Raw genomic sequence first — 72,089 nt, 5'->3', positions numbered from 1 at the left:
GGTAAAAAAGGTGAAGATTGTCTCTTCAGCCACGGGGACCAGGAGGTGTCGATGACAACCAGGAGCTGAAGTCATGCTGCCCACAAAGAATCTAGTTGACTGCGGTGTTGGTATCCAGATTGGACACAACAAGCCTTGGCAAACACAATCCATGCAGGATGTCAAGATTGGCTTTGGTGCAGACAAGCAAAGGTCTGAGGAACTTCTCCTTCACAGGGAAGTTGGAGCAAGCTTGGAGCAACCAGGAAAGCAAATTAAATCAAAGATTGGTCTTCTTCGGGGCTCACTAGCCAACAGACTATGAACCGCAAAGACGCATCGAGCTGAAATGCACAAATTGGGCCCACGGGACCCTCGTGGAGTGTGGGACTCTGAGCTTCAGTGCAAAAGTTTGAATTTGCAGTTCCCTACCCAAACACAAACATGAGGTTTTCGATCTCCTCACGGATGAATCTCCTGACGCACTTTTTATCACAGAGACGTGGCTCCGTGATAGCTCCGGACCAGATATAGCAGAAGCTCTTCCAGCTCAATATACGATTGTAAGGCATGATCGCCCCAAGAAAATTGGTGGCGGTGTTGCAATAATATTTAAAAATATCTATCAATGCCATCTGGATCCTGCTCCATTGAACGGCTCTGAGGCAGCGTTTTTTAAGATTACTCTCCAACCGAAAATCACCCTTTCAGGTTTACTGGTGTAGCGCCCGCCAGGTCTTAGTAATGCCTGGCAACCTCAACTCTCTGAAATCATAGCCCCAGTTGTATCTATATCGAGCAACTTCATAGTCATCGGTGATCTGAATGTACATCTTGAAGATCAGAATGACAATTTGGCCTGCAACCTTATTGCAGACCTTGCTTCCATGAATCTCAACCTATCCAACAAGGGCCCCTCCCATAAAGGCGGTCACCTTTTAGATCCAATTTTCTCAAATTGTATCCACGTAAAGTGTTCCATGGCTGTGCCACTCATCTGGTCTGACCATTTTTTAATTAAATTCACCGTTACAAACTATGTAAATACACCTATTCACAAACCAGATACCTATTCACAGAAAAGGGATTGGAAAAAGTTCAATCCTGATGTTTTCAATGCAATCCTATCTGACCTTAAGCCAGAGAATTTATGTACGTTCAATGATATGGATGTGATGGCCAGTTCTATAAACGACTGGCTCTTGGAAGCCTTAAATATCTGTCTCCCCACTACCCGCAAGAAAAGGATTATTCACAAAGCACCCGCCCTTGGTACAATGAGTCGCTTCGCTTGCACAAATCAAAATGTAAGAAATTAGAACGTTTATGGAGGAAAGATTACTCTCTTACATCTGGTGCCGCCTATAAAACTGAGCTGAAATGTTATCATAAGGCGTGTGCTACAACCAGAGCCATCTACGTTAATGAATCCATAAGTGAAGCAATAAATAAATCCAAAACTCTGTTCATTGTGGTGAAGGAGCTCGCTGGTTCTCAGACCACAGCTACACTCCCCCAACTATCCAATGTGAAATGCGAGGAGCTTGCCCAATACTTCACTTCTAAAATCACGAGTATATATCAGGATATCCTTGCTCAAATCAAAATATCTGTTCTCCTCACCTCCCCTCAGACTAAGAACATGCCCATGAACTCTTCTGGGTCACCTCTGCCTCTACTGTTGTCGTGGGTTGACCTCTGCTCGGAAACTCTCTCAGAAATACTGAACCAAATTAAATCAGGTTCCCCACTGGACCCACTGCCCGTCCCCATCCTGCGTTCTCTGAACTCTTCACATCTATCTACTATTTGTAAGATGCTAAACCTCTCACTCACTACTGCCACTGTTCCTAGTTGTTGGAAACATGCCATGGTCACCCCGTTATTGAAGAAACCACAGGCGGATCCAAAATTATCCACCAATTATCGTCCCATTTCTTTATTACCGGCATTTTCGAAAGTTTTGGAATGACACATCCATTTCCATCTTTCAAAATTTGTGACAGACAATAATCTGCTACATCCCTCTCAATCGGGATTTCGCCCTGGTTTCTCTACGGAGACGACCCTGTTGGGCGTTACAGATAATTTGCGTCTGCTTTTGGATCGAGGAGAAACAGTTGCGCTGATCTTGCTCGATCTCAGCGCAGCTTTTGATACTGTGTTACACAGTATCCTTCTCAAATCCCTTGCTGCCATTGGCATTGGCAACAAAGCATTGGACTGGCTTGCATCTTTTCTGTCTGACCGCACTTTTCAAATTTTCTCCAAGTCATCATCTTCTAAGAGTCACTCCTCCCCCCACGGGGTACCCCAAGGGTCTATTCTTAGCCCTCTGCTTTTTAATTTGTATGTCACACCTTTAGCTTTCGTTGCACAATGCTCGGGACTAAATCTTTTCTCATACGCTGATGATTCACAAATTGTTTTTTCACTCTGCCAAATTGATCCCATGGCCCCCTCCCCTCTGCAAACTGGACTCACCAAGATAGCCGAATGGAAGAATAACAACCTACTCAAGTTGAACGGCGGGAAGACGGAGGTCCTGATTCTTGGCAACAAACCCGATCTCTGGAACTTGACTCATTGGCCCACTTCCATGGGTCCCCTTCCAACTCCTTCAGAACAAGTGCGAAACTTGGGAGTTACTATCGACAGAGGCCTCACCATGAAAGATCAGGTCAACAGAGTCACAGCTATCTGTTTTACCATCTTACGATGGCTGCGTAAAATTTTCTGGATGATCCCTAAAAACACCCAGAGATCTGTTGTGAACGCCTTGGTGACCTCCAGATTGGATTACGGCAACGTGCTCTATCTGGGGTCTCCAAAGGTCATTACACGTCGCCTTCAGCTAGTTCAAAATGCTGCAGCTCGGCTCCTCTGTGTCTGTCGTAAACGTGACCACATCACAGAACGCCTGAGAGAGCTACATTGGCTTTGTGTTGAAAACCGGATCAAGTTTAAAGTGCTGTGCTTTATGCACAAGATCAAAGTCGGATCAGCACCCCTCTACCTTCAAGCCCTTGTCAGTCCTTACCTTCCAGCTCCCTCTCTTCGTTCCTCATCTCACCATCTTTTTAACGTACCCAGGTTCAAACTTTCCAGAATGGGAGGTAGTTCCTTTTTAAACTTAGGACCCAGACTGTGGAATTCACTTCCACTGGCCCTACGGATGGAAAATAGTCATACGCGATTTCGCAGAGCAGTGAAGACCTGGCTCTTCGACCTCTAACTTCTTCTGTCTCATGTTGTCGGTCTGTCTCCTAGGGCCAGGAAACCCTTATGGGTAGCTGTCGCACTCAACAAAATCAATAAATAAATAAATAAATAAATAATAAGGTGCTTGGAGCACCCCAATGCACAACTTCAGGATACCTCAGGATGTTGATGCAGGTAGCAAAATGCAAGATATCCAGGGGTTCCGGTCCCATGTTTCTTGTGTCTGCCACCGGTCTCAGCTTTGCTGGGAGCGCAGGTCAGCGTCAGAGATGTCTGGAAGTCCATGTCCTGTGTTGCAGGTTCTCCGTGATCCAGCGGGAGCCTTGAAAATGCAGACCGCCAAAGATGCTGTTGGTGCCTGTTTGAACAGGGTGGTCACTTCTTGATCACAAGGGAGATTTCTTCCGTCTTCCAGTTGAAATTGAATGTCGAAGGTCCAGGATATATGTTGCAGAGGTTTGTCCAGGGTAATCTAAAGTCCTAGGGACTGGGGATCTATACTTATAGTAAGTTTAGGGGTTGGACTAACTCTAAGGTCCCTCCTATGGGTGGACCTGGGGAGAGGGTGGTTACACCCCTTCCCCTTTGTCCAGTTTCATGCTAGAGCTGGGGCTCAGTGCCCCAGCAACTGGTGTGAACTGGGAAATGCATGGAACACCTTGAGTGCCCCAGGCAGTGTCTGTAAAACATTCACTGAATGCAGCCCTCCCTGCTCCAATACACTAAATGCCTGTCTGGGGAGGTGCCAGCACCTCCCTGGACAGGAAACCTATTGTCCAAGCCTCCCCTGCCAGAGTTTCATCCAGCATCAGAAGGGCAAACTCATGTCTGTGACTGCAGCATCCATTTTGTGATGCTGGGGCTCTGTTTAACTTTAACCGGTTTTAACAGTAACTATATGTCTTCTCCCTCTAGAAGGGTGGAATGCTACCCCCGCCACACGAACTGGCAGGGGGTAGTATTCCAAAGTGTTTGACACCTTACACAACATGTTTTGATAAAGACAAACCAAAGTTAGCATTAACCGCGAGGATTATAATGCACTTAAGAATATATGGTATGGCTATATCATATAACATCTATAAGGAGATGGTTCCGAAAGCTGCAGAGGGGCTCAGCTCATGCTAGGGCACCCTCTCTCATAAAACCAAGCACTGTGCCTCCAATATTGTCAAGGCATGCCATAGGCTTGACTTATAGGTTACTATGTGTCTATATATAGGGTAGATATAGGTATACTATATCTAAGTAAGGGGTGATTACACCACCTTACACAGGCTGTAAGAACAGACCGGTGGTGTCAGTTTGGAAGGCTAACCAGGGGTGGCACAATACATGCTGCAGCCCCGGGTAGACCTAGGGTGCACCTATGCCCTGGGTACCTAGAGTACCATATACAGGGGCTCACAAGGGTGACCCAGTAACCAATCTGGTATGTACCTAAAGTACATGGAGTCAATTTTATAGAGAAAACAGATAGACTGGGGCCCTGAATAGCAGGGTCCCAGTCCAACTAAGTCGAAAACCAGCAAAACACCAGGTAAAAAGTGAGGGTAACCATATAGTCAGATATCCACCTTCCTACAAATGTCAATTAACAAATAATAAAGTAATCCTTTTTAACAGTCACAATGTTTTCATAAAGAGTAATTGAAAAGAAATGTACAAAAAACAAAAAAGAAAGATGAAGTACTCAGGGAGTGCTTGTAGTAGCACTTCTATTCTACTTTATCTGAAAGTAAATCATACCCAATTATATTAATAAGAATTTGGTGCAACACTTTGGGGCAAAACTTTAAAAAAGATTTGAAACGAAAATAGTGTTTGCGGAGAAAAAATATTTTTTTTATATAGCACATAGTCGACCCAAAACTATATCAGCAATTTACATGACCACCGTATGTATTTACAGTACATTTTCAGGTAGGCTTAGATTACATCATTTCTCTTCAACAACAGGATGTGGATGGGACTCAGAGGCTCGAACACTCATTTCCAGCACCAAGTTCGACAGTGTACCTGAATGACCACATACGTATATATATAGCTGCCCTTCATGTGCCACAAACTGCATCCTAAAGCGTTCATAGCCCTGTATTACTACAGCTACAACACTCCACTGAATGTACAACAAACATTCATATTCACAGAAATACGTCATGTCCACCATCTTTTATGTGTGCAACTATTGATGAATATAGGGTCAGTGATACCCCATACCTTCCATGTTGGCCATGCTGTAGTACTTTACGGATATATTGACAAATTTGCATTTAAGACCCGGGTGACGTCAGCACTACAATACAGACATCCAAATCAGTTGATTTCTCATATAGCTCACGACGGAACCATGCCCATAGTTCCGGAATCATGGCTCACAGCCTCGCACTGGCACACGTCAATCCAACCCACTCCGCTTACGATTCCAGGAAACCACAACACATTTAACCACACTTTTCTAATGCTAAAGCAATGATAATTTTAACGCTGTCCTTGTAAATATGCCCCCAATATCGCGAAAAATACAGCGAAAGTTCATGTTCGCAAGTGAAAACTTTGTTAATATAAGACTGTGCACTTAACATATCAATCCACCTCGCATATTGAACATGTTTAAGTCTACTTTAGAGCAGCTGTTAGGATCCGACATGAACCGCAATTAACAAGAGTTTTCTTATCGGTCCTCAAATCCGGGGCCGCCTTGTAAATTCAACGCTATTGTCATACCTCCCTCTTCCTTTTTATATTCTCATAGAAACACCTACCATCCCACAGAGAACACCTACATTGCAACTCATTGGAGATTTGAGCCGACCCCTTAGCAAACCGGCTGCTAACATGCAATAATGCATCTAAGCATCACCTAGTAAATAGGGTGATATAATTTCCACTGCATTTTTGGCTTTTTTTTTTAAATAGCGGCGAAATGGCACTTGTTAATATGCCCTCAAGTTTGCTATGACACAGCGGGAACCTCAACTCCCGCCATGCCGAGCAAAGAGCAGTGTCCCGGCGGTAAACACCCGAGACACAGCAGGAGCCGCTCCGGGGGGGTAGTGTTCCCCAAGGCTTTCCACTGCTCCAGAGTGGAGACCATGTGGCCCCCCACCAAGGAATGAAGGTCCCTGGGCTACAGTGCCTCTCTGGACCACCATCAAATGTAATATTTTAGACCCCGAGATTTGACTATTCCCAGGTAGCTAATTTTTAAACAAGCACAGGAGCCCGCGCTTTGTTTTTATATTTTTTTACGGTGGTTCCATGCACCCACCGCACTTTTCTCAGTTAAAAAGAAAATACCATTTTTTGGGGGGCCCTAGAAATCCCTGTTGGACCCCCTGAGCAGGTCCAGAGGGTCAAAATATTTTTTACCTGCCCCCTTTATACATTTTGAACACTTGTTCCACTAATTTCCCGACCCTCGCTTTTACCGATGCACAAAATGGCTGCTAATACTTCCTGGTTTCGAATGTTGACAACCACTTGACAGCCAATTATCATTCAGCACGTGATCGGTATGGTGCGCTTAGTGCGCGCCCAAGATACGCGCCTCCACTGAGACCATGGATATATATGAACTTTTACTTGTAATTTTCTCAGAAACTACTGTACGTATTTACACCATTTAAGCAAAAGCAAGAGTCTGAACCGAGGACTACGTCTTTGCCAAATTTGGTATAATTCCGTTCAGCCGTTCGGGCTGTAGCCGCAATGAATTGTTCCTATGGAAAAATGCATAGGGAGATTTTTTTGGGACCCCCATTTTTTCTCTTCCCCCACTTCAAATCAATATTTTAGACCACAGGTTTGGTCCTTCCCAGGTAGCTAATTTTTAAACAAGCACAGGAGCCTTATTTTTTTTTACGGAGGATCCATGCACCCAGCGCACATTTCTCTGTTTTTTCAAAAAAGCTTGTGGGACCCTCTGAGCAGGTCTAGAGGGTAAAAATATTTCTTACCTGCCCCCTTTATACATTTTTAACACTTGTTCCACTAATTTCTAGATCCTCGCTTCTACTGAGGCACAAAATGGCTGCGAACACTTCCTGGTTTGGAATGTTGGCAACCACTTGACATCCAATCAGCATTCAGCGCGTGATCGGGACGATGCGCTTATAATCAGCGAAAGATGCGCGGATCCACTGAGGCCATAGATATATATGTACTTTTAATTGTCATTTTCTCAGGAACCACTGAACACCATATGAGCACAAGGCACGAGTCTGAACCAAAGATTACAACATTGCCAAATTTGGTGTAATTCCGTTCAGCCGTTCGGACTGTGAACGGTACCTTTGGAAAGTTGCATTGGGAAAACACGTTTTGGACCCCCTTATTTTCTCAGCCCCCCCGGCTTCACGAATCACTCCAAGACTTTCAGGATAGGAGCGGACTGGAGCGCCCCTCCAGTTTTTAAAAATTTCGCGAAGATTCGTAAAACGGCGCCAAAGTTATTCCATATAGAATGTTGCGGATTTCCTATGGAAAATAGGCCCTAACTATAACTACCTACAGGCAACCACCCAGTAGGTAATACATATATGTCATCCTTGGGGGTCACGGAAGTGAAACAGCAGCCGTACACGGGATCGAGGACGGGCCCACTTGCGGGATCCATACAGGACTTGATTGTGTGCTTTCCACACCACACTTCCCATAATACACAGTCTCATTTGAGCCTCCCATTGGTGGGTGTGTCATATGGAAAATGGAGAAGTGGGTTAGCTGTTGCGCACACCGCTTCCTTTAAATCCCCTGAAGAGAAGCATATGGAGCTTTGAAACGCGTCGGGGAGATCCATTAAGGAGCGGCATCTACAAGCGGATCCCCGTCCTCACCTACACATAAATCAAGCTGCTGCTCGTGTGCTACTCAAAGATGGACAACCTTGGAGCGACAATTTATACGTGGCTGTCAAGCCACAGAGTATGCACCACCCCGTCATCCTTGGGGGTCACAGAAGTGAAACAGCAGCCGTACACGGGATCGAAGAAGGGCCCACTTGCGGGGTCCATACAGGACTTGATTGTGTGCTTTCCGCACCACACTTCATATAATAATACACAGTCTCATTTGAGCCTTCCATTGGTGGGTGTGTCATATGGAAAATGGGGAAGTGGGTTAGCGGTTGCGCACACCGCTTCCGTAAGTGGGTTAGCGGTCGCCAGTAGGTAGTTATAGTTACGACCTAGTTTCCATAGGAAATCCACAACATTCTATTTGGAATAAGTTTGGCACCGGTCGACGAATCTTTGCGAAATTCTCCAAGAAGATGGCTCAGCTCTGCTCCTTTTCTGTAAGTTTTAGGGTGATTTGTCAAACGGGGGCCATGAAAAAAGGGGGGTCCCAAAACGTGTTTTCCCCATGCTATTTTTCAAAGGGACGATTAGCCGCGGCTACAGCCTGAACTGCTGAACGGAATTACACCAAATTTGGTAAAAAGGTAGAGTTTGGTTCACAGTTCACGATTTTTGTTAAATGGTGTAAGTGTGTGCAGTAGTTCCTGAGAAAGTCAAAAGTAAAATCATAGATATATCTATGGGTGCATAGGGTATGCGTACCTTTACGAGCACGAGCTGTATGCTAATTGGCTGTCAACTGTCTGTCAACACTCCAAACCAAGAAGTGTTGGCAGCCATCTTGTGTCTCGGTAGAACGGAGGCACAAGAAAACTGAAAAACAAGTGTGCAAAAGACGCAAAGGGGGCAGGGTAGAAACACCTTGCCCCCCAAGGCCCATTTTATTTTTTTTTTAAATCGCGGGATGCATGTAGGATACACGTATCCCAAGAATAAAAAAAACGAAGCCTGATTGATTTGTACTTAGCCCCCAGGGGGGCCATATCCCGGGGGCAATGTGTATAATTAAAATGGGGGCCCAGAGGGCCCCCCCAGCCCCTGGGACCACTCCCCAGGGGCTTTATTGTTACATATGTGGGGGGGTTCATGGCACCTCCGCAGCCCAGGGGACTGCCACCCACGGGGCTTCTTTTTTTATAATAAAGGGGGCAGCCCTGAGGACCCCCACTCCCGGGGCTTTAACATTATGTATGCAGGGGGCTCAAACCCCCCTGCAGCCTCAGCGACCGCCCCCCCCTTGGAGCACTAAATTATTAAATTGGGGGGTCCGTGACGGATCCCCCAGCCCCGGGGACCACCACCCTGGGCTTTTAAATGTTGGGAGAGGGACCTCCTGGATCCTTGAGGTTGCCCTGGGGACCGCCACCCCCAAGGGCTGGCTCCTGCAGTGTCCCGGGGTGCCCACCCCAGGACAGTGGAGTTTGCTACGGTAGGGCGGGAGCCTCGCGGCTTCCACATTACCATAGCAACCTGCTTTGGTTTTTGGAAGAGAGAGCAGGAAACCTGTTCTTTCTTCCAAAAACCAAAGAATATTGCATTTCTACATGGGGAGCAGCATGTTAGCTGCTCCCCAAGTAGAAAAGCAATGCCAGCTCCCGCAGGATGCAAGGAACTGGCAGGGACCGTGGGGGATTGGGGACACCCCCACGATCCCCAACGAGAGGCCAGGCCCCAGGGGAAGCGGTCCCCGGGGCCAGTAGTGGCCCTGGAGGGGGCCATGCGGCCCCGCCCCAAAAAATGTAAAAAAAAAAAAAATGAGGCAGAGCGCTAGGGGATCGGGGCCCTGGGGCTAAAAGAAGCTAGGAGGGGGGCCGAGCAGCCCCCCTCCACATTTAAAAAATAAATTAAAAAAACAGGCGGCAGGCCTGCCCTGGGGAATGGGGTCCCGGGGGCCAGAAGTGGTCCGGGAGGGGGCTATGCGGCTCTCCTCCCCGAGCTAAAAGAAGCCTCAGGAGGGGCGCCATGCAGCCCCCCTCCACATAAAAAAGAAAGAATTAGGGGACAAGCCCTGGGGGATGTGGTCCCAGGGCAAAAAAAAATAGAAAAAGAAGGGGGGCTACACAGCCCCCCTTCTTTAAAAAAACAAAAAACACCCACCGGCTTTGTGCCTGAGGCCACGACCCCTTCATGCAGCTCTCTGCCCCCTGGTGCGTTTGAGGAGGGGGAACAAATTCCCCTTGAATACTGGGGGGCCCTAGGGGCGAACTAGCCCACCAGGAACCTCCAGTATGCACAGGGGGCTGCGTTGCAGAGTGGTGTACTGAGGCCACCCCCTTTTTACACCTCTCTGCAACACAGCTCTGCGGTGCTTACTAGAGGTAGCTGGTGGGCTAGTTGCACCCTAGGCACCCTCATGATTCAAGGGGAGTTAATCCCCGCTCTTAAAATGCACCACGGTGTGTTTGCACGGTGGTGAAGGTAGGGGGAGGGGCCTGAGTTCCCCTGTGTGCAAACACATCCTGTGGCTCGGTTCAAGTTGGGGTATTAAATCCTTGTCCATCCTGAGTGTCCCAGGGGCCCACTAGCCCACCAGGTACCTTCAGTAAGCGCCACGGAGCTGCGTTGCAGAGTGTTGTAAAAAGGGGCATAGCCTCTGAACACCTCTCTGCAACGCAGCCCACCACTAAGTAAGAAAAAGTCATGGTAACACTACTTAGCTTTGAGTGGTTTTACTTGGAAATGCTTCTAAGTATGGAGTTTGGAACTTTAAAATATTCCTCTAAAATTAGACGAACTACGAATTCCAAATTTCTCAGCTATTATCAGGAGAGACTTCAGTGCTGCATCTTTCAGCCCACTAGTGATCCTGAAAAGTAATTCTAACCATGCTTACAGTAACATGAATTTCCTTCCATAACCTAACATTGACTGGTTTCACTTGGAAATTCTTCTAAGTGTGGAGTTTTGGAACTTAAAAATATTCCTATAAAATCAGCCGAACTACGAATTGCGATTTACTCACCTGTTATCAGGATTGACCTCAGTGCTGCAACTTTTAGCCCACTACTGATCCTGAAAAGTAATTCTGACTATACTTACAGAAACTTGAATTTCCATCCATAGGATATCATTGCATGCTATATAAAATATATATAAATAAAAAAATATATAAAATAAAAAAAACAAATATTACAATTTCAATATTTTTAAAAACATTTTTTCAATTTATAATAAAAAACGTAATGTAATTTAAAAAATAAAATAGCTAAAAATAAATAGTTTCAAACAATGTAGGTAATCAGTATGAAAAAATATAACAATTAATACATTTAAAAATCATCTTTTACAAAACCTTTGAAATTCACTGAAAAAACTATAGGTTTCAGCCACGTTATAGTTAGGAATTAGCATTTAAAAAACCTTGGAAATTCACTGAAAAAAAACATTGGTTTTACACATATTATAGTTAGCTGGACATATTTCACCCATTCAGAACCATTGAAATTCCCCCGTTATAGTTAGTTCAGCTAACTATAACTCACACGCCCGCAATGCACTGCTGATGACGTCACATATTACATCACTCATGACATGGTCTGTGACATTACTGATGACATGTCAAATGACATCACTGATATCATCACTGATGACATCATCCTTGTGAAAGAGTGGCAGACCTCCTCTCACCGTAATATAACCTTTGATACATACATTCAAAAATATAAACTAAAATGTTCAAAACAATGGAGATACCAATACCAGTTACAACAACCTATTCAGTAATTCCAAAATCTACATACACATCCACTCATTCACCAACAGTTCTATATAGTCACTCATACATGTACTCACTCATCATATGTACTCATACACTTATACATCCTGTTACACACTGACACTCATCCATAGAGTTACTCACACACATACTCACACATGCACAAAAACTATCAAACATCCATTTACTTGCATATACAGCTATACACACACCACTACACTTACTTCTACAGAAACGTACACATACTTACTCTCTTAAACAATCACTTATAGAAACACATACTTATTTATACAGGAACTCTTCCGATCTCTCACTCTCACATATACTCACTTATATACATCAATACTCACATATACTAGTTTAAAACATATGTAGTTACTTATAAAGATACTATTGAGACAGTCATTCACTCACTAACACGCCCATACACACACTCATTCACCCATACAGTCCTGCACACATGCTGTCTTCAAAACACATACAATGAGTCAGTCATTCATGCATCTATGCGCTTAGTAATATCCCCCACCGAACCATACAGACACTCATACTGATACTCAATAAACCAACTAATAACCCATATGCACACTCATGTATCTACTCACCAACCCATGCAGCCACTTAGACACAAAGTGAGACACTGATACAGATATTTACATATTTGAACATTACTTGTTAATACATGTATTCACTAAGATACACTTATTAAGTCAGTTATACAATCAATTTTACATAAAAAATATCCATTTAGACACTCATTTACCCATTTATTCTTCCATCGACCCTTAGATATACATATATAAAAAATATGTATTTTTCAGAAAGACACACATTCACTGGATGATGTCATCCGTGATGTCATCAGTGATGTCATCCGTGATGTCATCAGTGATGTCATTTGAGATGTCATGAGTGATGCCATGAGTGATGTCACTGACCATGTCATGAGTGATGTAATATGTGACGTCATCAGCAGTGCATTGCGGGCGCGCGAGTTATAGTTAACTGTACTAAATATAACGGGGGAATTTCAATGGTTTCGTAGGAGTGAAATGTCCAGCTAACTACAACATATGTGAAACCAATGGCTTTTTCAGTGAATTTCTAAGGTTTTGTAAATGCTAACTCCTAACTATGGAGGTTCATCAATATGGAGGGATGAGGAAATATTGTGTCCGTTTCTTTCCCCTAAGTAATAATCGAAGTTTATCAAAAATGAAAAAGGACAAGAAATCCCTATGATAACTGCCATAACTACAATGCGGGGCGGATGAAACATATATACCGCATTCCAAATTGCATTGAGTTTTTTGAGGGTACTCTTCTTCCTTAAACCTAAGGTTGTAAGGTGTAACAAGTGTCCTTTTTCATTTTTAATTCCTAACTATAACATGGCTGAAACCTATGTTTTTTTCAGTGAATTTCGAATTTCTAAGGTTTGTTAAATGCTAATTCCTAACTATAATGTGGCTGAAACCTATGGTTTTTCAGTGTATATATATATATATATATATATATATATATATATATATATATATTCACTGAAAAAACCATAGGTTTCACACCAGTTATAGTTAGGAATTAGCATTTAAAAAACCTATTAAATTCACTGAAAAAACCATAGGTTTCACACCAGTTATAGTTAGCTGGAAATTTTACTGATATAAAACCATTGAAATTCCCACGTTATAGTTAGTCGGACTCACTATAACTTGCGCGTGCAATGCACTGCTGATGACATCACATATTACATCACTCATGACATGGTCAGTGACATCACTCATGACATCACTGATGACACCATCCAGTGAATATGTGTCTTTCTGAAAAATAAATATTAGTGAGTTATGTTTAAAAATTTAAATACATATATTAGTGTTTCACTTTGTGTATAAGTGGCTACATGTGTTGATAAGTAGCAACATGCGTATGTATATGGGTTATTTGATATTATTATTAGTATCAGTATGAGTGTCTATATGGTTTGGTGGGGGTATTACTTAGCACATAGATGCATGAGTGACTGACTCTTTGTTTGTATGTGTTTTGAAGACAACATATGTACAGGACTGTATGGGTGGATGAGTGTCTATATGTGTTTGTTAGTGAGTGAATGACTGTCTCACTAGTGTCTTTATCAGTAACTACATATGTTTTAATCTGGTATATGTGAATATTGATGTATATAAGTGAGTATATGTGAGAGTAAGAGATTGTAAGAGTTCCTGTTTAAATAAGTATGTGTTTCTATAAGTGATTGTTTAAGAGAATAAATATGTGTAATTTTAAATAGAAGTAAGGTGGAAGTGTGTGTATAACTCTATATTCAAATAAATGGATGTCCAATAGTTTATTTGCACGTGTGAATATGTGTGTGAGTAACTTTTGGATGAATGTCGGTGTGTAACAGGATGTATAGGTGTATCACTTCATATGATGAGTGAGTATATGTATGAGTGACTATATAGAACTGTTGGTGAATGAGTGGATGTGTATATAGATAGTGGAATTACTGAATTGCTTGTTGTAACTGATATAGGTATCTCCATTTTTTTAAAAATTTCAGTTTCTATTTTTGAATATGTGTCTCAAGGGTTACATTATAGTGAAAGGAGGTCTGTCACTATGTCACAAGGATGGTGTCATGAGTGATGTCACTGACCATGTCATGAGTGATGTAATATGTGATGTCATCAGCAGTGCATTGCACGCGCAAGTTATAGTGAGTCCGACTAACTATAACGTGGGAATTTCAATGGTTTTATATCAGTAAAATTTCCAGCTAACTATAACTGGTGTGAAACCTATGGTTTTTTCAGTGAATTTAATAGGTTTTTTAAATGCTAATTCCTAACTATAACTGGTGTGAAACCTATGGTTTTTTCAGTGAATTTCATAGGTTTTTTAAATGCTAATTCCTAACTATAACTGGTGTGAAACCTATGGTTTTTTCAGTGAATTTCATAGGTTTTTTAACTGCTAATTCCTTTGTATATCGAGTTTCTAACCTTTTTTTTTTTTACAATTTGCTGTTTTTTTTTAAGTATTCATTTTTTTTATATAATTTTTTTCTTTTGCGCTCTGGGTGCGCGCTCCGGGAAGCTTTCAGCTAAGCTCTCCTGTAAGCTTCTCCGAGAGCTCATCTGAAAGCGCACCCAGAGCGCAACTGTCGTTCGTGAAAAAAAATATGAATGAAAAGTTAATAATAATGCAAAACATTTCGTACCATACAAATAAAATTTGTTTTTTTTAATATGGAAAATGATTATGCATTTCTATAAAAGATTGATGACGTCACTTTGGCGCGCAACGTAAGTGCCCTCGGAAGCGCATACGTGCGCGGCGCATAAACGCACGGAAAAGCGCCTACGATCGCGCCACGTTTGCGCCCCGGAAGCGCCTACGATCGCGCTGCGTAAACGCACCCGGAAGTGCTCCGGAGCGCGCAGCGTAAACGCGTCGGGTCATGTGACCCTAAAATAACACTTTTCATTGGTTGCTAACAGTTTTTTTTTACAATGAATGAAATCCCCACCCATTTCCTTCACTTCTTCTTTCACTTTTGTGACTGAAAGACCTGCCTTTTTTGCTGCTCCATATTCCTGGATTCATCATGGCTGCCAGACCATCCAGCAGTGAAGATGACTTCATTGATGAAGAGCCTCCTACCCCAAAGGTGAAGGAACATTTCATCTGGAAATTTTTTAAGTTTCCAGAAGGCCAGAAGAAGGTGAATGCACCAAAAGTAGAGTGCAGGATCTGCAAACAGGTCCTGTCACGGGGTAACCCCCAAAAAAAATACTCTTTTGGCAACTACACCATGATTCGCCATGTGGAGAGGAGGCACCCCCAGAATTTTGCCCGGGAAAGTGTCAGGGCTCTGGCACAGGAGGTTCCCAGAGATGGGGCCTCTACATCAACAGGAGGAGCAACTTCTTCTGGAAGAGAACAATCTCAGGGGCAGGTAGCAAACATTCAACCTGCATTCAACCATGGGGTCGTCAGATGCAGATACTGCAATCAACTCCTCACCTATGGGGAGCAAAGTGTCCTGCTCATGGTTCGGGCATTGGAGAACCATCACTGCCCTTCCCACCCCTAATTTTTTTCTTTTCTTTTTGCTCCTGTTGAGCAGTTTCTATTTCCTGTTTTTGTTCCTCTTCAGTTAAAAGAAGAAAACCAAAAGTTCTTTTCAGAACTACCTCCAATTCTCATCAAAGAGCTATAATCTTAAAAAATGAAGAGTAAGTGAAATATAGTGCATTGATAATTGAAAGGAGAATGAGTAAGAAAGAACAGAAAGGTATGAGAGGTGAAAGGAAGTGAAGTAGGAGGAATGAAAGAAGGTGAGTGTTAGAAAAGAAAGTTATGACACAGTGAATAAACTGGAGTATTTCTGACATATCTGTAAACACAAAAGTAACGCATTGCAGGAGTGCGTCACAAAAGTGACGCAACTCCAGTAATGTGTCCTTTCACATGGAAAAAGCACCATGTGAAAGGTTTGCTGTGAAGCAGGCGCAAGATTTTTGCGCAACTGCATCCTAAAAGTGACGCACTGCGTCATTATTACCAAGCTTTTTGCAAGGAACACCCCCTCTGCATGCATTATACCTGACACTATTTTTTAAAAAGTGACGCATCTAGGTACATGGGTCACTTTTTAAAACTCTGCGCCATATTGTATCTGCAACATGATTCGTCATACATTAAATATGACACATCTGGAATGTCATAAGGAGTGCGCACAGAAAAGTGACGCATAACACCAGCAGTGTAATAAAATGTACCTCGTTGCACTATATTTAAAAAGTGACGCATCTAGATAGATGCGTCACTTTTTAAATATTGCATAACAATGCGCATTTTTTTACACCGCTGGTGCGTCACAAAAATTGACGCACAGGAAGCGCAAAACTAACAGCGCAAGGCCTTCATAAATATGGTCCTGGATTTTCCCCGTGCTTCTCCGGTGCGCGTACCATGCGCTTCCCCCGCGCAAAACGAAAAAAAAATTTTAATGCCCTGCAGGACCCTATTTTAGTCCCTACATCAAACCTAGGGGGTCAGAGGGGGTCTACTCTTCCCCCTTATGGTCATTTGCCCCTTTTTTTTTCAAACCCCTTGTGTCTCGATTTTACCGAGACACAAGATGGCGGCCGCTCCGCACTGTTTAGAATGTTTACAGACAACTGAGATCCAATCAGCTTCCTGCGCGCAAGTCGCGTGTCGCGCCTGGAGCGCACTCGGGTGCGCGCACGGGAGAGCGCCTATAGATATATATATTTTTTTGAACCTAAATTACTCAAAATCCACTGGAGCACATATCTTGAGACATAGCAAAGGCACATCGGGCTACCAGTCCCTACAATTTTGCCAAGTTTGGTGGAAATCCATTCAGCCGTTCGGGCTAAAAGTGAAATCGACCGCCCTATGGAAATTAACATGGGGAAAACGCGTTTTGGGACCCCCCTTTTATCTCGGCCCCCGCTTGACGAATCCCCCCCAAACTTTCAGGGAAGGACCGGACCGCCATGAGACCATTTTCCTGAAACTTTCAGGCAGATTCGTCAACCGGCGCCAAAGTTATTCAAAATAGAATGTTGAGATTTAACATTGAAAATTATCCTAACTATAACTACCTACTGGCGACCGCCAGTAGGTAATATATATATATATATATATATCTTCCGTTTTGATCCCTCATATCTCCTGGAAGGGTAACACCAGTATATTTCCACTCAAAACATTTGCATGTTGGAGGAAGAGGAGAACGTACTCACAGGATTCTTGCTGCCAGATTGTTTATTGTGCACAGAATTGGTCATAACGGCAGGATGTTGGCCACAGGGCTTGACCTGTGGCCAGGCCCTATGGCCTATCCCCTTAAAGGCAGACAACCCCATACTGCTGTGGGCCCTTGGTTGTGCATGGCCGAAGTTGGCCACAGGGCCTGGCCCTGGGGACCCGATCATCAGGGGAGAGGGACGCATGAACCATCTTACTGAACGTATCATGGCCCTGTAAACCCATTCCCCAGGACCATATATATTTATTAGGGGCAGGAGCTGCAAAGTCCTGCTTCCCAAGCCTCATTAGGCCCAGAGGTTCACCTTTGCCAAGTGGCACTACTTAAAATAAAGGGTAGGGTGTCCGTGCATCCTCTCCCACCGAGGCCTTATTTAATTTCATTTTGTGACTCGCAATTTGCGAATCACAAAATTAAATATACTAATGTGTCTCAGACACATTAGAGATTCCCAATGGGGTCGCAAATGACCTGCCACATCAATATTCTTGAGGCAGGCGGCAATTTGCGACCCATTGGGAATGGGCAATAACACAGGGGTGATGGCCTGCTGGGGTAACAAACCTCCATGAATGTGTTTGTTTTAAAATAAGGCAACGTTTTTTTTAAATGCAGTTCATTTCCCTTAAAGGATACCGGGATGCGTTTCAAAAAGAAAAATGAACTCTTTCTGTTCTATTTTTTTAAGAGATGTAAGTGGTCATTGGGACCATGGCCTAATCTTAAAAAACATTTTTGCTGCCAGTTACATAGGGGAAGGGTACCCTGGGGATCTCTTCCCATTTGCGACTGCCTTACCACCCATTTGAAGTAGGTGGTAAACTGCAATTGTTTTGCAGCCGCATTCCGGTAGCAAAGCACTTGTACATGCCCTTGCGACTCGTTGTTAGGAAGTGATGCTCCTGGCATGCCCCTTCCTAATAGCTACTCACAAAGCCTATTTTGCAAGTCTGTAATAGATTACTGACTCACAAAATAGGGTTAGTACATACCAGAAGCTGTTTTAGCGGGCGTAAATGGCCCATTTCTCCGTTTGCGACAGCTAAAAATGATTGTACATCTGGCTCTTGGTCCCGTTGTCCTTCTGTAATTGTATGGTGATATTTTGTAGCGGTCTCACGTGGTAAGAACCTTGTAAGTTTGGTTATGGGTAGCAGGCAATTATTGTAATCTGTAATTATTTTGGTTCCAGCTATAGTCCTGTTGAGAGTAGAAAGTCGAACTTCCAACTTCCATCTTCATGTACATATTGAGCCATTTATTGACTACCAAATTGTGATTTTTAGTGACTCACAATTAGCGAAGGGACCTGCCTGATTAATATTTATGAGGCAGGTCACAATTCGTGACCCATTGGGAATGACTGGCACTCACAGGAAAGGTGGCCTGCTGTGGTCAGCAGGCCACAGTGTCTGTGACTGCTTTTCAATAAAATTCTTTTTTTAATGCAGCCCATTTTCCTTAAACGAAAATAGGGTGCATTGAAAAAAGAAAAATGAAACCTTTCTGTTTCATTTTTTAAGAGCAGGCAGTGGTCTGTGGGACCAATGCCTGCTCCTAAAAAATGTTGTTGCTGCCAATCACATGGGGAAGGGGTCCCCTGAGGACCCCTTCTCTTTTGCGACTAGCTTTCCACCTACTTGAAGTAGGCGGTAAAGTGCAATTATTTTGCAACTGCATTCAGCTCGTGAAACCATCGTACATCCCCCTGCAACTTGCTATTGGGGAGGGATGAGTTTTGCACGGCTCTTCCTAATAGGAACTTGCAAACCCTATTTTGTGAGTCAGTTAACAGGTCACTGACTCACAAAAGGATTCGTACATACTTCTGGCCATTTTAACGGAAATGGCCCGATTTGCTGTTTGCAACCGCTAAAAACCGTCGCGAATGTGGCCCCCTGTGTCCTTGGTCTCACTCTTCAATGATGCAGAGTTTGCTCTTTGTGTGCATGTGTGTTTGTGTGTTTATGCGTTTTGTAGTGTGACTGTTATTTTGCCTTGTGGGTATTTGAGTCTGCCTGTGACGCAGAATATAAGGAGTCTCCCAAGGTTTCTTACACATTGTTGTTGAATCATGCAAACCAGAGCCTAATTTGTTTGCCTTCTGGGCATGTGCTCATGCCTACACAAGGATTGATGTCAATGGTATGTATTTTATTTTACAAGGATGTTGTGGGTGGGTTGATTTTTTTTTTAATTACATCAGGACAGTGTTGGACTCATATGTTTGCCTCTATATATTGAGTTTTGCCATTTGTGATTTTTTGTCTGTTATAGGACTTTCCATCTCGGAAATGGCTTTGTGTGTGCGTTGAGGCCGTGTATTTTGACTGGTAGTGTGCGTCAAAGGCGGTGATGTCCGGCGTAGAGTGTCTTGTTCCAGAAGAGTGGCGCGGTATTTTGATCTTCACTTGTGGTATGGTTGGACTTTAAATTTCATCTGTGTGCTCGTTTGACACGCCAGTGGATTCATATTCTTGCAGCTATTTGACAAGGTTTATTTTGGGCATTTTTATGTGGCACCAGACACTAATTCCTCGGCTTGCTTTATGGTACCCATAGTACCACAGAATAAAATGAGTTCACATTTTACAAATAGAAACTTGTGTTAAATAAAGTTTTAGGATCATGAAGCTAGTATATTTTCCTTTCCATTTCACCCCTAAAATTCATTTAAATGGAATATCTCACTATTTTTCTGATTTGGAATAATCAGCTTTCGTGGAAGGTATTCAATGTAGTCGATTCCTCAAGAGTAAACTGACATTCTAAGTAAACAGTTTACATTTTTTATATCATCCTCTTTTAAGTAATTTGGGAAGACATTCCTTTGCTGGAAAACACCTTTGTTGGCAAACCGACAGCATGTCCTGCCCTACATTAATGTGAACATTTTTTATTTGCCAAAATTATGAAAATTTTAATTAGCAGACACAGAGGTAGAGGAAGCATGTGCTTGTTGTTCTGCCTGACGAGCAGGAACAATGCCACATAGTAATTAGACTTGTTTTGATCTTATATAAACAGATGGCATGGAAAATGTGGAATGCGCTGAGCCTTATATGTTCTGCTCACCTATGAGGCCAATTTAAAAATTCAAAACATTAAATCTTCAAGACCAGAAAAACCTTCCGGGAATAAGATAATCTCAGGGCATTGTAAAATATGTTTTTATGTATAACTCACTGATTTAGCCTGCATACAAATCAAAGTAAATCAACGGCGGCTGGTGGACTTTGAAAGTGGTGGGGGCAAGAACAATTATGGAACTGCGACATGTAAGCGAACATAGCAAGAGAGCTGGACTTTTTCCAGGGGATACAAAAAGTGGTCCCCAGAGAATGTTTTTTGGGGTGTAAAATTATGCATTTTACACAACAATTTCTGTACTAAATTGTCCTAGTGTAATCTACAGGCACCCGGGCACATTCAAAATGTAAGCACTTTGCTGTTCGGAGGAGCAACATGTAAAGGATGGGGGGTGCTTATTTTCACTGTCAGCTGGGCCCAACACAAAGACATCGGTCACAGAACCATCACTGCTCCTTTTGTTTGCAGTCCATCCTAACAGGGAGATATTAGGAGCCTAAAACTTGGATGCAAATGCCATGGATGTTAACAAAGGCACTCAGCTTGTGGTGACTTTGCTAGTGCTTCGGAGATGCTATGATTTGGAGGCATTTTTTGACTTTATTCAACCCCTATATGTAAGTGATATACATGCACCGTAAGAATGTCAGGTGTATCTAACTATACTAGTAAAAACACTAATAATAATTTTATAGCACTTATTTTTAATTTCTTTGAAACCGCTACTCATCTCAAAGTTGGATGTCAGAGCGCTTTACATCATACAGATATTATACCGTGACAAGAAATCATATTGATGTGAAAGTCAATGTAATGGCAGCGTTGTGATTGGCTAGGACGTCGTCCACACAGGCGCCTACTGGGAGGCCATTTTCTCCATGCAGGCTGCATGCAGTCTACATGGAGAAAACAAGAGAGTGCTCATGACTGGTTTGGTGCCCTGGGCCGAGCAAACAGTTAGCGCCCATTACATTGGGCAAGCTACTCCTCCCCAAACTGCCCACCCGCCTGCCACCAACTAAAACCTTCTTCTGCTTTCTCGCAGTGCAAGAAGCAGAAACATAAAATGATATTCATACCATTTTATGTTTCTGCTTCTCGCACTGCGAGAAAGCAGTGGGGCAAAGCTCCTTCGCCCACGTGGAGGAGCCACCCCTGGTTATAGTGCCTTTCTGGCGAAATACAAAGTAAGGAATTGAAATGCAAATCAGTGGTTGGTGTTCTCTGTACTTATTTAAGACTTTTTACTATCCGAAGGAACCCTTTTTAGCAATCTTAGAACAATGCAAGATTTAAAAAAAAATATTTTTGGAAAACTATTCCTTGCAGTCTGCATGACCCTCAATGATGCCGATTCCTTTCTCACTTTGATATACTTAAAAGATTGTAACTGACGACTGCTGAATAATAACATTATTTTTGTGACAAAAACGGTAACCTGCTGAGCAATCCACATAAAATACAAATCTGTGATCTACTTTTTCACATCTTGTGTTTCGCAGAAAGTTCATTAACTTTCTAAGCTACTTAATGAATAGTCAAGGCTGTGACCAGACAAAACACAGATGTTTCCAACAAGTGCATTAACCACAACACTGATCTTAACATTACTGTACCCTGGAAATTGCCGAACATAAGGTGCCTTAAAATTGAGCCTGTTGATGATAAACTAAGTAAGCCAGAAGAGATTTACTGTCACATTTGTTCTTTTTGCAAATTTCTTTTTGGCTGAGTTTTTAAAAACATGTTTAAGTTATTAAGGTGACCACCAGTCTCCGTTTTTACTGACTCCTCTCCCTTTTTTCTGCCACAACTTGACCTGTAATTTGTGGGAGCCCAGCTTAAATATTTTCAATTTCCTGCACTGCTTCTTCATTGCATTTTAGACTACCACGAAACACTTAAGTTCAAGAAAGACACTGTCCAACTTCTTGACTTGTAAGTGGTTTACAGACCTGGCCTCTATATGTAGGCAATGGTCTTATTGTAGATGCAGCAACATTCTATTATAATAGATGAGGGACTGTCACTCCTGTCTCGAATTAATGGCAGAGAGTGGAATTGTGAACATCTAGACTAAAAAATGATTATTTTCTGTACAGCACCCATCCTGAGCTCATGCATTTCAAGGCGCTTTTATATGTGCTAATGACCGACATTGGCTATTTGTGTCAATTGATTCAAGAGACATGGACAGTGAACATCAGTCATTTGCTGTACAGCGAACAGTCTGAGCTCATACACTTTAAGGGCACCTTGAACTTAGGATGTATGTTGTATAAAAAGGAACCCTTTTGTACAGGTCTTAGTCGGAGCTCATGTATCTCAAAGGAAGCTACTGGTATTTTTCGCTCCAGGTTCCTCTCGGAGCAAAAAATGGTGGCAGGCAGGATTGATTACCTTACTGGCTGATATGTCAAAGGAAGTCTTGTCCTCCAAGTGCAGTCCTTCAGATTCAGTGCCCTGTTCTGACAAGGCTGGTGTGCAGATGGCTGTACTGCAGAACAGTCCCAAGTGTTGATGACGGGAACGATGCATACAGATACATTAGAAACAACAGAAGCTTGCACAGTGTATCTGTGTACTACATGCATGGGAAGTTACGTCATGAGTTGTGAGCTTGTAACTCCAATGTCATACCTCTTTGATGTCAAGTCACATGTTCACATGCTGGATTGAGCCAACCTTTCTGTACACATGGAGCCTCTGTCCTGCTCCTGTGTAACCTTGTCCTTTCCGAACTCTTCACAGGCTATTGTGTGGCCAGTGATCCTTGATAACCCTAATCTACTTTATGTCACGTTGGGAAAGGGTGGGTTATGAGACGCAGCATTGTAGCCACTGGATGATTGACATCCATTCCCTAGAAATAGGCCAGATACCCTGAGCACCCAGGGCTGCATTAAAATGTGATGCTGATACATGACATCAGGGTGTGCTTGAGAGATTTACAAGCTTACAGGCATGGGTCTAAAGGAAACATGGATGGTAATTGACATTAAGAATTACTATTCACATAACTCAGAAAATTGCAAGGGTGGAGCCCCGAAGTCAAGATTAAACTACCGCCCCTGGTGAGTCCCCATCTCCCCAGTATTTTCTGGAATTTGTGGAGGCCCCATTTCGAAAATAGAGGTTCCATGCCAGACCTATTTTTTAACTATTGCTGTGCCTGAACTCCACTTGGGAAGTGCTGGGAATGGATGCTAAGGCAATAAAGGAGAGCACTGTTCAGTGCATCCATCCCAGATCAATATCTTAATATCACTGAAAACAATATTGATTCACAGTAATATTGCTAAAAATATATCAAATACAAACATATTACCTTCATATGCATAACACATACACAAATATCGATGACCAACATATTGTTGCTAAAAATATTGTTACCTTTAAATAACTAAAGTTACTATGAAATAAACAATAATTACTACACTAACATTGTGAAAACAAAAGCCAAATATTACAAAATATTGTAATAATTCTATTTTACTTTAAACAACAAATACACTTAAACTTTAAATACATTAAAAAATTGTCTAAATGTGTTATTTAAATATTATAATATAAAAAATGTACTTTAAACACATAAAACAATATTAAAATACATTACAACACATTAAGTAATTAACAAATAACACATTCCTAATGCAAGTAATGTACTCTAAAAAAGTTAACAAACAAAATTAAACATAAAAAATATAAACAATATAACACACAAAGCCAGACATAGATATTAACCATTAAATCAAACACTAATTAGCATCCACCATGAAAGGTAATAACTGATCAAAAAATCAAACTAAGCGACCACTAGCTGGTCAGACCTTGAGAGGACCCCTACCAGGGGTCACCGATTCCTGACACAGCGGTCACTGATCCCTTACGCAGTTGCCTTCAAGCCACAGTATGCTTGGAGGTGAAACTGCGGCACTGCCAAGTATATTACAAGTTTCCTCACTGTGACCCAAACCACGGTGGTGAGCCCGCATTGGAAAAGGTAGCGGTAAGAAAACAAAGGAGGCCCTACAGCGCCTCCACTTGCCTTATGCCCATGAGATGTATGCAGGGGGGCATATGCATGCAAGCCCTTTGCTGCACATCATGGGCTTCACAGTCCATGCTATGCAAGAACGGTCTTTGACGTTCCTATTGCACTGCCTTTTTGAAAGGCGCTTCTGTGGGAATGCCAAAGGACCGCACACCAGACTACAAAGAAACTCGTTATCTGGTGGGCAGTCTTGTTTGGGGTTGTGGGAGGGGTGCAGTGGTGCAGTGGTGTGGAGGCCAGCTCTCACACCACCAAACTCGGATTCGGGCACTAAAGCTGCAAGACAATGACACTCTGCCAGACTGAAAAACAAAAGAAGACACTGTAAGACAATACAGAAACTAACTTCACAAGTTAGTAAAATATTTAAGTTAACATAACTGAAAGTAAATTATTTTAAAATGTTTAAGTACAAAAAACTAACCAAACTCATCATATCTATGTATCTAACAAACATTAGGTACTACAGAAAAAGTACATTACAATCTACAACATAAAGACCCTCAATAAAATTCAACAATTGAACACCTGGAGAAAGACATGTAATAAGTATAAAAAATCAAAGCACGTCTAAACATCAGCTACATTTTAAATATTTAAAAAACTAATAGCCCTCAACCCCTACAGACTACCCAAAAATCAATGTTTAAAAAATAACAAATGCAACTTTTTTTCCCAAGAACAAACAAGCCACTTAATTCACATTGCAACAACTTCAACAGAGAACTGAAAAAAGAACTGCATTCATGATCAACAACACATATGTAAGTATAAAAAGCAAAACAATTGTTATAATATGTTATGTACATTAGCTAAGCAAAAGTAAAATTAGTGCAATTTATTCACCTGCATTAATAAACTATTTTCAGACAGAATGGCAAAAAGTGCAAGGTATATCACCTAACAGAAAGGTAAACAATTACTCTCGCAGATGGACTACACTTACAACCAAGAAAGCACAAGCACTGAGAGTGTTGATGATTCAAAATGTACAAAATACTATGCTAATGCCTATTATAGGAGGGTTACTATGAAAAATATGTTGCCATTAAAATGATAGAACACAACCACCCCCAAATGTAACCAAAAATGAAGGAAGTCAAGTATTTCATCATTTAAATGATCCAAGTACCAGTTCCAAGGAGCCCACTACTAAAATTCCATATGATATACTCCATAAAGAACCTGGACACATCAAGGGATGCATACTCACTTTAAAACACTTAACTCCATCGCTGCTAATGGAATTCCCCTCCTGTGCTGCCCCTCATTGAAATGGGTGTGGTTGTGACGGAACCATTCCGTCATCAGCAAAGCCCAACCGTGACCGATGACGGAATGGTTCCGTCACAAGCATCGAAGGGGTTAATAGCATGTACTAAGAAAGCCAACAGTGATTCTCCTGCTGCCTCTAGAAGATGCAAAGACATCCAAATTCCTGGAATCTTAACCACCACACATAATGATGAACCCTTCCTCCTGCATGACATCCCTAATAACAAACACAATATTATATTTTGTAAGCAGATAATTTCTGAAGACTAAGCCAATCTCAAACATGGATGATGGATGAAACATTCAAAAGGTGCCCTAAACCATTCACTCAGATGTACACCATACTTGGTGAATATCACAACAATAACAATCTCCTCATATCTGCCTTGTTACTTAATAAACAAAGTAAATGTAAATGTAAATTGATACTTGTATAGCGCACTACTCACCCGCAAGGCGCTTGGACGAATACCACTGTGGAACCCACTCCTGGCTTTCCCTGTGAGGCGTCCACTCCTGGGCACCCCCAGGGTGAAGGCCAGGCATCCTTAGCATTGTGGGGGCCATTGTGGAGATTAAGCAAGCTATTGTCCAGAGTTGCAGAGTGGGACTCTATGATTAGAATAGGCACTGAGGCAAGAATTATCAGGTCCGTGGAATTTTTGAGCCCAACACCCACCGAGGCAGGGAATTGAACCCTGGTCCCGGGCTAGACCTCTGCATCAGGGTCTGCCGCTCTAACCATTGAGCCACACTTCTCCACTTATTATGCACTTATTATGAACTACTAAACCACATTAAAATTTAAACAAACAGCTACTCCTCACATTAAATAATATTTGAATTAGAACAGGCCATGATACAAACAATGCTTAAACTATACCCCACACAGCCATTCAAGGCTGCGACTTCCATTTCAATCAGAGCATTTAGAGAATCCTCCAACAGTCGGAACCCATGTTTGTGATTGACTCTGAAATATTTCCGACCAACCAATTATGATGGTAGGTAACCGTTCGGTCTGTTAGACACATTTCCAACCAGCATTCAGAGACTCTGGGGCAATTGCAGCTGAATCTTACAGGTCTACAGACCGCGTTTCTAACAGACGTATTACAATGTGGGATTTGGACAGCCTTTCCAAATTGGTCTGTCCAATACAGAACAGCTGTCGCATACTGTCTTTGGGGGCCAGAAGCAGCCCCCCTTAACGCAGAGGCCTCTGGTTGGGACCCGTGGGGGTACCTGTGGGACCCCTCTTTGCAACAATGCACAGTGTGGCAGGCACCATGGGGTGCCTGACACAGGGTGCAAGGTTTTCCACAACCACCTCTTTCTTCAATAGGAGCTTGTATTGTCGGTCGGTACACAGTCTCCCATAGAAGTCAATGGGAGTCTGACCGAATGGTGTTCAAAACAATTGTAATGAATCGGTCGGACTACCCAAACCTGAGTCGGTTGGAAAAGATTTCCATAAGGAGTCAGCGGTCGGAATGCTTTGTGACCGACATCATAATGAGGCCCTTAGTGCAACCAACAGCTATTTTGACTTTGCAATAAAAACATAATTGAACTAGCCTATGTCTCTTTAACAGAGACCGGTAACCACTGCAACCTACGTATTGTTTCTACAACCAAATGAGCACTAACTAAGGGGCATATTTACAAGGTGTTATGATTGATAAGGTACCCCAATATAGGCCTGGGTAGTCACCTAATCTTTCAACCACATTTACCGTAGCATTGCACTACATAACAGGTGTGTGCTGACCTTTTAAAAAGTTAGGTGCTGCATAAATCTCATGCAATTTTCTCCAAAAACTAGCCTAATGTGTTATGCATGAGGTTTCTCAGAATCACAGCAGGACTACCATCTCCTGGATCTTCTGCAAAATAACTATGTATAAGGGTCATCTCTATCGTCATCTTCGGCTGACATAAAACAGCAAGGTAGAACCCCTGAGGGTACCTTTTTGGTATATAAGAACCATATCTTTGGGCTGGGGCAGGCAGAGGAGAAATACTTCCATGCTGACACGAGACGCTGAGGTACCTGTACGCAGACAATCCAGCACACAGTGGTCTGACTTCCCTCAAGGGGTGTCTAACTGGAGACCAAGATGGGTCCTTAATTTTCTCACTTCAGGTAGTGGGGTTTGCTTTATCCCAGGGGGATTCTTGGCAATATACCTATATACATGCTAGGTACATTCAGGTACATCTAGTTAGGGTTATCATCTTAGGAGTATTCATTATTACTGTCATGCATTTCTATACCTGCTTATATCTATTCTTTTAGCATTATGGTAGAAGTCTAGCATCTATTTACTCTTTTGGTGCTTATAACTATTTATATCTGATTCTGTCTTATGGTTGTTGCAGCACACAAATTTTACACTAAAATGACGCCGGCTCAATAAATGCTTATTGAAAATGTCCCCTTCATTTATTCTGTGTATCTCTCTGAGACAAAGAGAGCACGAGTGACTGAGCGAAAAGTACTGCACTGTTTCCACAATCCCTGAGGGGTTTGGGTTGTCATGTTCGATAGTTGCCCAAAACTATTTTCTTCTTGGTAAGAGGAGTTCATATTGGTACTGTGAGCTCGCTGGTATACAGGCAAAAATATCCAGTGGGGGTGTCTGGAATCAGTCCAGACACCAGTCCCACCGTTTACGTTGTCTAAATGCGCAGATCCTAAATAGATTTATAGGAACTACATGACATGGCGTCACCATCGTTGATTTAGTTCTTATTTAACAGTCAAATCTGAGTAGTTCTATTGTGCTGTTCTCAGAGACCCTACTCACATCTATCCAGAGACATCTGGAGTGGAAAGGGAACAATCCTCCATTGCTGAGTAGGCATATCCCATGTATTGGCTGTAGGCTTATTCAAGATGCAAGGATTATAGTTCCCTATTGTGCATTAAACCTTATCTAATTTTTCTTGAAACTCGTTCAACAATGACGGTCGAAGAGAACGCTGCATTACAGGCAAATGCAGCTGGTTATTGTAGCATCGTGCTACCAATGATGACGCTACACAAAGGTATATAATTAGGAGCTCTTTATTATGCTTCCTCTAGGTTCCCCGTCCCTACTCTAACTGCCCTAGTTCCTGTCCCCGGCTCCTCCCGTTCCTGTTCCTCCCCTTAGCTCCACCCCAACCACTAGACTGCATCACAATATTACATCTTCCCCCTTGTTAACAAAATAAACTTAGCGTCCAACATGTTTATAGTTCCTCAATCAGTCACACAGGTCTGCAGGCCGCCTGTTTAGGCTCTGGAGACGCGTCTCCATTTCCTTGGTGTGGCTTTCCGTTGCCTTGGCAAGATCATCCTTGAACACAGGAGTGCATCTTTGAAATTGCCAAATTTCTCGTGTGATCTTCTTGTTCCTAGGTTTGTGGCGGTTTCCTATGAGCTTCTGGGTTATCCACTCATCTTCAGTTTCTGAGGCGACCATGATTGCCCCTCAGGAGGTGACTGTGAAGGGCTCAGCTTAATGGCAGCACTCCGTCTTCTTTTGTGGCTCTTGTCCGATTGGCGCTTGATCTCCTCCATGAGTGGATGTTGTTCTGGTTCTCTTCCGAGCACCCGCATATAATTCTACTTCCTTTTGTCTTGTCCAGTCGAGGGCAACACTGTCCTCCTGTTCAGAGTCATGCATGCCAGACGGTAGGGTACTATCTGAAAGGGTCATCCTAATTTGGTTAGGGGACTCATTTGCTGCCTCTGGTTGTCTCGCCCACTCCCACTCGCGTTTGAGACTGGTGAACCCTTTAACTATCTGGGCATGGAACTGTTTCTCTCTCATCCGATGATGATCTGTCGCTGTCACCACATCCAGCCTTCCTTGCAGAGTGACTGGATAGTCTTTTCCCATCCTGTAGGTAATGCCCCTTATGTCTGTTTTCCTTCTGTAGGCCCTTTGAGTCAGCCTCGCTGACCCCTTCAGGGGTGACGGTATATTACTGATGTCTTGATATACCTGCAACTGACATGACATGTTGTCTTGTGGGGTGATTGAGTATTCAGAGACATTGGTGTGAGCTGTGCCGCTCTGGATGGGAAGTATGTCCGGTGGTTCTCTGGTGTGTTCGAGTGGTTGATGCCATGGCCATTGTCTGGACCATGACTCGGTCAACCCGAGAGATCGGACAGACATGCTTTCTGAATCGGAGGAGGCCTTTGTTGATGTTCTTTGAGAACATTCCTTTGAATGTGTCTTGAATGGTAGATTTCTGAAACGGGTAGGCCATGACGAGATGCTCCTCGAGTTATCTTTGGGATATTTCTCCAGGTACCTTTCTCGACATCTCTTCGTTGTCATTTCGATGGAGAGGTTGTTTGATAACCACATGCTTATTTCTTGTGGTTGATCCCCGGGCACTTTGTCTCTGCCTCTCTCGTATGATGGTGATGGCCTCCTCTCAATTGCCTCATTGTCTCGGGTGTCATGTATGCGTTTGTCTTCCCTTTTCCGGTGCCTGAGTGACTCATTCCGTCTTATGTGGTTTGCTTCTTCTTCACGCTTGTTTGGTGCCCTGACATCTGGGCTACAGGTGTGATGTGTCTCACTGCTTGATGCTTCCTCTGACTCATCTCCAGAATTTGGCAAGCGGTGAGGTGCTCTGGCGTGTTTGTGTACCGATTTCCAGTGTTGACGTGGCTGGTCCGGTCTTCAATACTTTGTCTTTCTTGCACATTTGTTGGGAAAGCTGTCATCTGGTCCATTGATGTGATCTGTCCGACTGGACACTTCATCAGCTTCAGAATCATTTGCACCCTACATTGAATGACTCCTTGAGGTTGAATAACTCCTTGAGGTTTGATCACTGCGGCTGTCGTATCCCTGGATCCTCCCGGTCTTTTGTATTGTTGACTCAGAGTATTTCATGTCACTTTGTCTCTCCCGCTGTCTTATCTCTGGTTCGCCTTCACTCTCCCTGTTTCTTGTTTTGTTTGTTTCTGGGGCTTTACTTACAGACATGCGAGAAGTCTCTTTCCTGGTATCTTTGTGTCTTGCACTCTGGTGTAATTCTTTTGATAATTCTCCTGCTTTGACCCGCACTCCAACTTCGGTCTTCTTAATGATTTCCTTTAGCAACCACTGCCCTCGAAGGATCTTGCGCTTTGTATTAGAACTTGAACAGCCTTCGATTACCCATAGTCGAGCTTCCTCATTTGAGAATGTGTTGAAATGGCAGCTTTGTACCAGACTTTTCAGCCTTGTGATGAAGCTTGGCAATGATTCTCCTGGTTCCTGCTGTGCTGCATTGAAAACCATGCGTTCATGATCCACGTTTTCTTGTGCGTTGAAGTGAGTGCGTAGCGTCTCTTTGAGGTTTCTATATGTCTCTTTGTCCTTTGCTGAGAATGTCCTGATTAAGCGTCGGCCTTTGTGACCCACCAGCCGAAGTAGTAACAGTAGACGGTTGCTATCTCTTTGCTCTCCGGTTGTTTCAAGTAATGCATCTGGTGATTCTAGCCACTGATTCCATCTAGAACCCAGACTCTGGTCACTTGTCTGTGTCACTGGGGGTGGCACCTCAATGCAGATATTGGATTAGTGTTTTCCTTTTCTCACCGACAGGGCGGAGGATAGTCCTAGTATGCTACTGTCACAAGACTGTTCACTTGTGCTTTCCGCATTATTCTATAACTCTCTGCAGTCGAGGTCTTATGTACAATTGTTTCCTCTTTGATTTTAATCGCTTGCTTTCACTTAGCGCTGGAACTTACTTTGGAACCTAGATTCGTTCGTGCCTGTCGCATTACAGACTTGCATTTACTCGGGCTTGTTGCATCTGACGCTTGTATGGGCTGGTGCTTGTTGCATTCGCGCTTGGTATTGGCTTGTGTGTTGCATGCGCGACTTGTATTTACCTGTGTTCTTTGTAGTCGCGCCTTACGTTTCCTTGTGCTTATTTACATCTGATGCTTGTTTCTGCTCAGGCTCGTCTGTTTCATGCCTTGCAGTTGCCTGTGTTTGTTTATTCTCAATCGTTGCCTTGGCTTGGTCCTTACATTTGCTTGTACTTGTTTCGTTGCAATTCTTGCATTTGCTAATGCGTGTTCCTGTACATTTGTCACGGCTTGTTCTATTACATTTGCCAAGGCTTGTTCATCTACATTCATCACTGCTTGTTCCTTCACGTTTGTCAATGTTCGTTCATTTATCTTTGCCTGTGCTTGTTTTGTTTATTGTTGCCTTGGCTTGTGCTTCTAGCTAAAGTCACTTCTATTCATCACACTTCTTGTTGATTGTATCAGTGCTCGATTGTGCTCAATTTTGTTTGTTACTTGTGCTTGCTCATGCTTACTGTTGTCCTTGTTTGTGCCTGGCTACTTGTTTCAGCTCTTGCATTTGATTGTGCCTATTTATTTGTTTCGCCTCTTGCCTTAGCCTGTGCTTGTTTGCCTTTATTGTTGCCTTTATTTGTTTCTTACACTTGCCATTGTTCGTTTTGTATTTGCCAATGCTTGTTTTGTATGTGCCAATGCTTGTTTTGTATGTGCCGATGCTTGTTTCTTGTATTTTCTAATGCTTGTCTCCAAACTCTGCTTTGCCTGACTTAAAGATGGCCGCCGAGGATCTTTAAAAAGGGATTGGGCAAATCTCGCACCTGACCTCAAAGAGAATCTCATGTGCAACAAGATTTTTGCCTTTTCCTTCGCCGGGACACCGCGTCCATCAGTGCTGGATGTCACTCACCTGTCTCCGCTTTCAGGCACAGCCACCGCTCCAGGTGAGGCTGTTTTATTCTTTATTGTTGCCTTTTCGCCATTGCCGCCGGGGTGGGCTCCCGGTAGGCGCTTCAGTCTCCACGCTACAGCCCCCACACGCGGGCGAGCAGCTTCGGATCAGTCGCCACCGGGGTGGGCTCCCGGTGGGCGCTTTCAACTTCACGCTCCAGCCCCCACAGGCGGGGCGAGCTTCAGATTAATCGCTGCTGAGGTGGGCTCCCGGTGGGCACTTCTGTCGTTACGCTCCAGCCCCCACACGCGGGCGAGCTCTGGTCCTCTTGCGCGCGATCGTGCTCAGATGCTCATTCACGGCATTTACCGCTCCACGCAGCAACGGAGCTTCAGGACCAGTATGTCTGGCAGCTTGCTCTTTGCCGCAACGCTCTTCTTGATCGCGACAGTCGCGAAGGCGGGCTTTTCACTCACGCCGTCGGGGAACAGGGTCATGCAGCATCGCAGTATCAGCACAGGTTACATAGTGCGCCCGATCCCACCCTCGTCGCCAGCTGTAGCATCGTGCTACCAATGATGACGCTACACAAAGGTATATAATTAGGAGCTCTTTATTATGCTTCCTCTAGGTTCCCCGTCCCTACTCTAACTGCCCTAGTTCCTGTCCCCGGCTCCTCCCATTCCTGCTCCTCCCCTTAGCTCCACCCCAACCACTAGACTGCATCACGGTATTACAGTGATGAGGAGCAGGAAGGTGCTATAAACATTTCAGAAAATGTCAGAAACGCACTCACTTTAAAACTAGCAGAGTTTGGAGTCTGGGCATTAGGTGGGACGGGACTGTACCATTTGTGATTCAGGCACACAAGTCATTCAGGACAGAAGTATTCTATTCATGGGTCGAATTCCCACCTGCGGATGCACGCACAAGCACATTTCATACTTACATCCCGGATGGAACACCAGAAGAATATTGTCCATATGAGGACATTGAAGTTCCGCTCAGTTACCAAGAGCATATAAACTGGTTTAAAGGTGCCCTCCCACACACCACAGATAAAGTGAGACCCGGTCCGCTCAGCAGAGATGGAGCAACTTGGCCAGTCTGAGCAGCTTACAGACCGCATCCATATATTGACACATTACCAATAGCAGACTTACGTCCACTTCACAAAGAAGTAATACAACTTTACTGAAATATGACAAGTTTGTTATGAGAACACGCACACTACAACCAACTAAAATTACTCCAGCAGGTCAACTACAAGGGACTGCAACAAAAATGACCCCAGAAACACTCAACGCAGTTATAGGAAGAATGCCCACTAAACATGAGCAAATGCCATTCTGGATAGCACAGAAAATAGCACAGTTAGAGGCAGTGTTTCCACACACAGGCCCACAAGAAAAACACATATAGCCTGGCTGATGAGGATTATGAATCCAAAACCGGTCCCAGGATGTTTGTTTCCGGTCCAGGGAAGACATGGCTTGGCAGTTCGGGCTGGACTGTTCCCATAAGGCACAGGGTCAGACTGATTTGCATATGGCCATGTCTGAACTGGGGTGGCTGAGTGAGCTAAAGAATGGTGATGGATTAAACCCAGATCAGTTGACTGGGGGTGAGTGTTTTATTTGCTCAAATGCTCCGTCCATCATCCCCTTTTGTATCACTTTGTTTGCCCTAATTGTGGCAGGGTATGCTCAGACGTGATTCCCTTGCTCACTTGGCCGCTGGATTCAAGATAGCCTGGCTGATGAGGATTATGAATCCGAAACCGGTCCCAGGATGCTTGTTTCCGGTCCAGGGAAGACATGGCTTGGCATTTCGGGCAGGACTGTTCCCATAAGGCACAGGGTCATACTGATTTGCATATGGCCATGTCTGAACTGGGGTGGCTGAGTGAGCTAAAGAATGGTCATGGATTAAACCCAGATCAGTTGACTGGGGGTGAGTGTTTGATTTGCTCAAACGCTCCGGCTATCATCCCCTTTTGTATCGTAGTGAGAGAAAGAGCACTGGCAAAACGAATAATTGTTGTGACCCCATTACTGGCCGTAGAGGCTGTTATAAAAGCTAGTGTTTTGAACACAAAATCACTACATCCAAAACGGATACAATGGGCTAATTCTCTCACTGCAACAAATGTAGACTACAAATTGTATTCTACATTAAAAACACAAGCATTCCTGCAGTACGAACAAGAATATCCTCACCCAATAGAAATAATGCCTCTAGATCAGTATGTGTACATTATTTACACTGACTGTTCTGCTCACCCTGCCATGGGAAGTAAACATCAATACAGCGCAGCTTGTGTGATTGTAAAGGGATGTTTGCGGAACAGCAAGTTCTGTCCTAACAATACGCAGATGCAGTCTTTAGGAGAATGCACAGCTCTGCTGGCAGAATTCAAAGCCATGATACTGGCATGATGAAATATGGATCGAGAATTCCCCACACTCATAGTGTGCGATTCATTGTATTGTGTCCAGTCATACAATGAATATCTTTATTAATGGGGTCAGAATAGTTTTAAAGACTCCAAAGGTTGCACAATAAAGCATAAATTGCTTTGGGAACAAGTGGCAGAGCTGAAAAAAGGCTTGTCGCAGCCTCACATGATTCATACGCTTAGTCGTCAACATGTTGGTGTGCATGTTGAAGGGAATTCATTGGCTGATGAAGCTTCCAAGGCAACAGTGTGAACTGCTGCCGTAGCTGCAATCACTCATTCTCACACAAGAATAGACAGAGACAACATGATCGCTATCATTGCAGCACGTAAAAACAGCTCAGCCATACCAAAAAGCTTTCCAATCAAGTACTCCTACAAGTTAGATGCGCAAAATATTTAGCATGCTCAAATTCCAGGAGTGGGGGATGAAGTAATACTAAACATGGATCACAGATTAGGTTAAATTCTAGCTGCATATAAGGGTCTGGGTTGAGTACATGCAGGGATTACTGTGACAGTTTCACTACTGAAACAATGTTATTGGTGGCCAGGGTTAACAAAACAGACAGAAGCATTTGTCTTTCAGTGCGATATCTGTCAGCAGTTGAAGGGTTCATTTGTAGCACGTCCACCTTAAATACAACTACTGATATCTGACAGACCTCTCACATGTGTGTATTTGGACCACTGCGGCCCTTTACAATCTGATGGGCCTTATAAGTACATCTTGATGGCATTTGATTCATGCTCCAGATTCCTGTGGGTTTGGCTTCAGTGCTCGACTCCTGCCCGAACTGTTATAAAGCATTTACGAGTCTTTAAGGGAAGTAGTCGACATGGCATACGCAATAGGCACATTACATTCTAACCGTGGTCCTGCGTATAGCTCTCAGGCTTACAAGGAAGCCATGGGAAGTTTGGGTGTTGCATTGCAGTACTCATCTCTGTATCATCCTGAGGGAAATGCAATAGTGGAGAGGAAAAACCAGGACTTAAAGCAATCCTTAACAGCAAGGGTATTAGGCTCAGGTGGTAGTTTGGGCAATCACCTATATGGGATCCCGAGGGCACTTAATAACATGCCAAGAAGTTCCCTAGGAGGCCGTATCCGGTCCTATTTGGGACAAAAATGTGGGTACCCGACCTCAATTGTGGCAGCACAGTGGCGGATAAAAAAACATTTGACATCACTAACCATTTGACTGTTTTACAGGAGCTCAATGAATTTCAGGCACTATAAAGCAACGTCCATGAAAAAAAACACACTTCCACTGGGAAAATAAAATCATTCATGGCAAGACCTGTCTGGATCCCAAAAGTCGGGGATCTGGTCAGAGAAAAGATTGTGGACAAGAAAGAATTTGGGCCATCTTACAGAACGGCTGTACCTGTCCTGGCTGTCGAAGGAACAAGAACAGTACTTCCAGCAAAAAAGAAAAGAGATTTGTCTCCATTGACCTGATCAAACTACACTATGTGGTCGATACTAAATAGCAGATAGCGTGGTCTCCTGGGTAGCTGCTGATCTCCTCTCGCTACCATACATGCGGTTCAGATAGAGAGACTAATACCATTTGAAGAGTCTGCCATATGAAATATTGGAGTTACCAACAATGAAATGGAACTTGCTGTTTTTAAAATTGAACCACAACAAAATAGAAGTGGAACACAGATTTTAAGTCGGCCTAACACAGACATCTACATCAATATGCCTCTACAGGAGATGCCTGCAAGTTCACCTAAAGCTGCTGGGCTACCAAAGATAAATCAAAGTGCATCTGGCTATGTCATTGATTTCGACAATTTTTCTCTGGTTTCAAGTGAACCTGAGTCACCACCAGCTCCAGTATCCCGGAAACATCAACTCCATGATTTCTACCTTAAAAAATACCTACCCTGGTTCACCATGGCTACAGCTCTGGATAGCAACTTGTATACTGTACCTTGACCTCTGAATAGGTTTAGTGACTGTCTTTTTTCTTGTTTCTTGATAGTAAATGGACATTTCCTCTCAGAATGCTCCACAGTATCACATGTGAACTTGGTATTGAATCCTCATACTTCAACTCACCATGAACAAAGAGACCTTTCCTTTGTGAACATTACGGCAGTTCCTGTTCATAACAGAATAGTTTGGGACAGGGTTTCATATGATATATTTGGTCCCACTGAATTTTTATAAATACTGCATGTTTTTAAAATGTCTTTGAATAGTATCATCACCTCCAGTACATACTCTGACGATTGGGATTTTGAAACTGTAAATAGTATGCTGTCTGATTTAGAACAAACTGTAGTGCTCTGGAAAAATGAAATGAAATGATGCAGGTATAATATATGCAGGGTAGGCATTCCCACATTAAAAGCCACATGGAACTGACACAGTGAAATTTACAACTTTTCTCTGCATCACTCTACAACTTAACAGCATCAAAATCCATACGCCTTCTCACCTCTGTGTTCTGATGCCTTGCTGAAGTTGCATCAGTCTTACAACCAACTGCAACAAAACGTCAGTCTAGCGCAAACAGATGCATCAGCATTTCTGATGCATCTGTGAATCCAATGTATTGTAAATACAGCACATCCATGGCATCAATTCTGATGCATCCGTTCTTGTAAATATGCTCCTAACTTGCTCCTAGGTTGCCAACAATATGCTACAATGTAAAGTTAGAATTTGTATTAAAAAAGGAATACACCTCTTAGAATCAATAACTTAGAATCAATAACAAAATCCCTAATACAAAATACCTAGGGTCAGATGTACGATGGTTTTTGCGAACCCGTTTGTGCATGCCAAAACAGCATGGGGCACGACCCCATTGGGAATCGCTAACAGTAAGAAAAACGCTGTTGTACATAGTAAATTGTGGCTCGCAAAAGAGTCGCTATTTGCGAGGCGCAATTTACGTGGTCTAACATCTGGCCCCTAGCTATCTACACACTAAACAACAATTCTTAACCAAGACAAAAACCACCATGGAGTAACACTTTTTAGCTAAATATTAAACAGTTTATCTTTACATCAGAAAAACAACATATAAATAAAATAGAAAAGAAGACTGATGAATTAAAATAACATGTTTGAATATTAATTCAAAATCAGCAAATCAACCAAAAAGTAGGACATAAAAAAACCACAACATTTAACCAAGTAAATCCAACGCATAGAAATGAAAAATAACAAATTGTAATTACGTAAAATGCATAGAAAATAAAATATAATATTTCACACCCACAAATAAATAACTAAATTCAACTTACAATTCTGTGACATCCATGTCAAAATATAATCCAAGCCTGTCTGAATCCTGGTTCTCCCTCCTCCCAAAGATACACAGCCACTGAGCTCTTAGCCCTGGACACTGATCTCCAAAACAACTGCTGCTGCATCTCTCCGTAATCAACGGTAGGACATTTCACCTGATGGCATTATCACTTCTCTTGCATTAGTGGAGCCACCTTATGCATAACAACCACCACCACATCAACCACACCCACCACCAATGCTTCAGAAGAAATCTACTGCCTCCTGATCAACGTACAATCACTCTGAAAGCACACCACTGAGATCTAGGACACCATCATCTCCCTTACCAGATGTCAACTTTCTCACCAAAACCTGGCTCAACCCTGCAGTTGCTCCTGACATCATCTTGGCAACTCCAGATGGCTACAAGATAGATTACCAGGAGTGCACCAACAAACACAGGGTTGGAATCACCATCATCCACAAAAAAATAATCCACTGCATAACCGCCACAGATGACACTACCCCGATCATGGACCACCTCAACTTCCAACTCCAAATCGATGGCAAACTACCATCAGAAGCACTCTCACCTACATAACTCTAAGACCATGCACCAGTTTCTGCAACACAATCCGGAATTCATATACTCACTCGCCATTGACTCCAAACACTACATTTTCCTAGGAGACATCAATTTTCACCTCAACGACACTGACACTGCTAACCTCCTCTAAAGCATGAACAACATCAGCATCACTCACTAAACACCAACACCACAGACTATGCAGGAAACACGCTCAACCCCATCTTCACAGCCAGCCACAGAGTCAAGTAAAGCCATGAAAATTCAGCTACCTGGACAGACTACGCCATTGTCCATTTCACCATCACAGTACTCCCCAACACCACTGTCATACCGCCAAGCACTTCACACCACAGTTGGTACAAGGTATCAGAAGAGCAGTGGCCCAACACTCGCAACACCTCCTGACCTGACACTGCAACCAACCTTGAACAGGCTGTCAAGAACTTCTCTGCCTGTTTCACTAATTGTGCCGACAGGGTCACCCCAATCAAGCCCACCAAATTCAATAGACCCACCAAACAAGCAAGATGGTTCATCACAGAAGTGAGAACTGTGAGAAGCAACTACTGGTGCCTAGAAAGGAAATGGCACACCAACAAGGAACCCTCAGTCCATCTACTGAAAGAGACAAAAAGGAATGCCCTCACCAACCTCAAGGAAGCCAGTTCTAACTACTGCAAAGAACTCTTCAACAGGATCAGTGAGTTCTCCAACCCCTCAGCCACCGAGAACATCATCACCCTTTCACAGAATCTCTACAACTCCCTGTCAGACTTCTTGCACAAGATCTCCACCATCTACAAAAACTTCGAACCCCAATCTACCGCCGCTGATACCTTCAGACTCCTTGCTTCAATACATGCTAACCCCCATGCAATATCCGACCACTTGCTAACTGCTTGAGACCAGCTTACCGCTCAAAACACCACAGCCATCATCAATTCTGTCTATTGAGTAGCCCCAACTGACCCATGCCCCGACCACATTTTTAACTCTGAATCAAGATGATCAGCAGTGAACTCACTGCCATTTTTAACACATCCATAGCCACAAGCTCCTTCCCCGAAGCATGGTAACATGCAGAAGTCAAACCCCTTCTCATGAAACTTTCACTCGAGCCCAGCGTATTCAAAAACTTCCACCCATCTCGCTGCTGCTCATCTTTCCCAACAAAGCCCTTCAAAAAGCCATCACCTGCCAACTCATGAAACACCTGGAGATCAATAATCTTTTTGACCCCTCCCAATTCTGTAGCTCCAGGCCTACATCCATGTCAAAATATAATCCAAGCCCGTCTGATTCCTCGTTCTCCCTCCTCCCAAAGATTCACAGCCACCGAGCTCTTAGCCCTGGACACTGAACTCCAAAACAACAACTGCTGCTGCACCTCCCTGTAATCAACTGTGGGACCTTTCACCTGCCGGCATTATCGCTTCTCCTGCAACAGTGGAGCCACTGCATACACATCAAACACCACCACATCAACCACACCCACCACCAATGTTTCAGAAGAACTCTACTGCCTCCTGCTCAACGTACAATCACTCTGAAAGCACACCACTGAGATCTAGGACACCATCACCTCCCTCACCAGATGCCAATTTCCTCACCAAAACCTGGCTCAACCCTGCAGCTGCTCCTGACATCATCTTGGCAACTCCAGATGGCTACAAGATAGATCACCAGGACTGCACCTACAAACACAGGGTTGGAATCACCATCATCCACAAAAAAAATTCCACTGCGTAACCGCCAAAGATGACACTACCCTGATCATGGAACACCTCAACTTCCAACTCCAAATCGATGGCAAACTACCCTCAGAGACACTCTCATCTACAAAACTCTAAGACCATGCACCAGTTTCTGCGACATCATCCGTAATTCAAAGACTCACTCGCCATTGATTCCAAATACTACATTTTCCTAGGAGACATCAATTTTCACCTCAACGAGACTGACACCGCCAACCTCCTCTAATGCATGAACATCAGCATCACTCAACTAGACATCGACACCACAGACTATGCAGGACACAAGCTCAACCCCATCTTCACAGCCAGGTACAGAATCAAGTCCAGCCATGGCACTCAGCTCCCTGGACAGACTAAGGCATTGTCCATTTCACCATCACAGTACTCCCCAACACACACTGTCAAACCACCCAGCACTTCACGCCACAGTTGGGACAAAGTATCAGAGGAGCAGTGGCCCAACACTTGCAACACATCCTGACCTGATACTGCAACCAATCTTAAACAGGCTGTCAAGAACTTCTCTGCCTGTATCTCTAATTGCGCCGACAGAGTCACCCCCATCAAGCTCACCAAATACAATAGACCCACCAAACAAGCCAGATGGTCCATCACAGATCTGAGAACTGTGAGAAGCAACTGCTGGTGCCTAGAAAGGAAATGGGGCACCAACAAGGAACGCTCAGACCATCTACTGAAAGAGACAAAAAGGAATGCCCTCGCCAACCTCAAGGGAGCCAGTTCTAACTACAGCAAAGAACTCTTCAACAGTATCAGAGAGTTCTCCAACCCCTCAGCCACCAAGAACATCAACACCCTCTCTCAGAATCACTACAACTCCCTGTTGGACTTCTTTCACAAGATCTCCACCATCTGCAAAAACTTTGAGCCCCAATCTACCACCACTGATACCTTCAGACTCCTTGGTTCAATAGATGCTAACCCCATGCAATATCCGACCACCTGCTAACTGCCTGAGACCAGCTTACCACTCAAAACACCATAGCCATCATGAATTCTGTCTATTGAGTAGCCCCAACTGACCCATGCCCCCACCACATTTTCAACTCTGAAGCAAGATGATCAGCAGTGAACTCACTGCCATTTGTAACAAATCCATAGCCACAACCTCCTTCTCGGAAGCATGGTAACATGCAGAAGTTAAACCCCTTCTCATGAAACTTTCACTCGACCCCAGCGTACTCAAAAACCTATACCCCATCTCACTGCTGCTCCTCTTTCCCACCAAAGCCCTTCAAAAAGCCGTCACCTGCCAACTCATGAAACACCTGGAGATCAATAATCATGTTGACCCCTCCCAATCCTGATTTCGCACACAAAGAACCAAAACCGCCTTGATCGCTGCCACGGACAACATCGGAAGCCTCCTCGACTGGGTAGAAGCAGCAGCCCTGATATTCCTCGATCTCTTGGCAGCATTCAACACCATATCCCACCACACTCTTATCAAGAGGCTTCATCATATTGGAATCCAAGGAAACACCCTCAGCCACACTAATCAACAGCTACATGACGCCCTTGGCTGACACCATCAGAACCCACAGACTGAACATCATGTCTTAGGCAGATGACACCCAGCTCATTCTCTCACTATCAGAAGACCCCTCCACAATGAAGGCCAACTTCCACAGTTGTATGACGGGCATTGCTGACTGGATGAAACACAACTGCCTCAAACTCCATACAGACAAGACAAAAGTGCTGAACTTCAGGAACAACACCTCCTCATGGAACGACTCCTGGTGACCTTCAGAACTAGGACCGGCACGCACTCTGACAGACCATGCGGGCAACTATGGCATCATCCTGGACAGCAGGTTCACCATGAAATCGAGAAGAACGCTGTCTCCTCCGACTGATTCCTCACTCTTTGCATGCTTCATAAGATCTTCAAATTGCTACCCGACAACACCAGATGAACTGTCAATCAAACCCCAGTTACCCGCCGGATGGACCTTGACAGCCTACTTTAAGTGGTAATCATCACACACCACCTGAGGAGATTACAGACCACTCAGCAGCCAGACTTGTCCACGACCTCCCCAAAACAACCCACACCTCCTCCCACCTCAAGAAGCTCCGCTGACTCCCCAGTCATAAACGATGTCAATTCAAGATGCTGATCCACAACTACAAGACACTTCACAATCAATGACCAACATATGAAATTCCACCAACCCTTTGTTAAAGTTAATGTTAATGCAACTTATAAAGCGAGCGTATACTCTGAGGTGTCTTGACACTTGCAATCCACTTCCCTCTCCCTCTCCCTTGTGCACACTTCCTATATCCGCCAAAGCAACAGTGGAGGACCCTCCTTCTCCTACCTCGCAGCAAAAGCCTGGAATGACCTCTCCCTTACACTACGGAACTTTCTTCTTGAATTCAGGAAAGAACTCAAGATCTGGCTAATAAATTAAGCCCTAAGCAGCTATGTTCAGCATCTGGATGCCCTCAGGGGTCACTAGTTCCCTATATAAATCCGATTTTAATTTGATCTAACCCAAAAGTTAAAAAAAAAATGTTAAAGTGAAACAGCCCAAGGAAAATGCATCAAAGTTATCCAGTCGTAAGGAACTGAAAAAAAGTGAAAAATTGAAAAAGAAAAATCACTCAGGGAACCCAAAAAACCAAAGGTAAACTAAAATAATAATATTGGTTTACTAAAAACAAATCAATTTCTTTATTAAAAAAAATACAAAAACCCAGGTCACAAGATGACTTTCTGGCCCATAAAACCTGAAATGAAATGTACAATGTCCACCCTTACAAAACACTAAAATGTAAACATAACATACTATAATGAACACAAAATATAAAATGACAATATCTAAAACAACACAAGATGACTACCAAGCTCTAAGAATACCTAATGCACAACAATGCTAAGCAACGAAACACAAACTACGACTGAGTAACCCTCCAAATAAAAACCAACATTAACTAGATATACCTACATCCCCTCTACCCCACAAAATAAGATATACCCACATCCCCTCTACCCCAAAAACAAAATAGATTTTTTTTAAATAAAAGGTCTCACCTCATCCAATGATCAGCAGAAGGTAACACAGAAAATCCAACAAATAAATTACAGGACTAGACTACAAAAGTACACTTAGCGGTAAAAGAAATGGCTGCTAAAGGAAAACAAAAAATGACTATCTTCAATAGTACGCAATGGGATTTAACCAAATATTGTTTAAAATGTACAACAATTATGTAACAATGTTATAAAATATGTACAAAATGTCAATAAATGTAGTAAAAAAATATAAATAATCAAGTAACGTATAATGTAAATAGTACTATAAAATCAATAAATATTATAAAATCGCACTATTCCTAATAAACTTTAAAAAGTATATAAAACCTGTGTATAACAAATGTTCATGGTTGAAAAACTTTGTACCATACTTGCAAGAATTTAAAAAAAATACCAATAAGTGAAACAATATTGAAAAAATATATTTCACAGAAATATATGAAATGTTGTTAAAAAATGAAAACGTGTTCTATGTTATAAAAAATGATTTCAAAAGAAAACCCCTAAATAAAGAACAAATTAAAAAGTGTAAAATTTGTCATTTACTGTCTTTTTAAAAATAAGTTAATACTTATGATGTGTGTGAAAAATGCAATACCTAAATTTTACATCTAATACACTAATATAACATGTTAAAATAAACATGTTATATAGTAAAGTGTTTACATTAATTACTCCCACTTCTATTGAAACATTTTGGGGTTATGTTGTACACTACAGGGTTCAACATTACTGTTCCGACTTCAGTTTAGGGGCCTCATTATGAACTTGGTGATGCAGGAGCGGTGGCTGGATTACCCTCCTCCTGCACCTTCAACCATAGCTCACCAGAAAATGAGACTTCTCCTGTCTGGTGGGCTGTCCTTTGGCGTTTCCATGGTGGTGCCTATGAAATAAGCACTACTATCGAAATGTTGAAATCAGTATCTGCATGGCATGTCTGATGCAGTCCATGTTGTGCAGGTACTGGTGTGCATGCACACAGGGGGGCACATATTGTGCCCCCCTGTGTGCATTCAAAAGGCATAAGGCACCATGGGGGCATTTAGGGCTCCCTTGCTTTCTCAACGCCACACTTTTTATGGCGGTCGCACTGCCATGAAACGTGGGGCTGTGAGGAAACTCGTAATATGCTTGGGGGGCCGCAGCAGTCCCGCCAAGCATAAAGAAGTCTCAAGGCTACTGCAGTTGCTGTTGTCCCAGGGTGGCCCATCCACCCTGGTCATACAGGGTAGTCGGAAAACCCACATTGCAGTGGCCCAGCACGTCTGTTAGTCAGTGGACCACCAGACTCGTAATGAAGCCGTAGCCATTTAAGGGAAGGAACATTAAAAATGTAAAAAATAAATGTAAATAACTACCTAATGAATAAGTTAATGACATGTACCATCAACCCATAAATAATTAATTTAACCATATATTTTACTTGTAATATTTTTTCATTAAAATGATATATCACATTTAACAAAAATATTAAGAAATGTATAAATAAGCAACATATTAATATTACAAAACAAATAGAAAAGAAAGTACATGGTTTTAAAATATTTCAGTAAACATTTTCTCTAATATATTAAATACAACATTTCTAAATTAAATGATTAACATATCATATTATCACTCTCACAGCAAATGTTGCAAAACATTATTCAAACTTATTTAAAAAATCTACCCACCCTTCTCCCCTATTAACCCAATATATTGCTCCCATAACATAATACAATTTATAAATATTTGTAACTATGATTAACAAAATAAGTATAATATGTGCATCTTATTTTAAATAAATTAGGAAAAAAGATGAACATAAAACATAATGAAATAATCATAAAGAAATATAATATACATGATAATTTAGAAAACAATATTTTTACAATTATATTAAAAACAAAACTTAAAACAATATTCTCACCTATTGTCCACGATATTTTGAATAGAAAAATATTCTTTACACAATATTTTGTATTCAATATGTTGTCTTAACACCTAAACTCACCTCAGACATGTGGACCAGCTGTAAGGCTACAGATTTCAAGTGCATCACTTTACCACTGCACCACTGCTCACCAGAACACCTTGGAGGTTAAAGGGAGGCACTTGGTTCCACTAGTACAGATTCTTTTAACACCATCGCTGCTAGCGATATTTTGCTGCTGTGCTGGATTATTGAATTTCCCATTGTTCATGACGAGCTGGGCTCGTCATCAGTGTTTGAGGAGGCTACACCATGACGAGCCCAGCTCGTCATGAGTGTGGAAGGGGTTAAGGACATTTGTAAAACATGCAATTGCAATGTTCTGCATGGAGAAAACACACTCATCTGCCAACATCCTGAAGGAATACTGTATCAAAGTCTAAGTATTATCTTCAATGAATCAGGCTCAGGACTGAACTCCTTCCCACTAACAATGGCAGTAATATAAAAAACCATGACAGATGGAGGGTACTTCAGAATGCTGTGCCTTGTATCAATCACTTGGTGCAGAACTAGTCCACAATTTACTGTTCACTTGGCTGAGTAGTTCCATGCATTTCAGCCATTACTTCACATCCCACAAGTGCTTGAAGGATCATTCAAAAGGGTGCCACGGGGCTCGTGTTTAAGTTCCACGCTTTTTAACGTGTATGTGGCACCCTGGCTGACCTTATGAGTTGTTATGGATTCATTCCGGTGTCGTATGCTGACGATACTCAGCTGCTCTTCCCTTTCCAGACCCTGACTGCGGCAGTTAAGCACTCCTTCTCAGAAGGTATGAGGGCTGTGTCTCAATGGATGGCCTCAAATTTCCTGGAGTGTAATGTAGGGAAAACTGAGGTTATACTGTGGTCGCCGGACTGGTGACCATTAGATCTGGGCCCCGTTCCCAGTCCTAAGCAGGTAGTAAAAAACCTGGGTGTTCGGTTGGACCAACGGCTGTCATTAAAGGAGCATGTCAATTAAACAGCTGGGTATTGTTTACATGTAATTGGACTACTTAGAAGAGTGTTTCTATTACTGCCAGACTCATCTAGAAAGACTCTTGTTCAAGCTCTAATGCTCAGCCGCCTGGACTACTGTAATTGGCTAGTAATATCAGCAAATGACAACTTGCTAAGTAGACTCCAGGTGGCTCAGAATACCGCTGCAAGGCTAGTTTTAAATGCTTCGCCCAGAACCCCCTCTCGTCCCCTTTTAGAAAAGATTTATTGGCTACCGATCCGTCAACGGGTTAAATTCAAAACCTGTTGTATTATCCACAAGGGTATTCATGGTTTAGGCCCTCTGTATCTGGCCGAGAAGTTTGTCCCCTACAATCCTGTACGTGCCCTCCGCTCCAGCAACCAATCTCTTCTACAAATTCCCCCTATCAGAAGGGCGAGACTGGGCGGAAGGTCTCTCTCATTCTTGGGTCCTAGTCTTTGGAACAATCTGCCTGCTACCCTCAGGCTTTGTACTAATCATCTATCCTTCAGGAAATTGCTGAAGAATCTCCTGTTTCAAATATAGCGCCTCTTTCTCTTTAAGATCTGAGAGCATTGTTTTTCTGTCTGTAGGGTGAATGGAGCGCAGAGATACTCCTTCGGGAGTCGAGTCTAGCGCTATATAAGCCTATAAATAAATAAATAAATTCACCATTATAACCAGGTCCCTGCAAAAGCCCCAAAGAGTTTCATTCTGACCAAATCAAACGTTGCCTTCTATGTGATGTGCTGCATATATGGCTAGTATTACATGATTGTGTGCAACAAAGAAATGGAGATGCTAATGCCAAAGCCAAGTAAATGGATGTTGACAAATAGGGTCTAGTTGAGTGCCGGGTCCAAATGCTCACACCCTTTTAGATTTTGACACAGTATTTCAGCAAGGAAGATTTGCCAATGATAATGAAGAAGTAGCTAGTTTGGCCAAATATGAATTTTTTGTATTGATGCAATACCAGGCTGGATTGTGAGATCATGATCTCCAAATGGAGCATTTGTGCCATTACACTGGATCCAGCGTAAATACATTAGCTATCTACTTATCATTTTTTTCTGTGCTGAATGTTTGCTTTCATTCACTTTCAGTGCTGAATGTCTTCATTTACAAGAGATGGATCATCAGGAAAACTTCTCAACTAAAGGATGAAGGATTGCAGCTTTGGGGGCAAAGAACTGAAGTGTTGTCTTCACCAACCTTGCTGAGAGGCTTGTGACTCTGTAGCATGTCACAAGGTCAGACCCAACACCAGAAGCCTCAGTAAAACTATTCTAAACGCTTGGTTGGTTTTTGGTATTTCCAGGACTTACCTTACACGAACCACACACATGAAGGACACTCTGGAGCAAAGAATGTAAATTGTCACAATAGTAAAAGTGTTGCCCGATCACTTGCATGACCAAACAAGATTTACAGTTTGTCAAATCCTATTGATCTTTGTGCATGGGAAAGTGATTATAATTCAGTAGACGAGCAATAAAATATCTAACATTTCATAACGCAGCATATTTTCAGCATGGATTTTCAGTGCAGGTGGGACAATTTTCAGTCAGAAAGCCGAATCTCACTCCTCAAAAAGTGGAGAGAGTCACCATAATCAACATTAAGAAACAACAAGAATTATCAGAGTCCACAAGGAGCAGTGGATGATGGTGATTTCTCCGATATATCAACTGTGGTAAGTGATTGCACTCCAGAGGAAGTCCCAAAATAGAAAGATAAACTATGTACACAGTAATAAAACACAATTCAATGTTTACAGCAGAAAGGAAAAGAAACCCTTTACAATGTATTGCATTTAATGTGGCAAGAAAGGTAAATAAACAAAAACTGACGAGTGTGTGAAGCAGAGATAAGTAACTTAGGAGACCATCATTTTTAGACTGGCGTTTGGGTGATAACAAACAAATATAGCTTTGAGGTCAACTACAGACTCTGCAATGAACAACAGTGTCTAGATCTGTAAAGGGTGCTCCTATTTCTTAAAAGATCAAGATTCCACCTATGCTCACCTTTCATCCTTATGCTTGGCTGTCAGGGAAGATTAAAGTGATTGCACAGCTTATGCATGTGGCTTTCCTGGAATTTGAATGTAAAGGAAATTGGTGATTTTAATTAGTTAGTGAATAACAAATGATTAATGTGAAAGATTTGAGAGGCTGAAATAAAATTGGTATTTTTATTATTTCGGTGATCATTCTGGATAATCATCCTATATGTCCATTGGGGTGCTCCTTGATTAAGCTTTCATTACTTTACACACTATCAAGTTGTTTCATCTGAGGCTTCTTGGATTATCTCATCTTCAAGGGCCTTATTTGGCTGTGGATTGAAGAAATTTTCTCTCAAAATATGGCGGATATACCACCCTCTTTATTACAAAAACCATAAACTATAATATGGTGAGTGGGACATCTGACATGTTTATGATGGAGTATCTCGGTCAGCAAACTTCTGCAAGTCCCGTCAGAAAGAGTCAGAGTTCATAGTAGGCAAATTACTTCCATGGGAAAAGACTCAAACACATCCATTCCTGTGAACTGGAAAAGGATGATTATTTTATAACAATGCTAACCAAGGGTTCAAGTAAAAAACAGGCAAAATGTAATACGTGCAGTCATTATGGGCATAGCTAAACCCATACTTTTGTATTCTTTGGGAGTCAGTCAGGATACATTAGCCACATGTAGCTCATTGTCAGATTGTCTGAAGTGGTATTATAATGGCACATGTTTAAATGTCTGGGTCTCCCCTATTTTTTTTAATAGTATGGAGGTATATAATATGAATCCATAATTTGCCTATCACTGATATCACTTTGAGCTACTTTGAGTTAAAGTAATTTTTAATGCTTGATCTAGTAAATTACTTTGTACACTGTGTTGACTTATACTGGTCTCATTTTGGATTTTCCGAAGACCCTTTTGTCTTTCAAGTTGCAGAATCCTTTTGCTGGTTCAACTGCTCCCCTCATAATAAGAAGCCTGGACGCATATTTACAAAACAATTTCAGAGCGCGCCAACAGCTTTTAAACTCAGGGATGTGCCATATTCACAGGAATACGATGCGCCCCTGTGTGCCCCCTAGCACAAAAAAGGTTTCCTAGCACCAGTGCAGGCAGCCTGCAGCCATGTTTCAAGGGTGCCTCCGCTGCCTTGGCAATTGTTTATGTGCAAGAAGGGACACCTTCCTGCAAAAAAACAATAAATACTGGTGATTGGCTCTTTATATGTGTGCTGCTTAGAGAGGGCAAAAAATGAGGAGAAAGTAAAAATTTCTCCTGGTATCGCCACTCTAAGACACATATTCTCTGGTATTAATTTTTGGCCCTGCCTCAGCTTGTAAATCTTGGCCAGCGTCAAAAAGCAATGGATGTTGCTTTGGAACGCCAGCTGCAACACCCATTGCACACCCCTTTGCAGCAGAGGACTGCGGCAGAAAGAGGCATATTTACAAGGTGGCATTAAGCACATTAAGTAGCTTAGCGCCACCTTGTGATTATGGGAAATATCACTAGGCCACCAAAGAATCAAAAAAGTGATGCTCCTGTGGCAATGGGGGCTTGTACATATGCCCTCTAACGTAATATTTGTCTTCACTGTCTGGACCTGTTAAGGCTGTCAGAAGTTAGTCCCTTGTATAAACCCTATCCAAAAATGAATACTCAGAGCTATTGGAGAAAGTGGCTGATATCGCTGCACAGGTAAGGATGAGGGAGTGGATTGTGTTTGGGTAAGCAGTATAATGTGACATTTGTTCTATGGGTACTATTACTTTGTGATGGCTGCAGGGGAGTAGTAAACAGCTATTACTAATGGAAGGGGGCTCAAGTCATGAAGTGGGGACTTTGGTTGGGCATGATTAGATTTCTGTTTCTGATTGCAGGAGTTTTGAAGCTGCATTGAAGCTGACCACGTAAGAGAACTATAGAGAGAGCTAGAGAGAGGACAATATAACTTTTTTTGTTCTTAAGGATGAGACAGATTTAGGTTGGGACTCTGAGGAAGCCCTGCATATACAGGCAGTAGAATTAACAACTAAACTACTAAACAAAGAGATTTTTTGCATAAAATAAAAATATATTTAACAATAGGGACACCATCTGCTACAGATCCTCCTTAACCTATACACTAAAAAAACAGAATTTAGCTCTACCCCTCATCAGCTCGTTACACCCACATGACTTGGAACAGACTATTTTCCTCCCTAATACCTAAGAACTAACTAAATCCATGCTACTCCTTCTCCAGTTCATCCTACCCACACCAACTGCAGCAGACCCACCCCCTTCTTAAACCCTAAAATTCACAGGAATCTGTACTACCTCTTAACTAGCTCCTCCCACTCACAACACCCGCAACAGTCGCACAAACTAATGAAAAATACCCCTCCAATTTATCTATCTGGTCCTCTAATTTTTTGTACCATGGCCAGTGTTTCTAGGCCCGCCAGCACCTCCTGGAGGAGGACCTTTGATGATGTATGGCAGCAAGTTATGTACGGCTGCTGTGGAGGTGCATGGATGGTATGACTCTGTTGTGTGCTGCAGCAGAGATTACTTGTTACCAGCTTTTAGGTTGTGGGAGCTGATATCACTGCTGCTGCCTTATTGTCTTCTTCCAGATGCCACAACTGGCAGAAGACTGCTGCAATGGCCTGAATTTTTCCAGCCTCAGCTGAGAGGCTATCTCTGACTTGATTGTAGTTCTGAATACTGATCAAAAAAATACCAACCTTAAATAATTTTGAAGTAAAAATGTGGAAAGCCATAATACTGACAAAATATTTCAAATAACAAAAGTACTTACTGAGAAACATTAGCCTCCAAATTTAGCTAAAGCTGAAAATTATCTAATGCAAAAATGTAGATTACAGTAATAGTGAGTTTTACAATTAACATTAAAATTAACAAGAATGATGAAAAGCAAAATATAGTGTAAAAATTGTGACCATATCATTTTCCAAATATTAAAAGAATTTCATTAAATTTTACTTTAAATTATAGAAATGTTGCAATAGCATTTAAAAGTATATTTTATATAATTAAAATGCATTAATGTTGCAACTATTCCTTCAAAAGTAAGTACATTAGTGTACTGTTAATAAAAAGATAATATAACTGTCCTAAACTAAAATATATTTACTTTAGAAAACATGGATAGATTAAAAACATTTATATAATTTTCATGGACTAATTTATCTGAAAATAATTTTTTTTATTAAATAGCTGCAGAAATAAAAAAAATCTAATTTTAAAAATATGGAAATAATTGCATACTAATCTACAAAAACAGAACACCTTTTAACATAATTAACATTTTTACTATTTTAATAAAAATGTGGGTAGTCAAATGTACTATCCCCATTCTGAAATAAGCAATATTGAGGAAAGTGATGAACTCTGGAGTGGTCAGATTTACTAATTCGAATCCAAAACAAGAACCCAGGGGAAAATGTTGGACTCTGGCTGGGCAGATTTACTCATCCCTCTGCCAGCTAAGCATTGGAGTCTGATAGTTCATATTTGTCATTGCCAATTAGCAACAGTGGGGGAAGATGTTGAACTCTGGGGGAGGATTTAGGTTTACTATTTTCACTCTAAATGAATTAATGTTAAAGGAAACAAATGCACATCAATAAATCTAAAACACAAAAAATATCTAAAAAGTATTAGCTATTAAAGTTAACATGATTACAATGATATTATTAATAAAAGTGAAACCTACCAATGTAATATAAGCAATATAATAAATCTAATATTATTTGCCATAACATTTTCATTAAAGAGACAAAAGCTGATGGTAGGAATGCTTGCAAGTGTGCCCACTGGCAATCGGTCATGGGAGCATTCCGACCTATCATTCTTTTGCCCACCGTGGTAGCTCAGATTAGACCCTGCTGCAGGCATATCTGTTTTGGTCCTGAAACAGAAGGAAAAGTCGTACCTGAGCTGCCAAGCCAGATGGTCTCTTACCAGAACAAACAAAGCCAAGAGCAATTTCACTCTGATTGAGCTTCTTGAATAGAATGACGGGTTGAAATTCTTTCCCAAGTGATTGCCAGTGGTTAGACAAATTGTAAGAATTCCTCCCATCACCTTTTGTGTGTATGATAATATTAAGATTAACACAACTATTACATTTTAAATCCAAAACAAAAAACATTTTTTTAAATAAAAATACAACTTTTAAAAACGTTATGCAACCTTGTTAAATAAAACAAATCATTGTTCTTTAGTAAACTAATACAACAATTAAAATGTCATAAACAAAAAAATAGGAGGTTCTTTTCCCAAACTGATGTTATGCTTTCCTTTCCATTTAGTTGTATGAGGACTGATTTTTCTGTTTTTTCCCTATTGCTGCTTCCCCCAGTGTCTCCCCCACCCCTCCATGAGGAACGCACCCTTCTTTCCTTTGGCGATCATTGGCGCCTATTCAGGACCACCCTTGACCCAACACAGGGCAAAACCCCTTATAAGTGTAGAATTAAACATAGTAACATAATAACTAATACAATGTGACCCCCTTAAAATTTTGTGCATATTTTCTCCTTTTTTATTTTTTTTTATTTATTTCCCTCTTTTTTTATCTTTATAACTTTTATCTTCATATCTCTTTCCTGTCTCTACTCTTTTCATTTAATTTTTTATTTTCTCCTGCATCTTTTACCATATGGGAAGGGAGGAGAAAAAGTTGTACACAGCAAGTGCCTCAACTACAGATCCGACACCCCAGCTTAATGGCAACTTAATGGGAGTTTTCTTTCATTAGAATCAAGAAAGTGTCGACTTGTTGAGGAGTTCTGAAATTGTGGAGCTTATTTCTCCACATCACCTTCAGTAGTGCGGGAAACTTCATCTGGACAGGCGCACCCAGGCTCCTTAACCCGGGCATTCTAGAACCCAGCTCCAATTGCCTTTGTGCAGTTATTTTACTCACATCAAAGCAGATTTGATATTTCACAGAATCAGATTGGAGTGTATTATCAGTTAATGCTGTGCCAATATCAGCTCCATAATTGCGAAGGTATGAAAATTAACTAACACTTTCCTGGGAGCTTTCCTATCAGGGTGCAACCTAAAGGGATCTCTGTGGACCCTCTGAATTTCTTTCTCTAGATCTATGTCTTACCTATCTTTCAATACTCCCTCTCTGAGGAGTTTGCAGAAGAAAGCTTGGATATCACCACTTTCCGCCCCTTCTGGAATTTTGAAGAATCTTAGATTGTTCCTTCTGGCTTGCATCTCAAGCCTCTCAATGTCCATTTTAAATGATTTATTCTGTGCCTTCAATCTCACTATATCTTTTGTATTCCCTTGGATTACATCTGAGAGTGCCGCCACTTCCGACTCTAAAACCCCAGTTCGTTTGCAAATGTCGTCTAATTTGGTCTCCAGGGTTTCACAGTTCTCGTGAATTCTTTTCTGATTTGCTTCGGAGATCTCAAATTTAAAAAGTAAATCCCCCATAAGGGACTGCAACAACAATTCCAACTGCGATTGCCCCATATCCAGGTTTTCAGATAGAGGTCCTCCTGTTATGCGTTCACCTTGACTTATTACATTTTCACCATCTACATCATTGCCCATGGGTAAAGATAAAGCTGATGGAGGGCCTGCCTCAGTATTAATGTTAATATCAGTGATAATAACAGGGTCCGGGTGCTGAATCAGCGCAATAGAGGCCGCAGTTGGGTCCAATGCGGAGGAGGCATTCTCCTTTTCAATATCCAGATCGCAGGTTACGGGAGAAAACCGATTTTCAATGGGAATGACAGGGGAGCACTGTTTAGAGGGAGATTTAGAGAGAGTTTTCACCCCCTTAGAGATAGCCGCCTGTTCCATTATCTTAAAGTACGATTTAAGCGAAGGTGTAGCTTTGAGGAAGGAGGCAAGATCTTTGAATGCCTTATGTTTTTTGAGCTCCCCAACCTTCGTACTTTTTTTTTCTTCAATGGTGTCAATGGGACCACACCTCCCGCACACCCTGTGCCTTGCCCCTGGGCTACTTGTATATCTTTATTCTTTAACTCAAACTGGGAGCGAAGCTGATACCTGTTCTTAACTGGTAGTGCTCTCTCTCCTCCCCCGTATTCTATAGGAGTGGACCTACCCCCGCTGCATGACCAGTCGCTAAGCACCGCTTCACAGCCGTGCTGACACACCCGAGACCTGGGGCAAGAAAATCATTTTCCATGGGCGGAACATGACAACCACCAGACTCCCTTCTTTCTGAAACGTCAATGCAGCCCTGAGAGTTTTGCCACGTGCCCCTCCCTGCCGTCACTGACCGTATCGCAGCAACACCTCGCCCCTCTGGAGCACGGAAGTCAATTTTCGCAGCTGCCACCTTGATTCTCCTCCAGAGCCTTGCATGATATCCTCTGTGACCTCCGCAGGCCTCGAATGCCTCTGACTCCTCCTCTGTCCCCATACAGTTTCACCTCCTGGGTCCTAGATCCTGGCTCCGCAGACCCGCGACCGAGGCAGCAAACAAAAACAAGAAAACAAAGAGAAAAATCAACTGCCGCTTTCACAACGGGCACATGAGGTGCACCCCCGCTCTCACCATTGGGATCACTTCTGTCTACATCCGAAGGTTAGCTAACGCTGGGATTTTTGCTTGGTAGTATCAAGGGCTCCTGCGACCAGCGTCAGCCCGCCACCATGTTCCGCACCTCATTTACTGGGAAGTTTTAAGATGAATAGTATTAATAAAATTAAGTTAATAAGCTGGAATGTGAATGGGTTAAGAGATGGGAAAAAGTTGTCTAGAGTGAGTGAATTCCTTAACAATTGTAAGGCTCATATTTGTTTCTTAGAAGAAACACATTTAGAAGCTCAGAAGTGTAAGATGGGTTTTGGTAAGCTAAGATGGGGCAGAAGGTCCTTTATTAGGAAGAAAATGATAGCACTAGGGGAGTTGCAATAATAATTAGAAGCAATACAGGGATAAGAGTGGAGAAGTTTGATACGGACCAATCTGGGAGGTGGTTGGTGGCTACTTTATCAATACATGGTACCCCCCTGGTGTGTGGGCTGAACCAAGATAATCCAGGGGCTCTTCTAAAATTAAAGGTTAGTCTTTTAGGTACATCAGCATCCATTATATTAGGGGGAGATTTCAATTTGGTATTTGATGAGCTATTAGATCGTACCTCAAAAGCTAAAGATACCACTCCCAGGAAATCACACCTGGAGCTTAGAAATATTATTAAATAATTTAACTATTAGATATATGGAGAGCAAAAAACGGTTGTAAAAGGGATTTTTCTTTCTATAGTAAGAAATATAGACATCACTAGAATCGATTTTTTCCTAGTGGACCACACCGTTTTTTCGGAAGTAGAATCAATATCTTATATTCCAGCTATCCTTTCAGACCATTCAGCTTTGGAATTGATAGTTAATATTAAACAAAAGGAATGCCAAAGAAGGTGGACTTTGGATAGATCTCTATTATTAAAGGAGGAGGTAAAGGCAGAATTAGCGGTCCAATCAGAGGAATATTTTAGGCATAATCATGGCACTACAAATGATCGATAGTTTGGGAGGCTTTTAAGGCTGTTTTAAGAGGCTTATTAAGCTCGTTGATGATCAGGAAAAATAAATCAATGAGAAGGTTGTAGGAGGAGCGGCTCTGTAAGATCAAGGAAAAAGAGCAAGAACTGCAGCGGCTTCAGTAGTCTCCCAGAACCTAGTGCCACGTTTGCCAATTAAGTTAGAGGGACTTCGGGCAGAATTCCAGGCTAATCTGGATAGGATTCTAAAAGAGAGGTGGGATGTTAGTAAGCTCCAAAATTTCTCCTATGGGAAAAGATGTGGCCAGGGCAGATAGGGTAAGAAATCAGATAAAAGGTATATCTCAAAGAAGTACAGGAACCATCCTACATGATGGTGATCAGATCCGGGAGGATTTATGCAGGATCTGTATGAGGAAGATCTCGATTACAGACCTCAGAAAGCCAAAGAATGGTTAAACCAGCTAGATCTCACCCAGTTGTCTGAAACAGAAAGGGCTTTTTTACATTCTAGCATAACAGAGGGTGAAGTCAAAACCCAGCTGAAGAAAATGGCCAGGGGAAAAGCAGCTGGCCTGGATGGGCTTTCAATTGAGGTATACCTCGAAATATCTTATATAGTATTGCCTGTTTTAATAAACCTCTTTAATAGAATATACACATTGGGTGAGGCTATCCCAAAGTCCTGTTCCGAAGCCACAGTAACTCTGATTTTGAAAGCCAACAACGATCCGTTAAAAATTGAGTCATATAGACCAATTTCTCTATTAAATACGGATTATAAAAGTTTTGCTGGGATGTTAGCAGCAAGGACAGCAAGAATCATTAAAACAATAATACATCAGGATCAAAGGGGCTTTATCCCCGGTAGACAGCTGAATGAACTCACCTTCCAAGCTATTGGGGCAATAGATGTGGCTGTAGATAAGAAACTTCCACTAACGTTAGTTGCCATCGATGCCGCTAAGGCTTTTGACCAGGTGAACTGGTCATAATTATGGGAGTCTCTTTATAGTTTTGGATTCCCCAGTAATTTCGTTTCAGCGGTCAAAATTCTTTATTCTGGTCCTCATGCAAAAATCTTAGTCAATGGGGCTCTGACAGACTGGGTTACCATCTCCCGAGGTACCAGGCAGGGGTGCCCTTTGTCACCTCTATTGTTTAACCTCTATATTGAACCCTTTGTTTGCCGGCTCAGAACCTACCCTCAAATGAAACCTTTTTAAAATTGCGGATCTGGAGCTAAAATTTGCCCTGTATGCTGACGATCTGCTTATGTACACAACTAATCCAGCAGAAGCTATTCCCAGATTAGTAGAGCAGGCTGAACTATTCGGTGAAATCTCTGGCTATAAAATAAATAAAGACAAGACCGAGACCATGGAATGGAATCAAGTTATTGAAACACAGGGGATTAAGTCTCGAATGAGGTATCTTCTGATTCATATAGCACAGAAAATAGAAGACATACCCAAGATAAACTGGATTAGGGTCTTTAAAGATGTCTGTAGCTCGCTACTGCGGTGGTCAAGCCTTCCTTTAAACATCTTTGGGAGGGTAAACCTCATAAAAATGATCATCCTGCCAAAAATAACTTTTTTATTAAACTCGATTCCATTATCCTTTAGTGCACCAGATATCGCAAAACTGCAGGGAAAAATTGGCTCCTTTATCTGGAATACTAAGTCCCCTTGAATTGCGTGGAAAAAGCTTAGGAGAAGCTTAAATATGGGTGATCTACCAGACCTACTTACCTTTTGTCACGCATTCCATTTCAAAAATTTCTGAATTCTGGCTGACAAGATTGATCCGTCCTCATTGGGCTTACTGTTCCAGGCATTATTACATAACATCCCCCAGGGGCAGGAGTTTTTATTTTTTAATTTGGGGATCCCAAGTTTTATAAGAAGGTCAGGCTTAAGATCCTGGGCGCTGTATTAACCCCTTCCATGCTCATGACGGAACGGTTCAGTCATGAGCATCGGTCGAGCTGTGCTTATGACGGAACCGTTCCGTCATGACCACGCCCGTTTTCATTAGGTCTCAGCACCAGGGGAATCGGGCCGCACAGAAGGGGTTAAAAAAATGGATCTATATTAGGAAGAGTCTTAAAATGCCTTATTATACATGCCAGGCTCCAATCTGGGACTCTCCAGGCACCCCTGATTACCTTAGAGATCAAATTTCCCTGCCATTGAAATTGGCAGGCATTCAATCCTGGGGTGATCTCCAGAAGGACTCACAACTGATGAGCTGGGAGTCTCTTTCTGGTATAACGGGTGGCACGCCTACTAGTTTTAAGTACTATCAGCTGTCTGGGTGGTGGGCAATGCAGTCCTGGGATCATGGGGAAGCAAGCTCAAGATTCAATTCGGTTTCTAGAAGGGGAGGCTGTAAACGGGAAATCTTTTTTTGGTATTGGGCCCTTCTGAAAGATGGAGAAGTGGCGGAATCGGAACTTCAAAAACTTTGGGGCAGTAGCCTCGGCTCTAATATCCATAATATTGGGGATATTTGGGGCAACTCCTTCACTATGCTGCAGGCAGTAGTTAAACCAGCTGCTCTCAAGAGAAATGACCTCTATACGGCATACAGGGTATATTGGACTCTGGGAAAACTAGCTAAGGAGAGGTGGTCAGAATATTACTGCCCTAGGTGTAAGCACCTTGCTGCAGACGATCTCCACATGTTCATGGACTGCCTGAGGATTACCCACTATTGGACTGAGGTACAAAAATTTCTAGAAGATGTGCTCCATCAACAAGTAGAGGTCAACCCAGGACAATTTTTTCTTGTCCTTACGACAAACTATCGCCTGAATGATCCGTCTTCTAAATTTATCTTTTATGTTATAAATTTGGTGAGGAGAGAGATATGTAGGTCTTGGAAATCTGTAAAACCTCCAACATTTATGGAATGCCTGAAACATATTATCTTTACAAGTGAATCAGATATGGCCTTTGATAGTACGAGCTCAGATAAAATATGGGCGGCCCTAGTGGCCTGTCGAAACCAGTAAAGGAGGTCCAATGATTTTGCCTGAGTTCTGTTGGTCCTTTTTTCTCCTAAGTAACATATGGTCTCACAGACGGTGTGAACAGGAGTGGATCAAGGAAACAGTACTGGCTTGGGGGAATCCCATCTCCTCATCTTCATAGGCCTAATGCCAGGGTCGGAACATAAACATAAAGCATAAAACTCAAAACATAAAGCAAAACATATTTATTTAAATATTAGAAAGGAAAGAAAAAGAAAAATGTATATAACTTAAAAAAATCATAAAATATTATTTATAATGAACCCCAACCAAAATCTCTATAAGAGCTAATATATCCCAAAATAATATTAAACTTAGAAACTATATATATATATATATATATATATATATATATATATATATATATATATATATATATATATATATATATATATATATATATATATATATATATATAAATATATTATATATATATATATTCAATGAAAAAACCATTGGTTTTAGGCCATATATAGTTAGGAATTAGCATTTACAAAACCTTATTTTACTCGCATAAAACCATTGAAATTCCATATATAGTTAGAAGCGCTAACTATATATCGCGCACCCGCAATCCACTGCTGATGATGTCACATATTACATCATTCATGACATGGTCAGTGACATCACTGATGACATCACTGATGACATCTCAAATGACATCACTGATGACATCACTGATCACAACATCCAGTGATTGTATGTGTCTGTAAAGTTTAAATATGTTTCACATATTGAAGAATGAGTGGATGTATAAGTGTCTGGATGAAGAATTTAGTAGGTGCATGACTGACTGTATGAGTGAGTGATTAAATGTGTCTCACTGAGTGCATGGGTTAGTGACTAAACTGTCTTAATTTCTGCATCAGTATGTTTGTTGTTGTGTAAGCTGCTGCATGTGTTGATCAGTAGCTATAAGAGTGGCCATATGGGTTATTGATTGGTTGCCCAAGTATTTGAATGGGAGGCTGAGTGTGTGTGTGGGTGGCTGGGAGGTGCGTGACTCTGTGCATAGATGTGTAAGCAGTTGATTCACTAGGAGTATGAGTTCAAGAGTGCATGTGGAAACAGCTATATGGGCGGTTGACTATGCATGGGTGTGTTGGTGAGTGAATGGATTTCTCATTGCTACATGTGCAAGTAAGTACGTATGTAAAACACAATACATGTGAGAGTTGAGATATATAAATAACTGAACATAAGAGCCAGTGAATGTGTGAGTGGCTGTATCGATCACTGTGAGCTTGTATCAGGGATTATATAAGAGAATAAATATGTGTTATTATATGTTTGAATAAGTAAGATGTGTATAACTTTATAGTTGAGGAAATGGAGGTGTGATTGCTTCTTTGCATGACTGACTAGGTGTGTGAGTAACTCCATGGATGAGTGACAGTCTGTGAGTGTCTGTTTATACTGAGTGTATGTAAGGTTATATTAGAGTCTGAAGAGGTTCATTGTATTATCACATGAGTGATGTGATCAGTGATGACAAATGAGATGTCATCAGTGATGTCATTTGAGTTGTCATCAGTGATGTCATCAGTGATGTCATTTGAGATGTCATCAGTGATGTCATTTGAGTTGTCATCAGTGATGTCATTTGAGATGTCATCAGTGATGTCATCAGTGATGTCACTGACCATGTCATGAATGATGTAATATGTGACATCATCAGCAGTGGATTGCGGGTGCGCGATATATAGTTAGCGCTTCTAACTATATATGGAATTTCAATGGTTTTATGCGAGTAAAATAAGGTTTTGTAAATGCTAATTCCTAACTATATATGGCCTAAAACCAATGGTTTTTTCATTGAATTTTCAAGGTTTTGTAAATGCAAATTCCTAACTATATATCCACTATAACCTATGGTTTTTTCTGTGAATTTCATTGGTTTTTTAATAGCAAATATGAAAAGCTTTAAAATGTCAAGTACGTGATAGATAAAAACATTTTCGTATTTATGCACGCTGATGTGCTTTGAACGCTGCACCCCCCCCTCCCCTCTTTTGTCTTAGTAGTACTCTCTCTTTGCAGATACTGAAGGGTAGTTAACGCAGGCCTTTACCCCCGTTGTAATCCGTCGTGCCTCCTTGTCTCTCCATTTCATTGATTGTTGTCCAAGCATTTACTGTTTTAGAATTGGTTCTCTTTGGATCATTCTCTATTTACAAACAAGCACAAAGTCGCAATACTCTGTTTAGTCTTTGCAGATAGTGAAAAATCGTGTAAAAAAATAAAAGTAATCGAGCAAAATCAGTAGGCCACTAATTGGATCTCTTTTTGACCTCGCTAAAATAGAAATATTAGGAACAACCCTTCATGAGAAATACGAAAATAGTGAGATGAACTGAGCTCCACACCATGAGGGCTGCAAGACAGCTCGGCTCCATCACCCATCCCGCACAAAATAACGACAAACCCTATGCAAATATTAAAAATATAGACAACACACCAGCAAAGAAACAGGGTAAAACATTTTATTAAAAAACTATTTACATAACGTTGGTTTATAAGATGATGTCAGTAGTGGACCGATGTGTGAATAGATCGAAAACAGCACAAGGCTCCAAGATCCGGATGGCAAGCTCCTGGATGTTGGGTGCCATAGTTTAGAGTTCTGAATTTCAGCCTTTTTCAATGCCTGTGCTTTGTTGAATCAAAATGGCGGCTTGACACAAAGCCGACTTAAGCGTTGCTACTGATGCTATGCAGACCAAAACTGGTTTTCAGTTTGTACATTTTTCTAGATTTTTCAATCCAAGTTTGGTTGACTTTGTAGAACGATGGCTTCAGATTTTCAACATACGGTGTGGTGGCGCTGACTGGGAGGGGGCGCTTCGCTCCTGCCCCCTCCCCAAGTAAGATTTTCATACGTGAAAGTACGTTAATGGTTTTGGTCCCTGAGATGCTTCGATGTCACTACCATTCTCAAATAGCATAAGTTCTGGATGTTGGGTGCCATAGTTAAGAGTTCTGAGCAGTGCTTGTAACACTGTCTGAAGCTTATTTCCACCTACTGCAGCTTCACTATTCTCAAAGTAAGTGAGTGTCGTTTGTGGACCTGACTGCATTAGAAAACAATGTGATATGTTACCTTCCTAAACAGCTTGACGGAGGCCCCTGAGGGGCGGTGTGATGGTCATGGACTCGGAGAAGACGCTTGGCTCCGACACCCTCCCCAAGTCTTATAGCACTGGTGTAGCCTGAGATCGCCTCCGACATAGGCGGCCGGCTCCCGGGGTCCGGCGGAACTTTTTGCCTTTTGATGACTCTTCAATTCTGGACCTTGTCCCACAATCCGTTTGACCTGAAGACAAGCTGTAGTGGGGCGCCCCTTTATCATTTTAGTTGCCATTCCGCCCGCTTTTGCTACACTGTGCCTCTTCCGCCATTCAGCTGTTTACCGCCCGCTCTTGCGACTACAGCGTCTCGCTCACCATGTAGTTGAGATGCGCCCGCTCTTGCGGTGCAGCGATAGGCGGCTGCCACAGGACTCTCAAAATGGCGGCCGGCTCTTCGGTTTTGGGCCTGGTCCACTAAAATGGCCCTGGGACACCTTGGAACTCGGACGCTTGTCTGCTAGGGCTTGGGTCCCATTCTCGAAAAGCGTCCCCTCAGCCGTGAAGATTCTACAAAAGTCTTGGGGGCCTCCGACTCCCGCAGGCTTCTGGTGGGGAGCGGCTGCCATGGTTGCTCGTGGAATGGCCACGACGGAGCTACGAGATGGTAGTGGTCTCATGCTGACGCCAGCTTTAGTCTGAAACATCCAGAAACACTATAGACTACCAATTCGATCAGTTCCGGTAGCGCCCCAACATGACCCGGAAGAGAAGAACTTGCCCTCCCCTCTTTGACTGATGGTTCTTGTTGCCTGTCCCCTCTGTTGTCATTTAACAGAACTTTTTGGACTGCTGAAAGGGGTTGTGTTCTGAACGCTGGTTGGTGGAGACATTTAGACTATATTCTTGACCTACGTTGTCGCGTAATGCGTTTTATGACACGCCGCGTTAGCGCACCCGGAAGTGATCCGAGGCGCGGCGCGCAGCGCGTAACGTAAGCATAACAGGTCATGTGACTTGTTAATAAAACTTTTCATTGGTTCATTTTACTTTTGTTAATTTAATGATGAAAAGCTTGGTCATATGACCTAAAAATTACGCTTTTTATTATTTTCGAACAATATTTTTTTTTCAAACATATGTTATAATATTCCAGGCTAATGTACTTTCCCGGAAAATTTACAACTGTCTTGCAAGTAAATTATATTCCTTTTTCGAGAAAAAGGGCGTTTCTTCCTTCCATGACGGAGCCGTTGAGTAAAAGAGATTCGGCCTGCTGTCTTAGTCGCCGATACGCCTGATTATCAGATTCTTATCGATCACTTTATGTTGCAGACATGAAAAACACAACTGCCCTTGACCATTTATCTATACTGCGTTCCTACATATTATACCTTTTATCCGTCATGTAATTGGACTGCTTTATTTCACTTGCCTTTTACTGATTCGAAAACAGTCACTAAAAGTAAAAACTTTACAAATGTAAATACTACTACCGTGTTTTGTTTTAAAAACCTTTATTGTGAAAATGTCAGTATACAAATACGGGCCTATAACCACGTGGGCCGGCCACGGAGCAAACTGAAATCGTATATGATGAGGAGACATTTACACTGTAGAAGAACGTAACGAGCGGGCCATTAGGTGACAAGAACAAAGGTGTCTAACAGTTGCGGAATCGGTGGACGTACATTTTGTAATTAAAATACGACAGGGCCACTTACAATAACATTTTCTAGATATACATTTGCGGGCAAGGAGTTACGAGTCCCATTTATACCGGCGCCATTTTGGGCGAGGCCGGGCAGGTCCAAGATATAGTCAAAATGTCTCCACCAACCATCGGCCAGACCAGAACCCCTTTCGGCCCTTTATGCTACAAGATGGTGTCTTCCATTCAGAAAATATTGGTGGCAGCATTTTGAAAGGAAACAGAAACAGCCGTTCTCCTAGTGAGTTTCACATTGTTACATTTAGGAAGAATGTTGAAGAGTAGTATGTGGAAAATCTGAAGCCATTTTTCTACAAACTCTCAATCAGACTTGGATGGAAAAAAAAAACCTGAAGAATGTACAAACTGAAAACCAATTTTTGTCTGTATAGCTCCAACAGTAACGCTTGAGTCAGCTTTGTGTCAAGCCGCCATTTTCATTCAATCAATAGCGTCCCCCTGCACACATTCAGGGACCTGGTCGTGTCTTCAGATGAAACGCATTGTAGGAAAAGAAGCAGAAAGGAAAAGGAAAAAAGTTCCGCCGGACCTAGTGAAGCTGCAGCAGGTGCAAATAAGCTTCAGACAGTCTTACAAGCACTGCTCAGAACTCTCAACTGAGGCACTCAACATCCAGGACTTGCCATTCGGATCTTGGCGCCTTGTGCTGGTTCCGACCTATTCACACATCAGTCCACTACTGACATCACCTCATAAGCCAACGGGGCACCCCACGCCGACTTTCGGCGCAGCATTGTAGGATGGCCACACCAGTGCGGCCACTTGCTGGACACCACCTCGGTGCCATCCGGATCTCGGCGCGTTCGAGTCACTGTGCCGGAAGAGTGACCGGAACTCAGCTGAACACGCCGTCTTTCGGCGCAGCATTGTAGGATGGCCACACCAGTACGGCAATTTGCTGGACACCACCTCGGTGCCATCCGGATCTCGGCGCGTTCGAGTCACTGTACCGCAAGAGTGACCGCAACTCAGCTGGACACGCCATCTTTTGGCGCAGCATTGTAGGATGGCCACACCAGTGCGGCAATTTGCTGGACACCACCTCGGTGCCATCCGGATCTCGGCGCGTTCGAGTCACTGTACCGCAACAGTGACCGCAACTCAGCTGGACACGCCGTCTTTCGGCGCAGCATTGTAGGATGGCCACACCAGTGCAGCAACTTGCTCGACACCAACAAGTGCCATCCGGATCTCGGCGCGTTGTGCTGCCTTCGGCCTATTCGCACATCGGTCCGCTACTGACGCCGCCTCACGTGCCAACGGATTTTCTACGCTTTTTGTAGCCCTATGCCGCATAACAGGTCATGTGACTTGTTTATAAAACTTTTCATTGGTTCATTTTACTTTTGGTTTCCTAAAGATGGAAGGCTTGGTCATATGACCTAAAAATAACACTTTTCATTGGTTTAGAACATTTTTTTTCCCCAAACGATGAAAGCCCCACCTTGTTTCTGGATCATTCAGACTGAAGCTGGCGTCAGCATGAGAGCACCACCATCTCGTGGCTCCGTCGTGGTCATTCCGCGAGCAATCATGGCAGCCGCTCCCCACCGGAAGCCTGCGGGAGTCGGGGGCCCCCAAGACTTTTATACAATCTTCATGGCTGAGGGGACGCTTTTCGAGAATGGAGCCCAAGCCCTAGCAGGCAAGCGTCCGAGTTCCAAAGTGTCCCAGGGCCATTTCAGTGGACCAGGCCTAAAACCGAGGAGCTGTCCGCCATTTTAAGAGCCATGTGGCAGCCGCCTATCGCTGCACTGCAAGAGTGGGAGCAACTCAACAACATGGTGAGCGAGACGCTGTGGCCGCAAGAGCGAGCGCAACTCAGCTAGATGGCCGCCACCTGGGGAGGCCCGTTCACGCCGGCTCCCCCACGCCCCCCCCCGGGCCGCCGCACGCCAATTTTCGGAGCAGCATTGTAGGATACCAAAACCAGTGCGGCAGTTTACTGGACATCACCTGGGTGCCTGTCGTACATGTTGTGTCAGCCATGTGACACTGGACACAGACCGCTACTGACGAGGCCTCCCCCCGCACCACCCGGGACGCCCCACGCTGTTTTTCTGTGCTGCATTGTAGGATCCCTAAACCAGTGCGGCACCCAGGCGACATCACCTGGGTGCCGTCCAGAACTCTGCACGTTGTGCTGCCTTGGGACTATTCGCACAACAGACCGCTACTGACAAGGCCTCCCCCCGCCCCACCCGGGACGCCCCACGCCAATTTTCGGAGCAGCATTGTAGGATCCCTAAACCAGTGCGGCACCCAGGCGACATCACCTGGGTGCCGTCCAGAACTCTGCACGTTGTGCTGCCTTGGGACTATTCGCACAAAAGACAGCTTCTAACCATTGTTGCTTTTTGTGTTGAGAAATGTTTAAATGTTTTTAGTTTTTGTTCCGTTCGTTAAAGTTAGTAGTTAATAAAGTTTTATAACCTTACTTTGTTGGAGTGTTATCTATTTTTTTAAAAACGGGTGAATGGGGCCTTGAATCGGGTTATTGTCATGTGTGGGCTTTGGAAGTGTGCTGCTGCAGGATCGGACATTTCAAACTCAAATGCACGTTCTTTTTCTTACCTTTCCGAAGCATGGAGCGCAATAGCAGGCCGAGAAAGGGTGATGCACGTGTTGAACACTACCTGACCTGGCAAGTTGCTGGCAGTGCCCCCCCGCCCGCTCCTGAAAGAGGGCACACACACACCGCCGCCCCGAATACTTCACAAATCTTTAAAAGACCATGCGCTTGTTCATGAGGCTTAAATGGTTTATCACCTCTTCTAGAACCCCTGCATCGACCCTCTGACGTTTCATGGAAAAATTACCATGTAACACAATACCAAGCCCTGTCAGCTGAAACCCCCAAGGAATCGTGGGGCATATTATCAAGGGGGTTTATCTCCGCTTTTTTGGCTTTAAAAGCCATGAAAGCGGAGATAAAATTATTTCCCTATTACCAAGCTGTCGCTAACACCAGTTAGTGACAGCTAAAAGGAGATAGCGACCATCTTGGGCCCCGCTTTGCATGTCAGTGATACTTATCACTAATGACATGCAAAGTGGCGTGCCAAGATGTTAGCGACTGGAAACAGTCCCTAACATCGCTACCTTCTATTACCAACTTTTGGAGATATTCGCGCTAAGCGCGAATATCTCCAAAATCTAACACCTGCCCTGAGCAGTTCTTAGCCATGTTATCCAATGGGAGGTGGATAACATGGCTAAGAGCATTAGGTCGATAATACATGAATATCGCTGACTTTTCTGCGATAATAGCAAGGTTTATCTGCGATAAAAATCGCCGATGTGCGGCGATAATTTTTGTCTCTAAACAAGTTAGAGACAAAAATAATCGCTACTTGTTCGTAATATGCCCCCGGGTTTTTGCTTGCAGAAATCGGGAGGCGGGAGACTAGCACTGAAATCAGTAGTCACACGCCTGAATCAGGAGGATTGGCATGTCTGAATTCTCTACAGCTGGGGCCATAAACTACATCCGCAGGGTTAGGTGATAGCCTGGGACCAGCCTGGCATCTAAAATGGCTGCCGTGCACGACAAAATTGTGGCATTCGAAAAAAGGCAAGATGGCGCAGCCGCTGGAAGAGATGTATCAACATATATCAGCCTCCTCAGCCACCCTCAGGAAACATAGGGGATTAGGATACGTCTCCCGCACCCCCTTATACCTAGTACTTTAATTAACGAAGCACAAAATGGCGAATTCCCGTTTCGCTACCAGTTTGCGGCCCAGTTCGCGGCCCGTGAAGCGCTTCTACCGTGAAAAATCATTTTTTTTTATTTTCCCCACGGGACCCTTTAATAACCCCAACAACATTCCTAGGGGGTCAAGAGGGGGATACCTTGCCCCCTTTCATTAAATTCCCCTTTCGTTTTTCACCTCTTCTTCTCTCTCGATCCTACCGAGAGACAAGATGGCGGCCGCTCCGGACTGTTTAGAATGTTGACAGACACCGGAGAGCCAATCAGCTTTCTGCGCGCAAAGTTCCGTTTCGCGAAAAGTAAGCGGACCGGATCGCTGCCCAGAGCGCTGTTACAGATATATATCTTGATTTGAACGTTAATTTCTCAAAATCCACTGAAGCACATATATTGAGACCTAGCAAAGGCACATCGGGCTAACAGTCCCTACAATTTTGCCAAGTTTCGTGCAAATCCATTCAGCCGTTCGAGCTAAAAGTGAGTCCAACCGCCCTATGGAAAACTCAATGCAAAAAACGCGTTTTGGGACCCCCCTTTTTTCTCAGCCCCCCCTTGACGAACCCCCACCAAATTTTCAGGGGCTGCTCAGAAACAAAATGTGCCATTTTCCTGAAAATTTCAGCCGATTCCGTCCACAAACGCCAAAGTTATTAGACATAGAATTTTCAGAAATCCCATAGGGAATTCATCCTAACTATATATACCTACTGGCGATAGCCAGTAGGTAATATATATATATATATATATATATATATATATATATATATATATATAAAGTAAAATCAGAGATATATCTATAGGCGCTTACCGTACGCGTACCTTACAGAGCACGAGCTGAATGTTAATTGGCTATCAACACTCCGAACTAGGAAGTGTTGGCTGCCATCTTGTGCCTCGGTAGAACCGAGGAACAAGAAAGCAGAAAAACAAACGTGCAGAACGCAAAAATGGGGCAGGGTAGAAATACCCTGACCCCCTAGGCCTACTCAGCAGGTCCCACAAGGACCCCCAAGGCCCAAATAAATGTCATTAATTTTTAAAAATCGTGGGGTACGCGTAGGTACGCGTAGTTACACATACCCCATGAAATAAAAAACCCGGTCTGCTTTTTTTTAAATTAGCCCCTCGGGTGGCGAAATCCCGCGGCATAATGTAAAAAAAGTGTGGGGGCCCAATCCCGCCACCCCCCGGAGCAAAGTAATTATGATAGCGGGGGGCTCACGGCCCCCCGCAGCCCAGGGAACCGCCTCACCTGGTGCTTTGATATTAATGATAAGGGACCTCTAAGGCCCCCGAGCCCCGGGGACCACCACCCCCGGGGCTTTCTTACTAAGTATTCGGGGGGCTCATGGCTTCTCGCAGCCCCGGGGACCGCCACCCCCGGGCTTTGATATTAATGATGGGAGGCCTCTAAGGCCCCCTGAGCCCCAGGGACAGCCACCCCCTGGGGCTTTCTTACTAAGTATGCGGGGAGCTCATGGACCCCCGCCGCCCCAGAGACCACCACCCCACTGGCTTCATTTTTTTAGAAAAAAAAACCTGTGTGAGGGCGCCCCGGGGACCACCAGTTCCCGGGGCTCTAATATGTAAAAAATGGGGTTCGTGAAGGACCCCCCAGCCCCGTAATCACCACCCCTGGGGCTTTTAAGAGGTGGGAGGGGGCAGCGCGGCCCCCCTCCTGGAGCCCTCAATGGCCCTTGAGCCCGCCACCCCCCAGGGCCGGCTCCTGCTGTGTCCCAGGGTGCCCACCCCCAGTGACACTGTTGTTTGCTATGGTAGGACGGGAGCCTCGCGGCTCCTACTCTACCAAAGCAAACTGCTTTGATTTTTGAAAGAGAGAGCAGGAAACCTGCTTTATCTTTCAAAAATCAAAGCGGATTGCTTTTCTGCATGGGGAGCAGCATGTTAGCTGATCCCCATGTAGAAAAGCAATGTCGGCTCCCGCAGGATGCGGGGAGCTGGCTGGGACTGTGGGGGGCTTGGAGACCCCCCACGCCCCCCAACAAGGAAGGACAGGCCCCGGAGAATGGGGTCCCCGGGGCCAGAAGTGGCCCAGGAGGGGGGCCACGTGGCCTCCCTCCCCAAAAAAAATATTTTAAAAAGAAAGTCAGGCCCAGGGGATGGGGTCCCCGGGACCTTAAGGGGGCATAGGAGGGGAGCTCCTCCACAAAAAAAATTTAAGTTGGCCATGCCCCGGGGGATGGGGTCCCCGGGCCAGAATTGGCCATGGGAGGGGGGCCACGTGGCCCCCTTCCCGTAAAGAAATATTTAAAAAAAGAATTGGGGCCGGCCCTGTTAGATGGGGTCCCCAGGGCCCAAAAAAAAGAAAATGAAGGGGGGGCTACACAGCCAACGCACCCCATGGCGTGTTTGCAGAGGTAGAACTACTTCCACTTGTATACTGGGGGCCCCAGGGGGCCAACTAGCCCACTAGGTGCCTCCAGTATTAGCCAAGGGGCTCCATTGCAGAGAGGTGTAATGAGGCCGCGCCCCTTTGTACCTGGCGCATACTGGAGGATGCTGGTGGGCTAGTTGGCCCCCAGGGACCCCAGTATGCAAGGGGAATTAGTCCCCCCTCTGAAAAAGTGCCAGGGGGCTGTGTTGCAGAAAGGTGTAAAAATGGGCGTGACCTCTTTACACCACTCTGCAACGCAGCCCCCTGCCGTATACTGGAGGTTCCTGGTGGGCTAGTTGGCCCCCAGGGACCCCCAGTATGCAAGGGGAATTAGTTCCCCCTCTGAAAAAGTGCCAGGGGGCTGCGTTGCAGAGAGGAGTAAAAAGGGGCATGGCCTCATTACACCTCTCTGCAACGCAGCCCCCAGGCACATACTGGAGGCTCCTGGTGGGCTAGTTGGCCCCCAGGGACCTCCAGTATGTAAGGTGAATTAATTCCCCCTCTACAAACGCACCAGGGGGCTGTGTTGCAAAGAGGTGTAAAAAGGGGCATGGCCTTATTACACCTCTCTGCAACGCAGCCCCCTGGTGCATACTCGAGGTTCCTGGTGGGCTAGTTGGCCCCCAGGGACCTCCGGTATGCAAGGTGAATTAGTTCCCCCTCTGCAAACACACCAGGGGGCTGCGTTGCAGAGAGGTGTAATAAGGCCACGTTCCTTTTTACACCTCTCTGTAACGCAGCCCCCTGGCGCATACTGGAGGTTCCTGGTGGGCTAGTTGGCCCCCAGGGACCCCAGTACGCAATGGGACTTAACCCCCCAACTTAGAACAAGCTACAGGGCGCGTTTGCACAGTGGTGAAGGTAGGGGGCTGGGTTTGAGGTGATATGAGTGAAAACATGCTCTGTGGTGCGTTTTAAGTTGGGGAATTAATTACCCAACCTAAAATGCACCACAGGGTGTGTTTGCACATATGTTACCTCAGGCCTCGCCCCCTTCCTTCACTATTGTGCAAAATATTCCTGTAAAATCAGCCAAAATACGAATTCTGATTTACTCACATGTTATCACAAGAGACGCCAGTGCTGCATCTTTGAGCGCACTACTGATCCTGAAAAGTAATTTTAACCATACTTACAGTAAGTTGAATTTCCTTACATAGGCTTACATTGACTGGTTTCACTTGGACATTTTTCCAAGTGTGGAGTTTTGGAACTTTAAAAAATTCCTCTAAAATCAGCCAAACTACGAATTCCCATTTACTCACCTGTTATCAGGAGAGACCTCAGTGCTGATCTTTCAGCCCACTACTGATCCTGAAAAGTAATTATAACCAAAGTTGAAGTAACTTGAATTTCCTTCCATCAGCTAACATTGACTGGTTTCACTTTGAAATTTTTCTAAGTGTGGAGTTTTGGAACTTTAAAAAATTCCTCTAAAATCAGCCGAACGACAAATTCCGATTTACTCACCTGTTATCAGGAGAGACCCAGTGTTTTGGTTCTTTTGAGGCACACGGCCAAACACTGAACACCGGGCAGGGTTTGGCTGTCATACGCCGCATTGCCGCCACGCCGCAACGCTGCCCCTCCCTGATGGCAGCTGCTCCAGCTTTTATATGCCGTGTCTCTGCCCGCTCCACACCTTCTTGTACCTCATCACAGCTTGAGGTCAGCAGCGGCGGTGGTGGTGGCCTGGCGGGTAGTGGGCACACGGCGGAACACAGAGGGAGCAGACAGGCTTGGGAGGCTTGTGAGGATTTGTGCTCTCAGGCACAAGCAGCGAGTGAGCGCTGAGGAGGTGGGCACGCATAGACCTCTGCTGGAACGGAATG

Source organism: Lissotriton vulgaris, chromosome 8 (genome assembly GCF_964263255.1).
Source record: "Lissotriton vulgaris chromosome 8, aLisVul1.2, whole genome shotgun sequence".
Classification (NCBI taxonomy): domain Eukaryota; kingdom Metazoa; phylum Chordata; class Amphibia; order Caudata; family Salamandridae; genus Lissotriton; species Lissotriton vulgaris.
This window is presented reverse-complemented; position numbering follows the sequence as displayed.